This window comes from Poecile atricapillus, chromosome 23 (genome assembly GCF_030490865.1).
Source record: "Poecile atricapillus isolate bPoeAtr1 chromosome 23, bPoeAtr1.hap1, whole genome shotgun sequence".
Classification (NCBI taxonomy): domain Eukaryota; kingdom Metazoa; phylum Chordata; class Aves; order Passeriformes; family Paridae; genus Poecile; species Poecile atricapillus.
Genome location: NC_081271.1, coordinates 5,539,951 through 5,608,329, shown reverse-complemented (window position 1 = coordinate 5,608,329; position 68,379 = coordinate 5,539,951). Strand labels below are relative to the sequence as shown.

Here is a 68,379-nt window from a genome sequence, read left to right as displayed (position 1 = left end):
GGTGGGGGCATCACCCACCCCTAAGTATGAAAAAACTGCTCCCTGACTGTGGGGAAACTGAGGCACTGGATCTGGTTAGGAGGAGCTGGAAAATTGTCAGTACGTGAATGGGATGAGAATCCAGATTTGGGCTGCCTGTGCATCGCAGGGGATGGGGAGGGCAGATAAGTAGAAAAATTCCTGGAGTTTGTGGTGAGCACATCCTCAGAGCTGAGGGATCCCAGGCCCCTTCTCTGGGCTCTCACCTGTGCCCTGGGGTGAGGTATCTCAGCACGTCCCCTTTTGCAGGGAGGAAGGTGTTGGAGAAGAAGGAAGATGTCAGGAAGATTTGGTCTGTTCTCCTGCAGGGCTGTAGGCAAGGCCCTGAAGGGACAGGGCCAGGGGAGGACGTGCTGCTTGGCATGGAATGCTCCACTCCCCCCGCAGCTGGAGCCCGTCACAGGAAAGAGCTGCCAGACGTGACACGCGCCACCCTGAAGACCAAGGGAGGTGGGGATGATCATTAGAGGTGTGGAAGAGAGGTGTGAGGTGCCTGGAGCTGGCTGGCACGTGGAGCTGTCTCCTGGGGCCATCTCCTTCGTCTCTCTGTGTGAGTGGCGGGCACTTGGCAGGCTCCTGCCCAGCGCCTCCCTTCCCGGCTGCTTGTGCAAATGGTTGGAAAATGTCTTCTGCCGCAGGCTGTGTCCTTGTTCCTCCCCGCTGGGACACAGGGAAGGGCGCAGGTCTCGGTGCTGGTCTCTCTCACTGTCTGGCTCATCCTCAGAGCATCCTCAGCGCTGCCTCTCCCTCCCGGAGCAAGTGTGGCTGGTCCTGCAGATCTGTCACACGCAGCGGTGACGCTGGAGCTCAGAGCAGGGCTGGGGGGGTCTCCCCCACTTTCCCTCCCTCTCCCTATCCAAGGAGAATCCTTTGCCAAAGGCAGCCAAGAGCCCTGGCTGGGATGAAGTCTCGTGTTTGGGTCGTTTTTGGCACTCGTGGTTATGTGATGTCCCCCCCTCCAGAGCTGCCACCTGTTTGGTGTCTGCCCAGCAAGGCCCAGCTCGTCCGTCATTCCCGGCCGTGTCACCGTGTGCTGACATGGAAAGGCTCCAGCGATTAAAGGCGCCCTCCTGCCGGCATCGCTGCGGGAGCACAGATGGACCCGGTCCTCCTGGGCCCTGCTGCTCCTCCCGAGCCCGGCGAGGAGCTGGGGCACGGCGTGGCCATGGACCAGATCCCTGCGTCTCGGTGGAAGGCTCTGTGAGGGAGCAGGATGGAAATTTGGGCTCCTCTGAGCACAGGTAACGCTTGGAAGGCGAAGGCAGCAGCTTGCAGGGGGCAGATGGACCGGAGACAGAGCGGAGCCAAAGCACCTGAAGGCCGTGGATGTGAGCAGCTCCCCGGAGCTCCGCTTGGCTTCCTCGGGCTGCATCCCTGCAGGAGGAGCCGCAGGACCCGGCCACCCAAAATCAGGGGGCTCCATCCTGAACACACATCACCGTCCTGAGTGGGGCACTCTCAGCAAGTCCCTGGGAGGGAAATGGGACCAGGAGCACGGAGGGTTCCTGGGTGTCCAAAACTCTGGAATTCTGGGTTCATGTCCGTGCACCAGGTCTCCTCAGGAAACAGGGCTTGAGAGAAGGATGTGGCCCTGCAATGCAATCCCTGATCCTGCCTTAATTCTCCCTGTACTTTGGGGGTTTATTCTTCCCTCTCCAATAATTTCTGAATATTAGGTAGAAAGCGAACAATTACCGTGCTAATGGCTCCATAAATTCCTTCATTACTTATTAAACTCGAGCCGTCCTCACGCAGCGGAGGAAAAGAGACGAAATGGAGAAGGGAAGGGAGCGGAGGGAGGTGAGGAGCCAGGGCAGAGGGTCTCGGGCTGGGCTGCGGCGGCGGGCCCGGATCAGAGCCGGTAATTCACGGGCTGTCGTTGCCCTCTGCCGGCAGCGGGACGGGCAGGGGCTGCCTGGTCTGCCCTGCTCTGCTCTTCCCTGCCCTGCTCTGCCCTTCTCTGCCCTGCCCTGCCCTGCCCTGCTCTGCTCTTCCCTGCCCTGCTCTGCGCTGCCCTGCTCTCCCCTGCCCTGCTCTTCCCTGCTCTGCTCCTGCCTGCCCTGCCCTGCTCTGCCCTGCCTGCCCTGCTCTGCTCTGCCCTGCTCTGCCCTGCCTGCCCTGCCCTGCCCTGCTCTGCGCTGCCCTGCTCTGCCCTGCCCTGCTCTGCTCTGCCCTGCCTGCCCTGCCCTGCCCTGCCCTGCTCTGCCCTGCCCTGCCCTGCTCTGCCCTGCCTGCCCTGCTCTGCTCTGCCCTGCCTGCCCTGCTCTGCCCTGCCCTGCTCTGCCCTGCCCTGCCCTGCCCTGCTCTGCCCTGCTCTGCCCTGCCCTGCCCTGCCCTGCTCTTCCCTGCTCTGCCCTGCCCTGCCCTGCCCTGCTCTGCCCTGCTCTGCCCTGCTCTGCCCTGCCCTGCCCTGCCCTGCCCTGCCCTGCTCTGCCCTGCCCTGCCCTGCCCTGCTCTTCCCTGCCCTGCTCTTCCCTGCCCTGCTCTGCCCTGCCCTGCTCTGCCCTGCTCTGCCCTGCCCTGCCCTGCTCTGCCCTGCCCTGCTCTTCCCTGCCCTGCCCTGCCTGCCCTGCCCTGCCCTGCCTGCCCTGCTCTGCCCTGCCCTGCTCTGCCCTGCCCTGCCTGCCCTGCTCTGCGGCCTGAGCCCCGGCATCCCCGGGAGCACCAGCCTGGGCAGCCGCGGGGTGTCGGCGGCTGCTGGTGCTGAGGATGCTCCGCAGAAATCGCTGCCTGGGGACCCAAATCTGTCGCCAAAGCCCTCGGGGACGATGCTGAGCAGAGCTCATGGCAACACGAGCCTGGCTTTAGCAGCGGTTTAAGCCGGCAGCGGCACGGGCGAAGGTGAGGAATCCTGAAGCTGTCCCCACGCCACGCACCGAGCGCTCCCTCCCGTCCTTCCTCGAGGTGCCTGCTGCTCGCTGCCAAACCTCCCGGCAGCGTGGATGTTCTCCAGGCTCTTTTCTGCTGGCCGAGGAGAGGTCCGGGCCACCGCGGAGATCGCAGCCACCATTCCAGGGGAAGAGATCGTGGCAGCTCTGCTCCCGGGAGGGCTCTTGTGGCCTCGCCTAAGTGGAGCTAATGGATTTCCATGTCTCCAACAGCCAGCTGGGATACGAGCGCATCTCGGCAGCTCGTCTGAATGCAAAACTGCAAACACGCAAATGCCTCCCTAGCAGAGGTGCTCGCAATCCTGCCTGGACCAGTGGGGTTGGAGTGGGATCCATCCAAGGAGCCCACTGCATCTCCTCCTCCATCAGACCCACCTCTGCGATCTGCTCCAGCTGGATTTGGAGAGGAAAGCACACAGTGAAACCCCAGGATAATGTTTTGGGGTTTTTTTGCAGGAAACAGCCAATTTCTGTGGCTCTGCAGCACCCAAGTATCCTGCGGGATGAGCCCAGCTCTGCAGAGGGACCTGGATGCCCAAGTCCCAGGGACACCAGCTGTAATTAGATGTTTAGATCTAGGCCGGGGGCTCAAGGGCCATCTGGCACCTGAATTATTCATACACTTTTATCTAAGCACAGGCAGAGCAGAGCACAGCGCTCCTTCTCCAGCCTGGGCCCAGGGGAAGATTCCTGCTTGAGCCAGATCGTTTTTCATGGCCTGACAAACGTGATCCTCTCCAGACCTCCTCTCCCAGTGCTGCACTGCCTTTTCCCAGCGCCAAACCTGCTCCAAAACACACCAGCACTGCTGAACAGAGATCTACACAGATCCACAGAGATCCACATCACAGCAGCTGATGCAGAGGTGGAAAAATCCAAGAGAAGTCTCCCCTTGGAAGGAGCAGGTCAGGAGGAATGAAATCAGATTAAATGTCTATCAGGAGGGCCCATTCCTGTAGTGATGTGGCCCAGTGCTCCCCCCCAAGGTGTCTTTTACCTTGTGACTCATCTGCTGAGGAATTTTAATCCCCATCTTTCTCTCCCAACCCCAGGCACCATCGGGAAGAGGAGAGGACCTTGGAGACAGAAGTCTCTATCACTTGTTAAAGTGATGCATTTCTTCTCCAGCCATAGAGCTGTGCCAGGTTTTACCAGATATAACTAAAAAATTTCAGATGAAGCTGAAATATGGCACATTGTGGTTTTCTGTGCACTTTTCTCTCACCTCATTGAGTGATTCCTCATCTCCTCTGAGCAACCTGGGCTAGTGGAAGGTGTCCCTGCGCAGAGCAGGGGTGAAAGGAGATGAGCTTTAAGATTCCTCCAACCCAAACCAGTCTGGGGTTCCATTATCCTATAGTCACAATCGGAGATTTGCAGGAGAGGAGCTGGAGGGGAGGGATCTCTGCATGGGATGTGGGGGCATCTGATCCAGACTGCAGTGATGCTTTCTTATTGTACACTGGGATATTCTGCTCCCTAAAACATGCTGGGTCTCATTCCTCAGTCAACTCCAACCCAGCCTCCAAACCCTTTCTAGCAGCTCTGGAAGGGAGGTATTGCTGTAAAATGGTACCATCTTGACAGAGTAACAACTTTTCCAGAGGGAAATCACAATGCCTGAGCTTTATCCTTCAGCTGTGTCTCCGCAGGATGGAGCCGGATCCAACCGGGAGCAGCGGCTGGGACGAGCCTGTGTGACAGATCCACGGATCAGCCACAGCTCCTCCCGCTCACATCTCTGTGTCACTTCATCTGATCACACCCACCCAACTGGATCTGCCTTCCACAGCTTCCCCACGATGATCCACACACACTCCTGAGTCACCACAGGGCTGCCTCTGAAACACCTGCTGGGTTCAGGCTGTTCCACAGAAGAATCTCAGTTCCAAACACAATTCCTGTCACTCCAAGCTCTGTACTTAAATATTGTGGTGCATTCAGTTCTGCTGCCCCCAGCATTAGAAAGATGTGAAACTGTTGGAGTGAGTCCAGAGGAGGCCAGGAAGCTGTTGAGGGAACTGGAGCACCTCCACTACAGAGCCAGGCTGGGAGAGCTAGGAATGCTCAGCCTAGAGAAGGCTCTGGGGAGAACTTAGACCCCCTTCCAGGGCCTGAAGGGACTCCAGAAGAGCTGGAGAGGGACTTGGGACAAGGGCCCGGTCGGACATAAGAGGGAATGGCTTCCCACTGCCAGAGGGCAGGGTTAGGTGGGATATTGGGAAGAAATTCTTCTCTGTGAGGGTGGTGAGACCCTGGCACAGGGTGCCCAGAGCAGCTGTGACTGCTCCATTCTTGGAAGTGTCCAAGGCCAGGCTGGACAGGGCTTGGAGCAACCTGGGCAAGGGAAGTGTCCCTGCCCATGGCAGGGGGTGGCACTGGATGGGCTTGAAGGTCCTTTCCAAACCAATCTGAGATCCAACATCCACTTGCAGCAGTCACTAGTGGGGTTCACCAGGCCTCAGGAGTGGGGCTGGTCCTGTTTAGTCTCTTTACCCATGATCTGGATAAGGGAATCAAGGGCACCCCTTTCAGTTCCCAGACAACACCAAGTTGAGTGTGGATCTCCTGGAGGGCAGGAAGGTTCTGCAGAGGGATCTGGACAGGCTGGATCCATGGGCTGAGGCCAACAGTGTGAGGGTCAATAAGGCCAAGTGCTGGGTCCTGCCCTTGGGTCACAACATCCCCATGGAACACTCCAGGCCAGGGGCACAGTGGCTGGAAAGCTGCAAAAGGACCTGGGGGTGCAGCTGACAGCGGCTGGACACGAGCCCAGGTGTGCCCAGGTGGCCAAGGGACCAAAGGCACCTGGCTTGGATCAGGAACAGGCTCCAGCAGGCCCAGGACAGCGATTGTCCCTCTGTTCTTGGCGCTGCTGAGGCTGCGCCGCCAATCCTGGGGTCAGTTTTGGGTTCATCAAGACAAGAAGGACATGGAGGGGCTGGAGCGTGTCCAGGGAAGGGAACGGAGCTGGGGAAGGGTCTGGAGCCCCAGGAGCAGCTGAGGGAGCGGGAAAGGGGCTCAGCCTGGAGCAAAGGAGGCTCAGGGGGCCCTTGTGGCTCTGCACAAGTCCCTGGCAGGAGGGGACAGCCGGGGGGGTCGGGCTCTGCTGCCAGGGAACAGGGACAGGAGGAGAGGGAATGGCCTCAGGCTGGGCCAGGGGAGGCTCAGGGTGGACAGCAGCAGGAATTTCCCCATGGAAAGGTTGCTCAGGCCTTGGCTCCCTTGAAAAACCAGGGAGGTTTGGAGTGCCCATGCCTGGAGTGTTCAGTGAACTCCTGGAGGTGACACTCGGTGCCCTGGGCTGGGGACAAGGGCAGAGATCAGGCACAAGTTGGACTCGATGGTCTTGGAAGGCTTTTCCAACCTTGAGGGATTTCACAATCAGCCATTTACCCACCACTGAAACCCTCCCACGACTCCAGGAGTCTCTGTCCCTGTACCAGAAGACGACAGTCCTTCCAGGCAGAGGAGCTACACTCCAGTGTAGCTCAGGAACTTCCTCCTCAGGAACTGCTGGATTTTGATGTGTTTAGATGGCAGACAAGAAGAACGACTGGATAATTCTCCAGTTAGCCCTGGGGAGTGAAAACAGCAATTAGAAGAGCGAAACTGGGGATTGGGGAAATCAAACTGGGGTTTGGTGGGGTGAAATCTGGGTTCTGAAGGTGAAAATAAGAGTTTGGAGGGTGAAATTGGGGTTCTGGGGTGAAACTGAGGGTTCATGGAATGATATTAAAGTTTGGAGGGTGAAAATGGGGTTTAAGAGGATAAAGCAGGGGTTTCGTGGGGTGAAATTGGAATTTGGAAGTGAAATTGCAGTCGGTAGGCATGAAATTGGATTTTGGGGGGGGAAAGAGGTTTGAGGGGATCAAATTGGAGTTTGATGGTGTGAAATTAGGGTTTGTGGGTTGAAATTAGGTTTTGTTGGCACAAAATTAATGTTTAGTGGGATGAAAATAAGGGATTAGGATATAAATTCAGGATCTGGTGGAGTGAGATTCATGCTAGGAGGAAGAAATTGGGATTTGGGATGTCAGAATTAGGGTTTGGGTGAATGAAATGAGGGTTTGGTGAGTGAAATTAGGTTTTGGGGGGATGAAATCAGGATTTCAGGGGTGAAATGAGCAGTTGGAGTATGAAATTGGAGTTTGAAGGATGGAATAGGATGGGGTGATATGAGGGTTTGGAGATGAAATTGGAGATTAGGGAGGGAAAATAATATTTGGGGCATGAATTTCAGTCCTGGACTGAGAAATGAGAGTTTAGAGTGCAAAATTGGGGATTGGGGAAATCCAGCCGGGGTCTGGTTGCGAAATTAGAGGGTTGAGGGTGAAACTGGAGTTTGGGTGTTGAAATTACCGTTTTATTGGGGGAAATTAGGGTTTATGGGAATGATTTATGGGACTGTGGGAAGCAGGGGCAGCAGTTCCAGCAGGGCTGTGGGACCCAGCCCTGCCCCAGGTTTCTCCCCGTTTGAACCTTTCTTTTTCCCATCTCTACTTCCCACATGGAGAGCAGAGTAGGAGAAAGAGGGGGAAGCGCCCAGGGCCGCAGGTGGCAGCTGGATCGTCACAAAATGCAGGGATTAGAGAGAGATCCTCACAAAACACAGGGATTAGAGGCGTTCCTGCTCCACGGGGGCCGGGATTCCCTGACTGAGTACGTGAAGACTCCTTCACCTCAGACCGAACCCAAACCTTTTCCCCATCTCCGAGCTCCAACTCCCCAGGGGAACGTGGGACCGCTGCTGAAAGCAGGAATGTATCAGGATAAAGCACTGCGATGTGAAGCTTTAAATAGGAAATATTTAAGCGGTCTGGCGGTCCCGAGCAAGGAGTGACCGTGTCCCGAGACAGTCCCTGCACCTACGCAGGGCTCCAAACCCGGCAGAGGAGCGCGGGCCGGGCCCTGAGGAGCCCCAGAGAGCGGCGGGGGCTTCCCTGCATTCCCTGGACATGCACAAGGAAACGGAGAGGGTTAGACAGGCACCGAATACAGCCGAGCTCCCGCCTCTTCCCCCGCAGTGGCTTCAGCCCAGCCCGGTGGGTGCACTGGAGAGTCAAGGGGAGGCACACGGAGCTCCGCTCTGCACCACAGCCCGCCTCACTCTGAGCCCTCAGGTGCCGCCGCACCGCCAGCTCTGCCACGGGCCGCCCCCTCCCCGCGGAGACCAATCAGAGCCCGAATAAAGCTGATTGATTTTTGTCGTAGCCAATCAGCACTCTGCCTGCCTGCACCCAATCAAACGCCTGGGGACATTTTCTCGCCCAATGATAAACCAGGAGTGAAGTTTGGGGGGAGGGCGCGCTCCTTCGTGAGCGGCGTAGGGACTGACCAATCAGAGCAAAGCGATGGGTTACTAGTGACCAATGAGGGAAGGGGGCGGGGACTGAGCAACTCGCGAGATTTGGAGGGGTACGACGGGAAGTCACATCTAAGCGAGAGAGCCAATGGCAAAGGGCGGGGCGGGGCCGCAGGGCGATTATTGTAACTGGCAGGTAGGCGAGCCAATCAGAAGGGGAAAGTAAGTTAGGCCCAGTGTCCAATGGGTAGCGAAAATCCTCCCATGGTTGAACTGCCACGATTGACAGGCAGGGCCGTCCAATGAGATCACCGCGCCCTTTCTAACTGCCCAATGAGCGAGGGGGGCTGGGAGGCGCGCGACAGCGGCAATTCCCGCCCCCCCCGCGGGAGCACGGGGCTGGCAGGCAGACCGACAGCGCGGCGGACCAATGGGAACGCGCAGCGCCGGGCGGTGGGCGGAGCTCCCCGACGGCGGCAGCCAATGGGCGAGGGCGCCGCCCTGGGCAGCCAATGGGCGCGGGGGAGGCGGCGCGCGCTGCCGGCGCGGCTCCCAAGATGGCGGCGGGTGCGTGAGCGGGGCGGTCGGGGAGGCCCGGCGGGAGCGCGGCCGCCGCCGCCATGAAGGGCAAGGAGCGCTCGCCCGCCAAGGCCAAGCGCTCCCGGGGCGGCGAGGACTCGGCGTCCTCCTCCTCCTCCTCGCGAGGCAGCAAGAAGCCGAGCGGCTCGTCCGGCGGAGGCGGCGGCTCCAACGGCGGGAAAGCGGCGGCGGCGTCCGGCGAGAGCAACAGCGGGAGCGGCCGGCGCGGCGCCCACGCGGACAAGGGCGGCCGCGCCGGCAGCCGCGAGTACGAGGCCGGTTCGGCGGCGGCCGCGGGCGGCGGGAGCCGGCACGGCTACGGCGGTAAAACCGCGGAGGCGTCGCGGAGCAGCAGCAGCCGCGGCGGCGAATCGCGGGCGGCCGCCGCCTCCTCCTCCTCCTCCTCGTCGGAGCCGGGCGGTGGCGAGTACAAGACGCTGAAGATCAGCGAGCTGGGCTCGGCGCTGAGCGACGAGGCCGTGGAGGACGGGCTTTTCCACGAGTTCAAGCGCTTCGGGGACGTGAGCGTCAAGATCAGCCGGCTCCCGCCCGGCGCCGGCGCCGCCGACGAGCGCGTGGCCTTCGTCAACTTCCGGCGGCCCGAGGACGCGCGCGCCGCCAAGCACGCGCGCGGCCGCCTCGTGCTCTACGACCGCCCGCTCAAGATCGAGGCCGTCTATGTCGGCGGGGGCAGCGGCCGCCGGCGCAGCAGCCGCTCCCCGGCGCTGCTGGACAAGGAGTCTCCCTACGGCGCGGCGGCGGTCGGGGCGGTGGCGGCGGCCGTGCGGCACCCGCCGGCCGGGGCCGCGCAGCGGGCGCTGTCCCCCGCGGGCAGCGGCGGAGCTTTGGGATACCGGGACTACCGGCTGCAGCAGCTCGCCCTGGGCCGGCTCCCGCCGCCGCCGCCGCTGCCGAGGGAGCTGGAGAGGGAGCGGGACTACGGCGGCTTCTACGAGGCGCGGGTGCGGCCGGCCTACGGGCTGGAGCGCGTGGCCGGCGTGGCGGCGGCCGGGGGGTTCCGTGGAGGAGGAGGAGGAGGCGCCGGAGCGGCCGGAGAGGAGGAGATCAGCCCCGAGGATGACCAGAGAGCCAACCGCACGCTGTTCCTGGGCAACCTGGACATCACCGTGAGCGAGTCGGACTTGCGGCGAGCGTTCGACCGTTTTGGGGTCATCACCGAGGTGGACATCAAGAGGCCGGGGCGTGGGCAGACCAGCACCTATGGGTTTCTTAAGTTTGAGAATCTGGACATGGCGCACCGGGCCAAGTTGGCCATGTCGGGGAAGGTGCTGCTGCGCAACCCCATCAAGATCGGGTACGGGAAAGCCACCCCGACCACCCGGCTCTGGGTGGGTGGCCTGGGGCCCTGGGTGCCCCTGGCCGCCCTGGCCAGGGAGTTTGATCGGTTTGGCACCATCCGCACGATCGATTACCGCAAAGGGGATTCCTGGGCCTATATCCAGTACGAGAGCCTGGACGCGGCGCAGGCAGCCTGCACCCACATGCGGGGGTTCCCCCTGGGGGGGCCGGATCGCCGGCTCCGCGTAGACTTTGCCGACACGGAGCATCGGTACCAGCAGCCCTACCTGCAGCCCCTGCCCTTGCCGCCCCCGGCTCATTACGAGCTTGTGGCGGAGGCGGCTGCTTTTGGGGCTCACCGGGGAGCACCCCCTGACCCCCTCCGGGGGGCCCGGGACAGGACGCCACCGTTGCTCTATAGAGACCGTGACAGAGACCTTTATCCCGAGACAGAGTGGGTGCCCCCGCCGCCCCCTGTGCGGGACCGGAGTAATCGGGCAGCTGCCTATGACCCACTGGAGAGCCTGGAGCGCCGCCGGGACGGGTGGTCCTTGGAGCGGGACCGCGGGGAGAGGGAGCTGGGCAGTAGCAGTAGGGATCAGCCTAGGAAACGGAGACTGGCGGAGGATGGAGGCCGGCACTTGGACCGTTCCCCCGACAGCGAGCGCTCCTCTTCCTCCCGAAAGCGCCACTGCTTGGCCACAACCTCTCCCCCGGACCGCAGCCCCGAGCTCCTCGGAGGCCGGGAGCGTTACAGTAGTGACCCCGAGCGCTCATCCCGCTTGCTCCTCTTGGAGCGGCCTTCCCCCATCCGGGAGTCCCGCCGGGGCAGCCTGGAGCGGGGGCAGAACGAAAAGCGAGACCGCAAGAATTCCGCGGAGCGGGAGCGCAAGCATCGCGCCGCCGCCGCCGCCCAGGAGTGCAAAAGCCCGGCCAAAAAGGACGAGCGGGCGGCGGAGGGAGGTGGCGGAGGCTCCCGGCTCAAACCTCCTCCCCAGAAACAGCAGCAGGACGGAGCAGCGCAGGCCGGGGCAGCGCCCAAGCTGTGCCTGGCTTGGCAGGGCATGCTCCTGCTGAAGAACAGCAACTTCCCGTCCAACATGCACCTGCTCCAGGGGGACCTCGGAGTCGCCAGCAGCCTCCTCGTGGAGGGAGCGACTGGGGGGAAAGTGGCTCAGCTCAAGATCACCCAGCGTCTCCGTCTGGACCAGCCCAAGTTGGACGAGGTGAACCGGCGCATCAAGGTGGCGGGTCCCAACGGATACGCCATCCTTCTGGCCGTGCCCGGCGCCTCAGACAACCGCTCCGCAGCCGGAGCTGCCGAGGCCGCCACCACCTCCACGCAGAGGCCGCTCAGGAATCTGGTGTCCTACCTAAAGCAAAAGCAGGCTGCTGGGGTGATCAGCCTCCCTGTGGGGGGGAACAAAGACAAGGAGAACAGCGGGGTCCTGCACGCCTTTCCGCCCTGCGATTTCTCCCAGCAGTTCCTGGACTCCACGGCCAAGGCGTTGGCCAAATCAGAGGACGACTATCTGGTCATGATCATTGTCCGTGGGGCATCCTAAGGCCCTCCTGTTCTGTTCCCAACCCTACCTACTCCTCCATGCAGCCCCTCCAGCGTGTGCCAGGTGCTATGGGATACCGCCTTAGCCAGCCCTGTCGTTATTTTAAATAGATCTTTGTTTGTAGGTGACTTTCCCAGCCCGATTTTCTGTTACTACATTTTTCTATAAAGGTAGAAACCAGAGAGGTTGGTTAGGAGTAGTGTGAATAGAATATTTTGAGAATTCCCTATCAGCGGGGACGGCAGGGAGGCTCAGCCTGCTATGATTTACAGAAAATAGAAAAAATGAGAAAAACTAGGGTGGGGGGGAGGGGGGGAAGAAAAACTCCTGTCTTCTTCATTTAGATTCATGTCCTTTTTTCATTTCATGTATTTTAAAGCAAGTCCCAAGAGCTCGTTCTCGAGAGAGCTCCAAACAGAACAGACCAGATTTAAAGCACTCAGTGGAAATGGAAAACCACACTTTAATAACAGACTGGTGTCAGCCCCTCTTTTGAGTCCTTGAAATTCCGTGTTGGCCCCAGGCCAGCGGCCCTTTGGCCCGCGGGATCCCTTCCCTCGGGAGCCGCAGTGGTTTCCCCGTTGAGTCGCGTGGCTCAAGGTCGACGTTTTCCAGGTGAGCAGCAGCTGCTCTCGGGTACACAGCAGAACACTGAATTCCTTTTTGGAAAGGGGTTCCTTTTTCATCCAGCCCCCCAGGTGCATGCACTGAAACTGGGCTTTTTAACAGGTGTATTTCCCTGATTTCCCGCTGTATCCCATATGTGCACTTTGGGTTTGTAGCAGTGACGAGGTTTGGTGAAGAGCTGAGGACTTTGTTGCAAACCAGGAATGTCTTGTGCTCACTCTGGTGTGCAGGAAACAAGGAGGTGCTTTAAGGAGAACTTGAGTTATATTGTGGGGTTTTGGTTTTACTGCCTTTTTTGTTTTGTTTTGTTTTTTGGGTTTTTTTCCCAAGAGTTGCAGGTTCAGTGGGGTCTGGTTCCACAGTGCAAACTGAGCAAGGAAGTGCTTCTCTCCAGAGATGCTTTTCATTCTGTGATAATTTAATTACATAAAAGTTCTCATTAACATTTTACCTCTTTGTTAATAGCAAGGAGCTGCTGTCTGCTAGGGACTTTTCAGGTACAGTGTGCAGTGGGCATTACATGAGGTTTATCACGGGCACCTGGAGTAAAGTGGTTTTAGCATCTTGGAGAAATACTAAAAATCCTCCAAGACACCGAGGTTTGAGCTCTTGTTCTTGTGATTCAAAGATGAAACGGTTTTGCAGGTTGTTTGTTTTTTGGTTTGTTTTTTTTCAAAGAACATAGTTAATTTTTTCTTATTTTTCCCCAATTATTGGGCACTTTTCTCCAGCTGTCTTAGCCACCTTGGTAATCCAGGCATTTAGGAGGCAAGAAGGGATCTCAATCCCTGATGGGATCTAATTCCATGATACTCTGTTTACCAACAAAAAGGATGTTGCAGCAGCTTCTAAAACTGAAGTGTAAATCTCACTGTATCTCTTTACAGGCCCCAAAATTGTAATCTTGCACTTAAACCCAGAATGTAATCTTGCACTTAGCCACGTTTTCAGGGATTTGGGCAACGGAGAAGAGACGCTGCCTCACTAGGTCCATGCTCCAATAGATTCCGTGGATAATTGATACAGGCATGGGTTGATTTCTGTTACAACTTGCATGGCAAAAATCAAATTCAAGGTGTGAAATAGGATGCAAATAGGAGATGAAGGAGGAAATGTTTTGAATGTATTTCATGGGTGTAACTGAACTTGCTTGAGTTTCTGTCACAAAAATAGGAATTTTTATTACTGAACCACTTGTCAGAGAGGGCTGTGGTGTAAGAGGGCTTTGATTCCTTTATCTGCCCAGAATGAGTGGACCCAGAATCCCAAACATGGTGGTGAACTGAGAATTCCAGTGTGGCAGCATCTCTTAAACACAGTTTTTATAGTTACTTTTCTTTCTAAATGAAAAGGTGAAAGTCTCATTTAATGCTCTTAAATTTGAGAGTAAAACCCAGGATTTCTGGGTTGTCCTTCAATGTGAATGTAAGAAATGGCAGAATTCAGCTGTTCAGCTTACTATTAACAATGAGAATTTTTGGGAATGGCACCAGAAATGCACAAATCACTGTGTTTAAGAAGCTACAGTGTGTTTACCACTTACTGCAAAGAATGTTTTAATTGGAGCAGGTGCCTGTTGTGTGTCAGCAGGTGATCAATGCTTGCATTCAGAGGGAGTTTTCTCATTTCATCTGACAGAAATCACTTGCAAGAGTTTTCTAGGAAAGAGACTTGAATAGCTGGGAATTTAAATCTGCCCAAAACCGGGGGAAAAAAAAAAGCACTGAAGTGTTGGACACTTAAAGTCACTGAGAGCAGCGTTTGTTCCGCTGATCCACAGCAGGCACCTGCTTAAAAACCCATAAAACTTGGGGTCAACATAGCTTGTGAAAGCCAGCTTGGTTTGGGAAGCTTTTTGGGAAGAGCATGCTAGGTGCACTTCCACTTTTCCTTGGAAAATCACCGTGGTTCCACCTGCCACTGCCTGTTGTGCTGTGCTGGAGGGCGAGAAGGAACAGGCAAGGCTGTGTTTGACTCCAGGTTTTCTGGTTCCTTATTTAATGGAGCACCTGCTTCTTTGAATCTGGTTTATTTGTGGTTGCTGCTCTGTTTTGTAAGCAAGGATTTTAACACCCTTTGAGGGTTCTTGTGGCAAAACTTTGGCAGCTTTTTCTTTTTGCCGGCACTGAATTCCCGTGCTGCCATCCCGGGTGCAGCCGGGCGGGCTGGGCTTTCCTCCTTGGTCTGAGGTGTTCCCCATTGGAGTAACTGTCCACTGAAGCTGGCTTGGCCAGGGCTGAAGGTTTAGGAGCCTGTGGGTGATACCACTGTGTGTAGAGCAAACCAGATGTAGCAGTTGTTGGCTCTCTCCTTGTGTCTGGTGAGAGCTCAGTATTCCCTCCCGACCTCGTGTGCAGCTGATGTTCTTCTATTTCATGAGCGTGTTGAATTAGCCTGGAAAAAGGATGCCCTTTTCCTCAATCATTTCATCTTTATGCTTCGTGCTTTGGGGAAAGAACCTCAAATGACTCGTAGTTTTGTTTGAGATTTTAGTTTGTTGTTTTTATTTCTTTCAATTGGAAACTTTGTGCAACTCCCTTGGCCTCCGGCCAGTGGCTTTGTTTGTTCCCACAGGAACACCGAGGTTATCCTCAATCCAGAGGTTTTAGGGGCACAAATACCGGCACATCCTTGTCAGCCTCACAGAGAGAAAAGGGCATTATTGCCAGGCAGACAAACCTTGCCCTCTCTCTCTTTTGTTTCCTATAAAGATGGAATATTTTGGTGACAACTTTCTTGGCCTCTGTGGAGAGCCGAGTTTTACAAAGAACGAGTTTTAATTTCTCGTGTGGGTTTGGGAACCCTCTGGTTGGTGGTAACTGAGGTGAAAGGCCTGAGGTATTAATGGGGAGGAGGAGTGAATCAAAATTGTGAAGACAAGTTCAAAAGCTCTGAGGACTCAGGGAAAAATGGCTTGGAAAATGGTAGTTCCTGGCTCTAAGCAAAACAGTGTTGAGAGCAGCGCTCCTGGGGAGTGCTGTGTGCCCAGAGGGGAAGAAATGGTTGCCATGTGGCTCTAGAGCTTTTGAGGTTCTTTCCCTTTTGTCCCCTTGTTTATTTCTTTATAGCACCGAAGGACAGATAATCTAATGATCGATAGACTGAACGATGAGGTGATTTTTGTATCAGGCTTAAAGCAGACCGGGTGGTGCAGAGAATGGTTCATTGAATATTCATCTTCCTGCAGTTCTGATTGTGTGAAAACGATGGCTAGGAGATATGACTTGAATAGTAACAATTTTAAATTATATTGGGTGTGTCTTTGATTTGACCTTTTAATATTGGCACTGTCTGCTGTTAGAACTGCGCAGCAAAACGAGAGCAAAAGAGCTGTGTAACACTACATTTCATGGTTTTATTGATGAGTTTCCTTCAGGAAATACCCAGCGAGGAAAGTCAACCAAATTAGCAAGAATTAGGTTGGTTTTTCTCCTGGTTAATGATTTTGATGTGTTACTGCAAGTTGAGTAATCATCAGTCCTGTAAGCCTAGTTTAATCCTGGTCCAAAATAGCCCTGCACTACTTGTTTTGCATCTGTCCCTAGAAGGTGACTTCATTCCGAGGTTTCATGCCCATGGGTGGTTTTGGTGCTTTTTGAAGTCCAAATAGAATATTCAGAAAGGCCTCGTAGCTCTTTACGTTCATGTGTATAATGTAGGGAGGGGAGAAACCCAGATCTGGTGTACACATTTGTATTGAAATAACATTTTTTTTTCCTCCTGCAAGCAAATCTGGTGGACTGCAGAAGACAACCGCAATGGATACCAAGCTCTAATGGACCTTTGGGAAGAGAAGCTGTGGCTTATGTGGAATTTACATGGGCCTCCTGGTGGAAGAAAGCTTATCTGTTTAGTATTTGTGCATTTTACTAAAATGGCAGCTTTAAAAAAAAAAAAAAAAAAAAGTTGTGTATCTGCTATTGTGATGCCAATGCCCGTGTTTTAAGTGGAAAAAAAAAAATGACCTCTTTGCTTTGTGCTGTGTACACAAGATTGCTGGAAAAGTAAAGGAATACCCTTTTTATGGCTCACACAGCTTAAAAGTAGCTGTCACTCAAACATGCGCTCACAGTTGAGCTGATTTTGTTTCATTCTAAATAAATTGTTTCTTTTGAGGAAAATGGTTTTTCTGCCTGGAAGTGAATTGACGACAAACGTTTGGCCCCTGTGTTGGCAGCGGAGGGGTTCCTGCTGCTGCTGCCCAATTGAGCTGATAGTTGTGGGTCTTGAGCAAGAAGCAGGGAGAGCACCGACACTTTGGCGTTGATCGACCTGTGGTACCAGTCGGAAGAATTGTGCCTGCTGGCCCTGCTGTGGCCCCCGTGTTTGCAGTGAAAAAGGGGTCACTTGCTGCGTTTCTCCTCAGCGGGACGGGGCAGCCGTGCTGCTGCTGGCACACAAGAAGCAGGGGAGCACCGCCCTGCGCCTCGGAACGGTGGCCAAGTCTGGGGCTTCGCTGGTTGGAAGAGCTGGAGTTCCTGAATTTTAAGTTTCTGATTTATTTTGTTCACCCAACGTGTTTGCCTTTAGTTTTGATTCTTGGTTTTTTTTTTTAATTTTGAAGAAAAAAAGTTTTGAAATTGCTTTGAATCTTGCACGTAAAACCTTTGCACCAAAATTGCCAAAAGAAAAAGAGAAATGAGTCCTTAAAAGTGTTTAAATGCTGTTAATAAAGCCTTTCCTGCCGTACGCGAGGCGCTCCTCCATCTCCAGGGGCTTTTCAGCAGTTGTGGGTTTAGTGCTGAATGGATGAAGAGTTCCTGAGAGCTGGAGGCGGTAATTTAAACCTTTGCGTGGTGTCTCAGTGCCTTATTTTGACCGGTTTTGAAGCCAGTGGTTCCTCACGCCTCGGATGTGCATGTGCCCTGCTCGCGTCCCGGCCCCGCCGCGCGCTCCGTGCAGTCGCTCCCGGTGTAGTACAGACGGGGAGAGAAAGAGCCGGAGGCGGCCCGAGAACGTTGTGTGCTGTAGTTCTCCTGTCCCGGGGGCTCCTGAGCTTTGGAAGGCTGTTCCCGTGCAGGAGCACAACTCCGTGTTTGCTGCAGGAGACTTCCTGAGGACCGCGGCCGTCGAGAGGAAGCTGCCACTGCTGCATCGCCGGCTTCGGGAGCTCCCGCGTTTGTGCTCGTGGTAGAATTCTTGTGACGTGCCACCAAGACGCCTTGAACGGCAGCTTGCCCTGTTTGCCTTGACATTAACTCCATGGATAACCCCCTGCAGCCAGGCAGGATCTTTGCTAGGCTGCAGATGCCTCTCAGCCGACGGATGCTGTGGTTGCGCTCTGCAAGGTGTCTGTTCCCGGGGCAAAGCGCTGTGTAAATCCCTAAAACAGGTAAGGGGCTGGAAGAGGTTGGACTGAGTTGTAATGTAAAAGAAGATTGTTGTTCACCTTTTGTTGTGTTGATTCTCCAGTTTATTAATGCTTGCTAACTGTGTTTTCTTCAGTCACCGAGCCGCTCCGCCCGCTCGGGAATGGGAGCGAAGGAGCCGACTCTTGGATGTGCTTCCCTGGTTGTTGGGGGGCCCCGTTAAGAGACAGGGCTGTGCACATCAAGCTACATGTTCTCAGCTTGGCAAGCTGGAGCTGTTATTTTGACTTCATGAACTGCTTGAATTAACCCAGAGTAGTGTGTATAATTTGTATGTGTTGATAAGGAAAGCCAAGCCAATGATTTGGCAAATTGGCTGTGTTTGTGGGATGCTGGTGTAATAATTTAAATGAAGCTTTTTGTTGTAAATGGGAGCAATTGTAGGTATTGCTGGTTATGAGGGAAGGGAACTGGAGAGAGCAGACTCAGGAGATGCCTTTTCTTCTAGAAGTTGGTGTTTGTAGTTAAAATTCCTATTTTTTCCTATGCATTTCTTGTACTGTTGAGATACAACCTCTTAATCTCCTTTGAAGTGTTGTACAATAGGTCTGGGGTGGTAGCGATAATGGGAGATGTGTTTCAGCCCCTTTGCCTGGGTTGGAGGGTTGATGCTGACAGGAGATGGGTGATCTGTTAGTGTACCCCAAAACAGGGGATCTTTTTGGCAAGCTGGTCACCTGCTCAGGTGTTTGTGCCAGGGCTTGGGCACTGTCCCACTTTTTGGGTGTGCTTCCAAGTGTCCGTGGCTATTCCAGGAGAGTTCTGCCTCTCTGAGTCAGATTTCGCTGTCTGTTTCACTGGGAAATGGTTCCCTGTCTCCTTTACATCATCTTTTTATTCCAGAGACTCGGAGGTATCGTGGGATGGTTCTCCTACGGTCGCCGTGCACTAGCGAGTTGTTTTTCCAGTGCTGGGTCTGCCCCTCTGCCTTCTGAAGGGCTTAGAGGGGTGCTCCAGTGGCCAGGTAGAGCCAGGCTGTTGTTAAAACCAGTCTCTTGGAAGGGTTAAGTGCTCTATATGCATCATATTAATTTGGCTAATGAGACTTCTGGGGAAAGTGGATTTATAACGAGAACCATTTAATTAACTGCACTGCAGCAGAGAGCCGTGCGAGCGGATTAGATGGGAGCCCGTTATTTGAATTCACACATTTTTTTAGAACTGTGCTTTTACCAGCTGCAGCTGAATTAATAAGTTTAAAACATCAGATGGCCCAGATTCTGCTCATGGCCAATAACGAGCTTGTGTTGGCTTCACGCTGCTGGTTTACTATGAAATGGCAAATGCTCTTGGAGGATCCGCTCCCGTCTCGTGTCCCGAGGTCTGGGGCAAAGACCAAAAAGGGTTTGGTGAAACAGGCAGAGCACTGGAAAGGCTCTTGGGCTGATGGCTTAGTGATTCCCGTTGTGTCTGCTGCGGTTCTTGGCTCGGAGCCCTGTGCCTGAGTGTAATTAGAGCTGCCTTGAGAACTGGGTGAGGTGAACTCCTGCGGCACAGTGAGCTTTGAGGGACCGGCTCAGCTGCACGTGCTGTGATGGCTTTGACAGGAGCCTCCTGCTGTTCATCCTGTTTGTCCACAGGCTGCAGGTGCCTGTAGTAGGAGCAGAGAACGTGGACAACAAAGGTTGCCTTTTTTCCCCCCCTTTGTATCCCGCTGCAGGGATGTATTAATGAAACGCTGGAGCCCGGGGGTGTGGATGCTGTCAAACACGCTGCTGCTGCTGTGCATTAATGAGCTGCCACCTCCCAGCCCAGCTCCTGTGCCCGGGCTCTGGGGTTTGAGCTCGTGTGTGATGTCCCAGGATGGGGATGGGATGTGCTTGGCTCCACAGACGAGCGGATGAGCTGTAGATTAATTGTGGGTTGCAGCTATTTCATCTCCTTATCTGCCTGCCTTGACCTTCATACCTCATTCTGCAATTGCATCTGAAGATCGGGCTGGAGATTTTTAGCTCTCTTGAGTATTTCCTGTCCCCAGATCCAGTGACAGGTCAGGCCAAGGTTTAGCAATGCACACAGCTTGCCCCAGCCCCGAGCTGGCAGCTTTCCCTGGCGTTTCTGCCCTTTGTGCAGGCGAGCACTTGGATCCTGCAGCCGGTCTCTCCTCTCAGATATCTGCTGCATTTCCAGGCTGTACAATTGCACACTTCAGATTTGGCTGAGGACACAAATGTGTGTGAGGACACAAACGTGTGTGTGAGGACACAAACGTGTGTGTGAGGACACATGAGGGCTGCAGAAGGGTTTGAGGGAAGGGAAGCCAGCGAGGTCCCCCCGGGTGCTTGTTGAGCTGTTTGCCCATGGAGAGGAGATGTCCTTTGGGCCATGGAGGTGTTTGCAGCCCCCTTGGCCGAGGGATTGCTTTGGTCATAGCCAGCTCTGACCTGGGCAGAGGTTCAGGGCAGGATGAGGTCCTGAAGCACCCAAGCTGCTGTTGCTGAGGCTCGTGGGGAGCCCACGGTGAGAAAAGGGGATGTTGGTGTTTCTCGTGCTGCTCCTCTCGGGTGGGTGAAAACAAGAATCTGCACAAGAATCCAGGAGGGAGCCTTCACCAGGAACTGGAGTGACAAAGGGAGTGGATTCAACTGAAACAGGCGAAATTGGGTTTGATATTGGAAGAAATCCTTCCCTGTGAGGGTGGGGAGACCCTGGCACAGGGTGCCCAGAGCAGCTGTGGTTGCCCCATCCCTGGCAGTGCCCAAGGCCAGGTTGGATGGGGCTTGGAGCTGCCTGGGCAAGGGGAAGGTGTCCTGCCCATGGCAGGGAGAGGAACAAGATGAGCTTTGAGGTTCCATCCAAGCCAAAGCATTCCAGGGCTCTGTGCTTCTGAGACCTTGTGTTGCAGCTCTGGCAGCCCAGCTTTCCCCTCTGGCACTAAGGCACAGCATGTTCGGAGCTCTCAGCTCTCTGAAAATGCCTTTGCTGTTCCTCGTGGCACTCAGAGCTGCATCCCAACAGCAGCTTGAGGCTGGGGGAGCCCAGCCCCACATTCCCCATCCCTGTGACCACCCTTGTGTCAGCCAGGGTGGCTGTGACTCCTTTCCAGCTTGTCCAAGGGCTGGAGGGGCTGGAGCTCAGTTTATTGGTGTTCTCTCTGTCCCTGGGCAGTTGTAAAGACACCCTTTGCCTCTTTCTTCCAGAGTACAATCCTGGCTCTATCTTGCCCACGTCAGTGATATCTGTAGGGGAAAGTTTTGCAAAGCTTGGTGGTGGTTTCAGAGGCAAAGTCTGCTTTGGAAAAGAGACTTTGACCCATTAATTACTTCTGGAATTGTCTGTGGCCATGAGCTCCCATCCCCTTTGTGGTTTCTGCAGGCTGGAAAGTTTTCCCATGAGGATCTCAGCTAAAGCTGAAACTTCTGGGTTTCCAACATCTGCTTTAATTTTTGTTCATTAGAGTCGCTGATAAATTCCCATGGACTTCAGTGAAAACCATTATGATATCTTTAAAGATTTTTATTATTATTTTCCAAACAACTCCCACCTTCTATGAAGGTTTTCAGCTCCTCAGAAGTGAAACTTTTTACTTCAGGCTCTGGTGAATTGTAGCCTAATAACGCTCTGCATGCTAAACACAGCTGCAGGACGTGTTCCAGGCCAGGGAGGGGAAAACCAGCACCAAAAAAAGAGTGTTCCTGTTATCAGTGTGTGTGAGGGCGAGTAAACAGCCCAGAGCACACAGTATCTGCCAAACAGGGCGAGGGAAGAACAGCCACGTTTCCTGTTGCTGGAAGGCCCTGTTGTCATATCCTTACCCAGCTATTTTTAATTAATTTTGGCTTTCTTCATGTGGCTAAAGGTAAACACAGTGTTGGTAGCTGAAGCACCTTGTCAGGGTGTATTTTGTGCTGCCACAGCTGTGAAAAAGCCTCTTGTTCGCCTTTAAAATGGGAATTATGGAGATTTTCCCCCCTGTGGTTAGTGAGTGTGCTGGGAGCAGCTTTGCAGTGGGTTTGGGTTCAAACAGCCGTGGGAAGGGTCGAAGGGAGATCCCAGGGATTGGGATAAACCCAGAGTTCTTGCCCCTCACCCTGGTCTCAGCCCTCTCAGGGGGTGTGGAATTCCCAGACAGCTCTGCAAGCAAACCCAGAGCTCAGGCACATTGGGGAAACAACCGAAATAATCCCAGCCCAGCCCCTGGAGGGGATTTCATTGCGAGATAAAGATTGTTCCTTATTACACGATAAACGTCAGGATCAACTTCCTCTGTGTCCAGTGCCTGGGTTTATCTGCTGTTGGCATCTGAGGAGAGCTGGGAATTCACAGCCTTGCTTTTTAGTAGATTATGTTTTTTATCAAGGGCAGTGCCTGACGAGGGAGGGGTTTATATTGTGTACTTTGAAATGCCTAAATCCATGTCCTAGGAGCTCTGTCCTGCCTTTCAGTGCCCCAGAATACAGAAGAAGGAAGCAGCTGGTAGCCAGGACACTCAGGGGTGTACAATGACTGTATAAATTAATAATATAAAATAATTCCAGTGGGAACAGGGTTGCAGTGAGTTTCCTGATGCGATCTCCAAGTGCACCGATTTCCATAGCTTTGATAGACACCAGCTGAGTCTTAGCAGCTTTTTATCCTGGCATGTGGAACATCACTTGAAGCTGCTTTAAGACGCAGCAGGTGCTCACCCCATAAATCAATCCTGCCCTGGCGCCTGGCAAGCGTTGGGAGCAGGTCCTGGAGGCTGCCCAGGCTCCTCCTTCAGGATTACACCTGGGAGTAAATCACTGGCTAACAATGGAAAAGCGTTTCCTTCCCAGGAAGGATGACACAAACCCAGGAGTGAGCCTTACCTGCCACGTCTTGTTCATGTTTTCCTCTTGCTTTCTTAATCCTCTGGTGCTAAAATTAATCAGGGCTCAGGGTATCAGCCCTCTGTCTGTCAGTGCTCAGAAAAATAATTATCTAAATGAAGTTGTGAAGTTTTTTTTTCCCAAAGGGACTCAGGTGTTGTAGCAGGTTTTTGTTGGGGTACAGTGAAAATTGGAGGCTGTGTTCTTGGTTTCCTTCAGGCATTTAGATTCCTTCCAGCCAGCTCTGGTTCCCTGCAGGTCTCTTTGGAGAATTCTTTAGTGTTTGGTTTCTCTGCACCATGAATTTTAGAAGGTTTTTAAACCAAAGAATCCTGGTTAAAGTGCTTCCAAATGCAGTTTCCCATCCAGATCCAGCTGTCCATGACATCCCACATGCAGGGGATGAGCTTGGGCAGGAAAATGTTCCCTCATGTGACTGAGGGCACAGTGCTGAGATTGGCATTGGTTCTCCAAGGGGTTTGATTTATTGTGGGTGAAGTTCTCTTCTTGGGAAGATCCAGGAGGTTGTTGGTGATTTCTTTGCCGTGCAAAGTGTGGAGATGCTGCCTGTGAGGTACACGAGGGTTGGAAGGCAGGAGGGATCCTGTTCTCCACTGCCTTCCCAGGAGCAGCAGGGATGGCTGGGAGGGCACCACCTTTCAACAAAGCATTTTTCATGCTGAGGGTCAATTTTAGCCATTGCTGCTGATTTTCTCTACCACAATTGAGTAAGGGAAGAATCTCCTTTGAGTAAGGGAAAAATTTTCAGGAATAATTTCTGCTTGGAAAGGGTGCTCAGGCCTTGGCAGGGGCTGCCCAGGGAAGTTTGGAATCCCCATCCCTGGGGAGGTGCCCAGGGACTGCCTGGAGTGGCACTCAGTGCTCTGGGCTGGTGACAAGGTGGGGATCAGGCACAGGTTGAACTCGATGGTCCAGGAAGGCTTTTCCAACCTTCTAGATTCCAGAATTCTGTGAAGGGAGCAGGGACAAAAGGGATTTTCTAGTCCACCTCAGATTGCAGCTTTTAACCTCATTTGTGTCCCAGCAACTCCTGCTCTCACATTTCTGCCCACACCCTGTCGTGTTCTGCACTACAAAACCAGCTTTAGGAAATGATTTGCAGGGTGACTTCAGCAGGGTGGGAAAACCTTCCTGGGGGCAGATGTTCCCATCCTGCTCACTGCTGGTTCCTCTCATGGATGTCCTGTATCCTGCAGTAAATAAATGCCTTTGGTTTTTTGGGGGAACTGAAGCCTCTGTTGTGTGCTTGCCTTCCCAGCACGAGCTGTGAGCAGAGAAGTGACCACCAGCCCTTACCCTGGGCCTGCTCCGTGGAAGGACAAAGCTTTGAAGAGTCTTCACCCCGCTCCCATCACTGGCAGGATGGTGCAGGGCTCCTGGGAGCAGTTTCTCATTGTGGGCATTGGTTTCCTCAACAATTCTGGCTAGACAAGAGGTAATTGTGGCTGGAGTACAGTGCTTTGCCTGTGCAGGGTTCTTCTGGGGGCAAATAAAGGCTGGTGGTGCCCATCCATGGGCTGGGATGTGGGAAATGGGAGCTCCTGAGCTGTTTGCTCCTCTGCAGAAGGAAAGAAAGGGGGGACAAGCACTCCCATTTTGCTAAATAAGGGTAAGGAATTGGTGGCATAGACAGGGCAGGACTCTCCTTGGGATCCTGCAGGTCTGGAGAAGAGCTTTGTTCCAGCAGGTGGGATGGGAAGTGTGAGCACCACATGCTGCCAGGTTGTTTCTTGGTGGCAGAAGAGGTGAAAATACCATTGGGCTTGTGTTGGAAGGAGGAAGGTGTTGAGCAGAGGCTTAATTTGCAGGGAAAGGTGTTGGAATTGTGTAGAGTGGGAGCAGCAGGGTGAGGAGCTGGTGGAGTGGCTCTTTCCAACCCCACATTGCTTTGGTGCCACTCTGTTAAAAGCCAAAAGCACAGCAGCTCTTAGGGGGATGCAGAATAAGTGGGGATTTAAAGCTTTAGGGTTGGAAAATGTGAAGCCAGGGCTCCCACATGGTTCCTGTAACAGCAGCAAAGCAAAGCTGTGGTAATGTTTGATTTGGTGAGAGTGAGGAACTTCATTTCAAGAAGTGAAAACTCAATTTTTTTAAATGAAAGCTTCATCCCTGCTGCAGAAGGGCTTGGCTGAGGCCTCAGTGCAGGATTGGCTGAGTGCAGCACCACTTCATCCCCTTCAGCTCCCAGTGCCTGAAACACTTCAGGAATAATAATCTTATCCAGGAATCCTGGTGGCTTGGGAACCCTGGGGATCCTGTCCTGGGTGCAGATGTGAGCTGGTCCATCCGAGTGGTGCCTGCTGGGGTTTAGGGGGTAAAGGGATGATGGTTCCAGTGTGGAAGGAACATTCCCAAGGCACTTGCTGCCTCCAGATTCCTGGGGGAAGCTGTGGAGCAGAGTATGAAGAATGAGCTGCTCTGTATTCCCCATTCCCTGTAATTTTTCCCTCATTTAAGGACAGTTTCTTTGGCACTGGGTAATTGTGTAACTGCTGGATTTGGCCCTTCATCTGTGGAGGAACTTTATTACCTGTGACACTGTTGGAGCTCCTTGAAACTGTTATAATATCCTGTAGCTTTTTATTAAATACAAACCACCTAATTTTGGGCTTAAAATAACCTGTTTCACAGTTTAAAGGAGTGTTTCTAAAGGGGAAACAACTCTCTTGCCACCTTAATTTTAAAAAAGAGGATGAGGAGTAAAAGGGGTGAGGAAAAAAAATAGGATAATTAAATCTCCTTAATAATTTTAAAATATTTATAATTTAAAATAATAAATTAATAAAATTAATAAAAGGGGTGAGAAAAATAGGATAATTAAATCTCTTTCATAATTTAAAAATTTTAATAATCTAAATAATAAAATGATAGCTTAATAAAATTAATAATAATTTTTAAGAATGAAAATAAATAATTATTTTATAATTATAATTTAATAATTTATATAAAAGTAAAGATTGGGAAACATTTATAATAAAAATTAATTAATAATTTTAAAAAGGGAAAGCTAAAAAGGATAATGCCATTGGCTGGAATGGATATTCCAGGTCGACCTAATAATTTCAAATACCTGGTGATAATGCAAAAATTTGCACCTTCACTACTGGAAAGAAAGTCAGGGCTGCTGTGTTGTGCCTTACCCATCCAAATGAAATCTGTGGGATGCTGGTTGAATGCAGGCTGCCTTTGTGTGTGCCTGGAATCCCTGAGAGTCTCTGGATGGGGAGAAGGGCAGGGGAGGCCAAGGGGGGACTTTGGTCTCTGGCTTTGCTGTGTCGTGGTTCTGGCTTTAATTCAAACTGGTTTTGCCTCCAGGTCCTCTGCACCTGTGCCTGGGAGGTGGAATGGCCCCAGTGCAGCATCCTTCCCTCAGAGAGGGGACCAGGAGCAGCTGATCCTCATGGAAGCATCACCCTGATCTCCCTTCCTGGAGCAGCTGATCCTCATGGAAACATCACCCTGATCTCCCTTCCTCCAGCAGCTGATCCTCATGGAAACATCACCCTGATCTCCCTTCCTGCAGCAGCTGATCCTCATGGGAGCATCACCCTGATCTCCCTTCCTGGAGCAGCTGATCCTCCTGGAAGCATCACCCTGATCTCCCTTCCTGGAGCAGATGATCCTCATGGAAGCATCACCCTGATCTCCCTGCAGCAGCTGATCCTCATGGAAGCATCACCCTGATCTCCCTTCCTGCAGCAGCTGATCCTCATGGAAACATCACCCTGATCTCCCTGCAGCAGCTGATCCTCATGGAAGCATCACCCTGATCTCCCTTCCTGGAGCAGCTGATCCTCATGGAAACATCACCCTGATCTCCCTGCAGCAGCTGATCCTCATGGAAACATCACCCTGATCTCCCTTCCTGCAGCAGCTGATCCTCATGGAAGCATCACCCTGATCTCCCTGCAGCAGCTGATCCTCATGGAAACATCACCCTGATCTCCCTTCCTGGAGCAGCTGATCCTCATGGGAGCATCACCCTGATCTCCCTTCCTGGAGCAGCTGATCCTCATGGAAACATCACCCTGATCTCCCTTCCTGCAGCAGCTGATCCTCATGGAAACATCACCCTGATCTCCCTTCCTGCAGCAGCTGATCCTCATGGAAACATCACCCTGATCTCCCTTCCTGGAGCAGCTGATCCTCATGGGAGCATCACCCTGACCCCTGTCCCTGCCCTTGCACCCCTCCCCGGGGCAGCTGTTTGTGTGTGAGTAGAATGAGCTGAAATCACTTGCAGCTCCCTGGCTGCTCATCCCACGAGGTGAGTGAGTCAGCTCTGTGCTGGGAGGGACAGAGCTGCCGGGCTGGGGATGAAATCCGAGAGGCAGAAAATCCTCGGGAGCAAAGGCACAGTGGCATTTCACATTGCTTTCACAGCATTTCACAGATGGCTTTAATCAGGAGAAATATTCAGGTATACAAACTGATTCTGGCATCCAAACATTCCAATTTTCAATGTTGCTGCTGTTGATACATTCCCAGTACAGGCAATGGCTTTCCCAGCATTGATGCCATCAAAGCCCAGCCTTTAAAACTTCAGCCAGGCCTGGGGCTCTTGCTCAAATTGGCTTTTTTTAGCTTCCACTTTTGGGCTGCAGGCTCAAAGAAGAAGGAAATAGGTGAGATGAGAGCGCAGGCTCCAGCAAGGAGGAAGGAGCAGACGTAGGTCTGGGTGTAATCATAGAGCCACCCTGCAGGAGAGAAGGTTGTTATTAAAGCTGTGCAGTTTTTCTTAGTGAAAATTCATTTGGGGAGGTGGGTGGGAGGCAAAGGATGTGTGTTCTCATCTAAGAATTCCTCAGATATTTTCCTTAAATTATTTTAATTCTTCCTGGGCAGCGTTTCCTGTCAGGAAATTACATTTAGGTCGTTTTTCCCAGAGCCAACTTTGATCCTTGTAGTGACCATGGTGTTTAATTTGATTGAATTTAATCCCTGATTTTTTTTTTATTTTTTTTTTTCCCTGTTTAAGTAAGTGGGCCAAAAGTAGCTGATGGAAGATCCTGTTGGATCCATGGGATGACTTGTGTGTGTGCTGGTATTTACAACATCTGGGCTGCAAACCCCCCCTGTTCTCCAGCCTTGTCTTCCAGGAGAGACCCCAGGCCAGAAGCTGGAAGTAAACTTGATAAAAGTAGCTCTGGGAGGACTTAAAAGGAAAAGCTGAATTCCATCGAGCCTCAGGGATCTCTGGAGGATGCAGGTCACCTTTTAAAGTGACCTCTAAGTGTTGGGTTTGGTCCTGGTGAATCATCTCGGGTCTGGGCAGTGCTTTGAAAGGTGGAGAATTCCTCTCTTGGAATCTAAAATCTGCAAAGTGCTGGGAGATGCTGCTGCACATAAAAACCCTGATCCCCAATGTGGTGTGGTGTGGGTGTGGGGCAGATCTGCTGCTGCTGTGAAATGCAGTTCCTCTGGAGACATCCATGATTTACACAAACAGCAAATCTGACCCAAATCTGGGATTCTTCAAGCCAGGAAGGGACAGGATGCAGTCCCTGAGATCCTGGGCTGGGACACACGGAGGGAAAGGGCGCTGGTAAAACTCTGGGGTCTGTGCTGGAGGGAGGCACTGACATTTCCCCAGCTGCAGGAAGGTTTTATAAAGCAGAGGAGAAGCTGCTTGTGCCCAGTTTTGGTTTCTGTTGTCTCCTGCTGGCCCAGGGACCGTCCCTGTGCTGGGGGAGCTCAGCTGCACAGGAGCCACCCCTCGGTGCTGCTCTGGGGACTCTCCCATGACCCTGGGGCTCTTATGGAGTGCTTCATTCCCAGGGCTGAGATCTCTCTGCTGCCTGGAAGTCTCAGGGATTTGGAGAGGAGAAGGGATGCTGACGTAGTTATTTGTGAGAGGAACAGGACAGAGTGCTCCAGCTGAACTCTGATTTATTGCAGTTCTTCTTAAAATATCCTTCAGGATATTTGTTAATTTATTTATTTATTTCAGTTTTCCTGGGTTTGTTTTTTTTTTTTTTTTTGGTGCTGAGTGGGATTTAGGTGCAGTGGGATTTACCAGCATTGCCTCACTGGCAGCACAGCCATCAACTTCCATCACATCCCAAACTTTCAATGCAAATCCAGTCTCTGTGCCCCCAGGACAATAAATCACTCCTGCTGCAGAAAGCTGAACTGGGAGCTTGTGGTGTTCAAAGCCCAGCAAAGCAGCAGTTTTGTAAGGAATGCTGGTAAATCCCAGGCACCAATGTAATCCAGACTAAACATTCCCAGGGCTGCTGGCTGGGTCAGGCTCTTTAAATGGTGCTGCTGATCTTGAATCAGAAGTTTTATTTATCCCTGATGCCCTGAGGAGCAAAATTCAATGGGAAGGTGGAGATAAAATGTAGAAAATGTCTGAATACATGTGCCAGCAGAGCTTTTGGGTGACTCCATTCTCTCCCCTTTCACCACCCAAATTTCTTGGGACTGAAATTTGTGCTCTGGGGGCTGGAATCTCTTCTAGAATTTGTGTTACAAGCTTTGGTTCAGCTCTTTTGCATTTTTGAGTCAGTGATTTGTACTGCTTGTGGAAATAAACCATGCCCTTCTCTCCTCAGCTTGCTCTTGGCTGCCAAAATAATGTTTATTCTGGTTTGGGTTGGGTTTTTACAGCGTGGCAGCATCCAGAGGTGCCAGTGGATGGGGAGCTCTGAAGGAAACTCCAAACTTCTCCTTTGGGTCCTGCCAAGCTGCCCCTGGATTTCAGGGCTTTCAGCTGAACAGATTTGCAGGTAAGTCACCTTTTCCTTGCTTTGGAAAGCAAATTAGGCAATTTTAACCTTTGCAGTTCTCATTATCCATCATCGTTATTTCCACTGTGTAAAAGCAGAATTCAGGATTTAAATGGTTCATGAGACCCTGGGATTTGGTGCTCTCACCTCCCAAAAGCCTTGAGTTTAGAATTACAGTTTTATCAAACTCAAGGTTTTTGGGAGGTGAGAGCACCAAATCCCAGGGTCTCACAGACCATTTAAATCCTGGGTTCTGCAAGGAGCAAATGGTTTTGGACACTTCATCAGGAGCTTCTGGTCTCACTCAGTTTTCACACTTAAAAGTGCATTGGAAGAGAAAATTGCAGAATTTATCTTGGACCCAAACCTGGATCCTGAGCTCTGGATTGTTTCCATCTTGCTCTGCCTGTAAGGAGATGGATCAGGAAGTGTTTTGCTTCTTGGCTTTATTTGGCCTTTATTTATCCCACCTGCATTAAGCCTGATTTCTATGGAAGGCTTTTTCTGCTTGCTCTACAAACCCACTGCAGAGAGAAAAAGGCTTCCCATTACTGAAAATACAATGCAAGAGGATGGGAATTTAACTGCAGTGTGAGCATGGATGAGACAGCCAAGGTGTTCAGCTCCTGCTGTGTTTTCTGTCGGGGGATCCAGTGGGATTGAGGGATGGCTTTGTGCTGAATGCACACCTTGTACCAGCAGCAGAGATCTGCAATCCAGGCTGGGCATCACCCTGACAGGGGAAAGCTCATTGTCAATGAAATGTTTTTTGCTCTTTGGAAATTGCATCCACAGACAGAGCAGCACAACCAGCCCAGGGGTATTGATTAGGAGTATAAATTTTCTCCTGTGCTGGTGGAACAGCAGCGTTGCTGAAACTTTGAATGGAGCTGGAATTTACAGAATCCTTGGCAGCTTCCAGCCAGGTGCCTCTGCAGGCTGAGGGCAGGGAACAAAAAATGATGGTTTGGATTGGGAAGGACCCAAAAGCTCCTCCCATTCCACCCCCTGCCAGGGGCAGGGACACCTTCCATCATCCAAGTCTTCTCCAAGCCCTGTCCAACCTGGCCTTGGACACTCCCAGGGATCCAGGGGCAGCCACAGCTGCTCTGGGCACCTGTGCCAGGGCATCACCATCCTCACAGGGAACAATTCCTTCCCAATATCCCATCCAGCCCAGCCCTCTGGCACTGGGAGCCATTCCCTGTGTCCTGTCCCTCCATCCCTTGTCCCCAGTCCCTCTCCAGCTCTCCTGGATCCCCTTTAGGCCCTGGCAGGGGCTCTGAGCTCTCCCTGGATCCTTCCCTTCTCCAGGTGAGCCCCCCCAGCTCTCTGAGCCTGGCTCCAGAGCAGAGGGGCTCCAGCCCTGGAGCAGCTCCATGGCTCCTCTGGGCTGGCTCCAGCAGCTCCAGGTGCTGATGTTGGTTGTTCCCCAGGGCAGCTCTGCAGGGGGGTCTCACCTGAGCAGGGCTGAGAGCAGAATCCCCCCCTGCCCTGCTGCCCACGCTGGGGCTCAGCCTGGGGACACTTGGGCTGCAGGGAGGAAAAGCTTTGTCCTGGCCAAGCTGCTTGGAGGAGAACGAGTCCCCTGCTCCTGAGCAGAGGCTGGACACTCATTTCTAAGCACTTGAAATCTCCCAAATCCTCACAGCTGCCTTGGTTTCCTGGCAGAGGGAGAAGAGCAAAGGCTTTTCACACTCCTTATCTCTGGGCCCAGAGCTCTGGTGGCTGAGCTGTGTAATCTCTGTCAAAACAAGAGATTACTGAGCCTTGTCCTGATGTTTCAGTGCCTCTGCCTGGTGGGAATGTTGCTGAGCCTGTCCTTGCTTTCCCTTCCTCTCCTTGCTTCCCCTGCAGTTCAAGTTCAGTGTTAAACACCGTTGGGAGTAAAATCCATGGTAATGTGCTCGTTCTCCTGCTGTGGCCAGGGCTAAACTCTGCACCTGGGCCTTCCCTGCATTTCCAGATATTCCAGGCAGCATTTTCTAAATATTCCAGGCAGCATTTTCCAAGCTGACTGTTGGATTTTGCAAATTCCCAAACAAAACGTTGCCTGTCTATAAAAGTACATTTCTGAAATAGGATATTTTTTTTAATTTCTTTTTAATCTGTTTGAACAGAAAACCCATCCTGGGATGGATCCCTTTAGGAGAGTGAACCAGCAGTGTGTTTTATCCCTGGATTTCTGGGGTGGGGGTGTGTTTTACATAGCATCACTCACCTGCTAAAGGGGGTCCTCCCATGGCTGCTATCCCTGCGAAGAAGGCAGCAAAGCCCAGGTAGCTGTGCAGCTTTTCCACACCCACCAGATCCACCTGGTTGGAAACCAAAAAGGGTAATTAGTGATTGGGTTCATAGGAATGCATAGGAACAAGAGATTGATTGATTTTTTTTTTTTTTAATTATATATTTTTTTAAGCACAAGAGATGATTGGATTCTTTTTCTGGGGAATTTCCTCTGCAGCTGCAGCTTTGGAAGGACTTTGCCCCTGTAGGTCTGATCCAGCCTGGAATCCGTTCGCCTCCTTAAGGCAGGCATGGAAATTACTGGGATGGGAGATGCTTCTCCTGCCTTCCAGCTGCCCACACTTTGGGGAAGGAGTTTTAAACTCTGAATGCCTTCCAGAAACAAGTGCCAAATTATAATGGTGCTTCCCTACCTGGATCAGAGAATCCTGGAGTGGTTTGGATTGGAAGGGACCTCAAAGCACATCTCTTCCACCCCACCTTCCATCAATCCAGCCTGCTCCAAGCCCCATCCAGCCTGGCCTTGGGCACTCCCAGGGATCCAGGGGCAGCCTCAGCTGCTCTGGGCACCTGTGCCAGGGCATCACCACCCTCCCAGGGAAAATTCCTGCCCAGTATCCCATCCATCCCTGCCCTCTGGCAGAGGGAGCCATTCCCTGTGTCCCATCCCTCCTTCAGCTTCAGCTCTCCTGGATCCCCTTTAGGCCCTGGCAGGGGCTCTGAGCTCTCCCTGGATCCTTCCCCTCTCCAGGTGAGCATTCCCAGCTCTCCCAGGCTCCAGCCCTGGCAGCAGCTCCGAGCTCTCCAGCAGGACCCTGCTGAGCTCTCAGTGTGATCCAGGTGATGGTGGGCTGGGAGCAGGACCCTGCTGAGCTCTCAGTGTGATTGATCCAGGTGATGGTGGGCTGGGAGCAGGACCCTGCTGAGCTCTGTGTGTGATCCAGGTGATGGTGGGCTGGGAGCAGGACCCTGCTGAGCTCTCAGTGTGATCCAGGTGATGGTGGGCTGGGAGCAGGACCCTGCTGAGCTCTGTGTGTGTGATCCAGGTGATGGTGGGCTGGGAGCAGGAGCCTGCTGAGCTGTGTGTGTGTGATCCAGGTGATGGTGGGCTGGGAGCAGGACCCTGCTGAGCTCTCAGTGTGATCCAGGTGATGGTGGGCTGGGAGCAGGACCCTGCTGAGCTCTGTGTGTGTGATCCAGGTGATGGTGGGCTGGGAGCAGGACCCTGCTGAGCTGTGTGTGTGATCCAGGTGATGGTGGGCTGGGAGCAGGACCCTGCTGAGCTGTGTGTGTGTGATCCAGGTGATGGTGGGCTGGGAGCAGGACCCTGCTGAGCTCTGTGTGTGTGATCCAGGTGATGGTGGGCTGGGAGCAGGACCCTGCTGAGCTGTGTGTGTGTGATCCAGGGGATGGTGGGCTGGGAGCAGGACCCTGCTGAGCTCTGTGTGTGTGATCCAGGTGATGGTGGGCTGGGAGCAGGACCCTGCTGAGCTGTGTGTGTGTGATCCAGGTGATGGTGGGCTGGGAGCAGGACCCTGCTGAGCTCTCAGTGTGATCCAGGTGATGGTGGGCTGGGAGCAGGACCCTGCTGAGCTCTGTGTGTGTGATCCAGGTGATGGTGGGCTGGGAGCAGGACCCTTCTGAGCTCTCAGTGTGATCCAGGTGATGGTGGGCTGGGAGCAGGACCCTGCTGAGCTCTCAGTGTGATCCAGGTGATGGTGGGCTGGGAGCAGGAGCCTCACCCCCAGCTCAGGCGTGGCTGAGCACACTGGACTCACCAGCACAGGCAGCACCAGAGCCATGAAGCCTCCAGAGAAGATGGCAAAGGCCACGGTGTAGGCGAGCAGCAGAGGGAAGGTGGTGGCCAGCGGCCCCAGCAGGTTGGTGACCCCGCTGAGGAGCAGGTAGGTGACATGGAAATGGTACTTCTTGGTCCAGTCGTGGTCGGCCACCCAGCCCGAGAGCAGCTGGCTCAGCATCTCCGTGATGCCTGAGGAAACAGGAGCCTCAGGGGAGACTTGTCTTTGTGTAAGATTTAAATTCTGTTATTCCTAGAGGTTTTTTTATATTATTACTTCGTGTAAATAGATGGGATATTATAAATCTAACTGTATTTTATAATATTTTATATTATTATATTATGTGTAGCATATGCATTCTATTGATACTTATAGTATTTTATATTTATATATTTCTATATTTATATATTTTATATATTTATATATTTTATATATTTACATATATTTTATATATTTACATATATGTTATATATTTACATATATAACATATATTTACATATGTTATATACATATATTTTATGTTTATATATTTTATATTTTATATGTATTTATATATTTATATATAAATTTTATATTTTTATATATTTTAATATATTTATATGCATTTATATATAAATATATTTTATTTTTATATATTTATATGCATTTATATATATTTATGTATTTATATTTATATATATTTATATATTATATATTATAGAAATAATATAAAACAATACAAAAAATATAAAATAATTTAATAATATATCATAATCATATACTGTATCATGTTTCTCTCATTCTTTAGTCTCTTTACTTCTTTGAACGGTTATTATAGTGTAGTATGTTATAATATATTACATCATAGGATATTTTCATATTATCTGTATTATTTTATATAATTAACTTTATTTCATTTAGTTAAATTATTCTTATCTCCAGATTACTATATTTATTATTTAGTATTTGCATATTTTAATATTTTTATATTTTTACTATATATTAATATATTTACATATATTCAATATATTACATATTATACATTCTAATATTGTTATATTATTTATATTATTATACATGATGCCTATTACACTTCATTATTTAAATTAACCCTAATATAATTTATTTTTATATTTATTTTATATTTATATATTTAAATATTTATAAAATATATTTGTTTTGTTTTATAGTTATTTGTATTATTTTTTATTATCATATACATTATTTTATATATGTTTATTTATATAGTTTTGAATTATTATATTTCTTATTTATTACTGATTTTTATAACATTAATTATTTCCATTATTCCATATTATTTCTATTATTTGCCTGTGTCACACCCCAATTTCCCTGTTCATTGTGATGACATCACCACAAAGGCCTAAAATGCCAAAAAGTTCCAGGTGTTTTTAGGCTGTTGCAAAATCCATGGATTGGGGTTTTTTTTTTCTCCTTTTCCCTTGTGCTGCTCTTCCCAAGGGCACCAAAGTGCTCTGGAAAAATTCCCTTCAGGGCTCTGCAGCCCAGACACCTCTGAAATGCCCTAAATCAGGACAGAGGAACTTGCTAAGGAGAAAAAAGCTGAATATTAGGAAGAAAAATGCACCTGAGATCTTAATTTCTCTACAAAACCTAAGAGCACAGAAACGCAGGCGTTTTAGAGGCTCAGCAGCCTTTCAGTTATTGGGGTTTTGAGAGTTGGGGTTTTGAGAGTTGGGGTTTTGAGAGCTGTTTTTTACATTTCTTGGTGCATTTTTATGAAGCAAAGATCCAGAAGCTCTCGTGCCCCACTGACCCCTGTGTCCCTCCCACTCCTAATTCCAAATGTCCCGTTAATTTCTGGGCTCTCCTCACACCTTGACACCCCCTCCCTGCTGAATATTCCCCAGCACTGCAGAAATAAAATGTATTTTTGTACAATAAAATATTTCCTGCTGACTGAGGCTGGAGCCACTTTCTTATCCCAGCGTGGTTTTAGAGTTAATCCTGGCTTATCACCGGGCATGGGTTTGGTTTTTGGGGAGTGGGCCTTGTTTTTTTTCCCCACTTGGAGGTGGAAATCCAAATCCAAATGCCTGGATCCACATTAATGTGGGGGGGGTTCCTCCAATATTGAATTTTCCCCTCCTGGGTCAAACCCTGGAGGGTTTTGGATTCCCCTCTGGATTCTGGTGGCTTTGAGCACAGCTGGGATGGTGCTGGGAAGGTTCCAGAAGGACAGAGAGCACCTTGTAACTGGAAATTTGGGGTTGGTGGGATCACCCAGCACCCAGGGGCGTGCAGGAGGCGACTGTGTGTGCACAGAGGGCTCAGGGTGAAACCTGTGCCACGAGGAGCCATCCCAGGATGGCTGGGAGCGTTTCTGGGCCCCATCAGCTGTGTTTTGGTGTGTGTTTGCTGTGTGTGTTTGCTGTGTGTGTTTGCTGTGTGTTTTGCTGTGTGTTTTGCTGTGTTTTGCTGGGTGTGTTTTGCTGTGTTTTGCTGTGTGTTTTGCTGTGTGTTTGGTGTGTGTTTGCTGTGTGTTTTGCTGTGTGTTTGGTGTGTGTTTTGCTGTGTGTTTTGCTGTGTGTTTGGTGTGTGTTTGCTGTGTGTGTTTGCTGTGTGTTTTGCTGTGTGTTTTGCTGTGTTTTGCTGGGTGTGTGTTTGCTGTGTGTGTTTGCTGTGTGTTTTGCTGTGTTTTGCTGGGTGTGTTTTGCTGTGTTTTGCTGTGTGTTTTGCTGTGTGTTTGGTGTGTGTTTTGGTGTGTGTTTTGGTGTGTGTTTGGTGTGTGTTTGCTGTGTGTGTTTGCTGTGTGTTTGGTGTGTGTTTGCTGTGTGTTTTGCTGTGTGTTTGGTGTGTGTTTTGCTGTGTGTGTTTTGCTGTGTGTGTTTGCTGTGTGTGTTTGCTGTGTGTGTTTGGTGTGTGTTTGGTGTGTGTTTGGTGTGTGTTTGCTGTGTGTTTGCTGTGTGTTTGCTGTGTTTTGCTGTGTGTTTTGCTGTGTGTTTTGCTGTGTTTTGCTGTGTGTTTGCTGTGTGTTTGCTGTGTGTTTGGTGTCTTTTGCTGTGTGTGTTTTGGTGTGTTTGCTGTGTTTTGGTGTGTGTTTTGGTGTGTGTTTTGGTGTGTGTTTTGGTGTGTGTTTGCTGTGTTTTGCTGTGTTTTGCTGTGTGTTTTGCTGTGTGTGTTTGGTGTGTGTTTTGGTGTGTGTTTTGGTGTGTGTTTTGGTGTGTGTTTTGGTGTGTGTTTGGTGTGTTTTGCTGTGTGTTTTGCTGTGTTTTGCTGTGTGTTTTGCTGTGTGTTTTGCTGTGTGTTTTGCTGTGTGTTTTGCTGTGTGTTTTGCTGTGTGTTTTGCTGTGTGTTTTGCTGTGTGTTTTGCTGTGTGTTTTGCTGTGTTTTGCTCTGTGTTTTGGTGTGTTTTGGTGTGTTTTGGTGTGCTGTTTCTTTGCCTACCAGCCACGGCGATGAGGAAGGAGCCGTCCCTGCCGCTCATGCCCAGCGTCCTGGCCCTCGCCACCAGGTGGAACAGGGGCACGAAGTAGGCCAGGTGGCTGAACAGGAAAGACCACGTGAAAATGAAGAAAACGGGATCCTTCAGCGGGGAGAAGTCCAGGAGAGGCTGAGAAGGTTCCTTTGTGGTGGCTGCAGGGGGTTTGTGGCTTCTGCTGGCCTCGGTGGCTGTTTCTGAGGAGGAGCTCTCCGGGCTGGGTTTCTGGAGCATTTCCAAGGCTGGGTCAGAGCCAGCTCTGCCATGGGGCATCAGGAGTCTCCCTGTGCTGGAAGCCTGCTGTAATTCCCTGTCAGTGCCTCCACCCAAACATCCACCCGGAGTTTCTGGATCCTTCTTTGCCACCTCTGACCCCTGGTGCTGATTTTTGGCAGATTTCTGAGGCGGTTGGGTGCTGACGGGCCACAGCAGCATGCTGGAAGGCACCAGGTTCAACATGATGCCTCCAGAAATCAGGAGAGTACCTGAGGGAAGGCAAAAGGTGTTTTCTTCTTGGATTGGAAAGGGGGGAGCAGCGGGAAATGGCCTTTGTAGAGCAGGGTGTGGTTTTCACTGACCATGGAGAAAGCTCTGCTGTGAGAAGGGAGTTTGCCTTCTCCTTATGGAGCAGTTAACAAAGCAGGGATTTTTATTCCTGTTTTTCGAGCTGGAAGTTCATTTTGCTGTGATGCACAGAACAAATGCCCAGCTTCCTCTGGGATCTGGAGCTTGTTTTGCTTTTCCTCATTTAAAGTCATGATGGACCTTCAAGATGGTCCTGAAACACTACAGTTAAAGTAGGGATTTCTGGATTTGATTTCCAAACTCTGTGCTTTGACTCTGATTTTAATGAGTGATTAAGTGTTTAATTATTAACAAGATATCCCCAAACTATCCTAAAAGAGGCAGAGCTGTTCCTCAGGGTGTTGAATTTTTAAAAAGATCCTCTTACCCTGCCCAGATCTCCCCAAATGCCCTTTCAGAGCTGAGTTTGGAGGAGCAGGAGGTGCCTCACCTTGCCAGCCGTAGATCTCGATGAGGAGCTGAGTGCAGGGAGCCATGAGGAACGTCAGCCCCATCCCGGAGCGGGCCAGGGCGTTGGAGAGGGCCAGGCGTGCCCGGCAGCGCTTGGCCGTCATCACCGCGGCCGCCTGGTACAGACAGGCAAACCCCATCCCTGTGGGGAGGCTGAAGATAAGAATTCCGTGCCCAATTCCACGTCCTGCTATCCCAAGCTCGCAGTCCCTGGCTCTGCAGCGTGCCCAGGCTGAAAGGAGGGGATTTCTGCTGTCCCAGTGGGTGGGGGTTGGAGGCTCTGCCCTTTTATAAGGGATTTTTAAAGGCCGGGAATCTGTGTAGGTCCAGGGAAAAAATCAATCCTAGTTGGGACTGGAGTGTTGAAAGTGGTGTTTTATTCTGAGCACAAAGCTTTGGGAGTTCAGTGTTGCACAGAAAGGAGCTGGGGATGCTTTGGCACTGAAGGTTCACAGAATATCCTGAGGTGGAAGGGACCCACCAGGATCATCCAGTCCAGCTCCTGCCCTGCACAGACACCCCAACAGCCCCACCCTGTCCCTGGAGCGGTGTCCAAACACTCCTGGAGCTCTGTGCCCATTCCCTGGGGAGTCTGGGCAGTGCCAGCACCCTCTGGGGAAAGAAACTTCCCTGAGATCCAACCTAAACCTCCCCTGGCACAGCTCCAGCCCTTCCCTTTGGTTCTGTCCCTGATCACCTCAGGCTCCTCTTCTCCAGCTGAACAAACCCTTGGTTGCTCCCTCTCCAGACCCTTCCCAGGCTTAAGGCTGAAGGAGCTGATGGTCTCACCCAGCAGGAATCCCATGGAGAAGCAGAGGAAGGGGACACTGGTGGCCTGAGTGCTGAGCAGGCAGCCCCCAGCCACCAGCCCGGCCCCCAGGATGGAGGTGGGTCTCTCTCCCAGCCACCGGCACACCACGGCCACCAGCGGGGCTGCAAGGGAAACACACACAGCTCAGGCTGAGGGGGATAAAAACTGCTCTGGCAGGGCTGGGGGGCTGGCTGGGAGCACTGGGAAGTGGTCCTTGGGAGGCAGGGGGTGACAGCGGGGCTGGGATGGGCTCATGGCCTTTGGGAGAGGGGCTTTGCTGTACCCTGGGAGCTCGGGAAAGGGGCAGGGAAGGAGGCAAAGCCCAAACATTCAGCTCTCCTGAGCCTCCTCCCTCAGTCACAGCATGCCCAGCAGCTCCAAATTATTCCACAGCTGGGACAAGAGCATTGTTTGCTCTGGATCTGTACAAGAAACCTACAGTCAAGCTCAGGGGATCCCAGAATGGTCTGGGTTGGAAGAGACCTCAAAGCTCATCCAGTTCCAACCCCCTGCCATGGCAGGGACACCTTCCACTATCCCAGGCTGCTGCAAGCCCTGTCCAGCCTGGCCTTGGACATTTCCAGGGGCAGCCACAGCTGCTCTGGGCACCTGTGCCAGGGCCTCCCACCCTCACAGGGAAGGATTTCTTCCCAATTTCCAATTTCTTGCCACCATCCCATCTGAAGGGCCCTGTGTTTAGAGCCCATTCCTGCTCAGACACCTGTGGGTGCCAGCCATGTCCAGTGTGGGATGAGAATTGGGTCCACAGAGCATCCTCAGTGCCCCCAGGACAGAGAGAGGCTGCAGCAGTGCTCCCAGCCTCGGGAACTCCAGCTCACCTCCCAGGAAGCGCAGGGAGGACATGATGGAGCCGATCCAGCTGACCTGCTCAGATGATCCCCCCATCTCCTCTCGGAAAGCCACGAAAAAAATCCCGAAGGTCTTGAGCATCCCCATCACGAGCACATTGACCTGAATTGAGAGGGGTGAAGGTCAGGTGCCACAGGGGATTGGGAAGGAGGAAAAGCTTTTCCTTCTGCTTTTTTTTTTTTTTTTGTGGTGGTGTGGGAGAAACAAACTGGGACACTTGAACCAGTGTTGGGGAACCCCAGAAGGGTGGGCTGGTCCTGGCCATGCTGCAGTTTGATCTCAGAAACCCTCTCCAAACTGCCTTTCCAAAGGAAAGGAACAAAGTAACCCTGGAGCTCAACTCTGGGGGGATACTTTTCATCTTTTAAGTTCCTTTTTAGTACTGCAGTGGAAATGGATCCTTTGCAGGTGGCTGGGAGGTGATGAGGAGATGAGGGCAGCAGGGGTGGACATCATCTGGGCAGTTTCCCAGGATTTGTCTGCCACAGGGGCAAAGGACAGACAGTTTGTGACCTTAATTTTAACTCCTGTTGTCTCCCTGGTGTTTAATGATTGGCAGGGAGTTACTCGGGGTGGATTTGAAGTGAGGAAAGCTTTCCCAGCTCTCGGGGGATGGTGCTTTCTTTACGGTTGGATTCAGTAACGTTAAAGGTCATTTCCAAGCTTCACAATTCCTTGATTGATCACTGGTGGGAAGATAAAGCCTGGGGCACAGAGAATTGGTGCCTTTAACTGGTGCTGAGGTTCCCAGAGAGTACCTGAGCGTTTGTGCTGCTCCCAGTCAGTCCCTGGCTCCCAGCTCCCTGCCCAGGGTGGGATCACACCCTGGCTGAAGGGACAGGACAGCCCGACAGCCCTTTGGGGTTTGACACCCCCGTGGTGAAGTGTTTGAGTAGGGAAAAGTCATTTATCCTGGCAAGGGCACCCTCCTCATCCCCGAGCCCGAGGCATTCCACAGGGAATGGCGTGGCTGGGCTGTGCTCAGCCTTGGGTGGGATCAGCCTGTCCTGTCCTGTCCGGAGTGGGGCTGGAGCTTTCCCCCCGTCCCAGCTCCGGGAAGGTTCGGTTCATCCCCTGCTCACCAGGAAGAAGTGGAACACCACTCCCCACGCCCACCCTCCGGCTGCTGCTGCGGTGCCTCGGCTCTTCCCAGCTGATGGAGCCTCCGGAGCCTCCTCATCCTCCTTCTTGTGCCCTGCTGGTGACAATGTCAGGACACATGAGCACCTTCCTGTGCCCTGCTGGTGACAATGTCAGGACACACGAGCACCTTCCACTGCTCCTTTTCCACCCCCGAGCCATTCCCTGCGGGCAGTGCTGCCGTGGGGCGGGCACCTCACTCTGCACTCACCTGGGGGATGCTTTCACCAACCTTTCTGACAATTCCACCTTCTCCCTGTCTGCAAACACGTTAATATTCTTTCTCATTCCCACCAAATGACTGTGCCCACTTCAGCTTTCCGGGTGCCTTAGTGCTGCTGTAGCGCTTTGGTTTGTGCCGGGAGCCCGGGGGTCGGTGTCAGTCTGGATCCACCTCGGAGCTCTCCGGAAAGCTCTTCCCACCCCATCTTTCTGTTCCTGTCCCCCTCCCATCCTCTCACCCACCCCGAGCCTGTGGCAGAGGCAGGATCCTGCCCGAGGGGGCAGCTGGACCCTACAGCACCTGGGGATGACGATCCTGGAACTTTTCCTTACCGCCTTGCTGCTGCATGCTGCAAAATCCTCCCCGGAGCGTTCGACAGCGAAGAGAAATCCCTTCAGAGTCTCTTCATTTGCTCCAGAGATGAAATCCCCCCTTCCTGACTTGGCAGGCCAGAGTCTGCTCCTCATTCCCATCCGCTGAGGGTGATGGTGTCTGTCCTGAGCAGGACATGGAGCCTGGCAAGCGCTGGGGGGACAGAGCCCATCCTCCTCCTCCTCCTCCTCCTCTCTGGAGGCAGAGCTTGACTTGAGGCCCCAAGGCCGGCAGTCCCTCCCCTTCCCCCGCTGGGAACAGGAAACCCGGGGCGTTTGGAGCAGCAATCCTGTGGGGAGGGAAAGGGAGGGGGAGCCTGCAAAGTTCTGACTCTGGGAAAGCTCCGGCAGAGCAGAGCTGGGGCAGCAATGATGGACTGGAACCAGGCCTGGCCCTGCCCATCCTGCACGGCCCTCGGCCCGGGGAACGGCACCACTGAGGAGGGCACAGGCTGGAAAACTCGGTGATTTCAGCTGGACACAGCCCCGGGGCGGCGCTGGCTCCTGTAAATGTGCCCAGACTCCCGGGGAAACACAGCCCTGCTGCTCCCTCCCTTCCCCGGCTGACCTGGCACCCCAATCATCACAGAAAACCGGCAGCACTGGGGGACAGCGACGCTCTCTGCTCTCCCTTGGCAAAGAACGCAAGAGCTGTGTCGCTCTGGTGGAGCCCAGGATCTGTGGGAGCCCCTGGAGCTTTCCCTACAGGAGGAATTTCCATCTGTACACTGAGCTTTATGAGATTTGTAGTGAGTGTGGTCTGAGGGGCTGCAGGAGGGGGCACAGGGACAGCAGCACCAGCGCTCAGAGCTGTTGGATGCCCGGGGGAAACTCCAGCTCCAGCTGCTCCTGCAGGGATGGAGGGGGAGGGACAAGGACTCCCCAGGGCCAGCACAGAGCACTGCCACGATCAGGGCTTTACTCCAGATGAACACTGAGCTGGAGGGGAGCCTGGCCAGCCAGGGGCTACTCCTGTGTGAGCCTGTGACTGTCACTGCCCAGCGCAGCTGCTCCGAGGAGTAAAGGCTGAGCAGTGGCAATGTCATTTCACTCTGACTCAGCCCAGCTTTTACCTCATGCTCTGCTCTGAAACTGCCCCTTCCTGCAGTGCAGCCCAGCTCCTTTTCCCTCCCCAGCACACAGGAACCATTGGGGTGTAGCAATTCCCACCTTTCTGCAGGATTGTTTCCCTGCAGCGTTTCCAACCCGCAGGAGGCAGAGGGGGCCTGGGTTTTTGAGGATGTTGCCAAGATCCCTCTGCAGCTCCCAGGGCCCTGGCAGGGCCAGCATGTACAGGTCTGAACTTCAACCCAAGGCACAGCGAGCGTGTAACTCCCACAGAATGTTTAACTCGAGGAGGTGAAATGTTTCCTAGGAGAAATTCCTCCGAAAGCATTTGTACCTTTTCTCTTGGAGGAGCCTCCACGAATTCCAGTCTTTCTGCAGAGGAATGCTAATGAAGGGAGTGGGAGAAGTTACCTTGCCTGGCTTTGGAAACAAGCACCAGGCCCAGCTCTCCCAGAGCAAAGAGAAGGAAGGAAGGTTTTTTACAGGTCATTTATTGATTTCTCTGACAAACGAGGCCCCCCACATACAGCAGGGAGGATCTGCTCATTACAGGGCCTGGGGCCATGCCCACGGATCATCCTCAGCAGCACAAGGGCTGAAATGTGAGCTGGAGACCCGGGAGCTGCCAGGAGCTGGTGAGAGGGGAGGGAGAGCCTTCATCCTGGGTGTGGAGCTCCAAAGGGAGCGTGGCAGTGCAGGGAGGAGGAGCTGGGAGTGGAGCTGCTTCCCAGGGCTCAGGACAGCAGCTTGTGCACTGCCACGGTGATGCTGTCGTGCTTCTGGATCATGATGTTCCTGCAGCAGGGAGAAAGTGCTGAGGGAGGGCAGCTGGGACAGGAGCAGCTGCTGGGGGTGGGAAATGGGCAGGGGAATCACTGAGCAGCCACAAACCCCATCCCCACCCCAGACCTCGGCTGCTCCTTCTCCACACTCCATGAGCAGCGATGGAGACATCCCTGTGCCCCATTGACTCTGAGAGCCCTGGATAAACACAGGGATCCACCCTGGATAAACACAGGGATCCACCCTGGATAAACACAGGGATCCACCCTGGATAAACACAGGGATCCACCCTGGATAAACACGGGGATCCACCCTGGATAAACACGGGGATCCAGCCTGGATAAACACAGGGATCCACCCTGGATAAACACAGGGATCCACCCTGGATAAACACGGGGATCCAGCCTGGATAAACACAGGGATCCAGCCTGGATAAACACGGGGATCCACCCTGGATAAACACAGGGATCCACCCTGGATAAACACAGTGATCCCACCCCTGGATAAACACAGGGATCCAGCCTGGATAAACACAGGGATCCACCCTGGATAAACACAGGGATCCAGCCTGGATAAACACAGGGATCCACCCTGGATAAACACAGGGATCCACCCTGGATATCCACAGGGATCCAGCCCTGAATATCCACAGGGATCCAGCCTGGATAAACACAGGGATCCACCCTGGATAAACACAGGGATCCAGCCTGGATAAACACAGGGATCCACCCTGGATAAACACAGGGATCCAGCCTGGATAAACACAGGGATCCAGCCTGGATAAACACAGGGATCCAGCCCTGGATAAACACAGGGATCCAGCCTGGATAAACACAGGGATCCAGCCCTGGATATCCACAGGGATCCATCCCTGGATATCCACAGGGATCCACCCTGGATAAACACAGGGATCCATCCTGGATAAACACAGGGATCCACCCTGGATAAACACAGGGATCCCACCCCTGGATAAACACAGGGATCCACCCTGGATATCCACAGGGATCCATCCCTGGATAAACACAGGGATCCACCCTGGATAAACACAGGGATCCAGCCCTGAATATCCACAGGGATCCAGCCTGGATAAACACAGGGATCCACCCTGGATAAACACAGGGATCCAGCCTGGATAAACACAGGGATCCAGCCTGGATAAACACAGGGATCCAGCCTGGATAAACACAGGGATCCAGCCTGGATAAACACAGGGATCCAGCCTGGATAAACACGGGGATCCCACCCCTGGATAAACACAGGGATCCACCCTGGATATCCACAGGGATCCATCCCTGGATAAACACAGGGATCCATCCTGGATAAACACAGGGATCCACCCTGGATAAACACAGGGATCCCACCCCTGGATAAACACAGGGATCCACCCTGGATAAACACAGGGATCCACCCTGGATATCCACAGGGATCCATCCCTGGATAAACACAGGGATCCACCCTGGATAAACACAGGGATCCAGTCCTGGATATCCACAGGGATCCCAGGGGGGAGGAGTTACCGAGCTCCACCATCCCCCAAAAGGTTTCCGACTGCTTTTACACCTCCTGCCTCTTCAAATCCCCTTAATCCGATGCCTCTGGCAGTGCCCGCCTCCCGCTCTCCTGCAGACGAGGAGCTGCTCCAGGGATGACTCCAGAGGGCTCCCAGGGCTGTGGGAAGGGCCAGCGGCAGCTCGGGGCTGGGAACTCACCCGTTATCCGACTCCAGGCACACCACGGGAGTGTCGGTGGGGTCGGAGGTGAGCTTGGCCGCCTGCTGGGCCAGCACGGAGATGATTCCGGCGTGCTCGTCCGACAGGGTCCCTCTGCCTGCGGAGGCGGGAGGGGAAGGTGGAGCCCCGTGTGCCTCCCCCAGGCCACGGGGGCTGCTCCTGCCCCGGCCCATTTCCCTCCCTCCACCAGCAATCCTGAACGTGTCAGGAACAGCTGGCTGCGCTTTCCCCCGAGGCACAGGCAGCTGGTGGCCCTTGGGGACAGCCCGAGGTGGGGGCAGGACAGCAGGACAAGGCCGGGTGTCCCCAGCCGGGGAGGGCTCGGGTGGGGCCGGGCCTGGAGCCCCCAGCCCGGGGAGCCCTGAAGGGACCGGGCAGGGCTGGGTGTCCCCAATGCGGCGCCCCCCAGCCCGGGGAGCCCCAACCGGAGCCGGGCGGTGCCCCCAGCCCCAGGGGCCCGGCAGGGAGCGGGCAGCGCCAGGAGCCCCCGGCCCGGTGCCCCCAGCCCCGGGAGCCCCTGGAGGGACACCAGGACGCGGTGTTCCCACCCCGGGAGCCCCTGGAGGAGCATCAGGACGCGGTGTTCCCACCCCGGGAGCCCGCAGAGCCCGGCCCGGCCCCGCTCGCTCACTCACAGCCCAGGTTCAGCCCCTGCGAGTCGGTGCACAGCACTCCCACCACGGCCGGGCTCTTCATGCTGCGGGAGACAGCGCCGGTCACAGCCGGGACCCCGGCCCGGCCCCGTCCCCCTGTGTCCCGGTGTCCACCCCGTGTCCCCTCGTGTCCCGCTGTCCCCCGCTGTCCCCCCATGTCCCGGTGTCCCCCCGTGTCCCCCGTGTCCCCCCGGTGTCCCCCCGTGTCCCCCCAGTGTCCCCCCGTGTCCCCGGTGTCCCCCCGGTGTCCCCCGTGTCCCGGTGTCCCCCCGTGTCCCCCCCGTGTCCCCCCGCTGTCCCCCCGTGTCCCGGTGTCCCCCCGTGTCCCCCCGCTGTCCCCCGTGTCCCGGTGTCCCCCCGTGTCCCCCCGGTGTCCCTCACGTCTCCTCCAGGTGCTGCTCCAGGGTCCCCTCCATCGCCCCGCGCCGCCACTTCCGGGTAGCTCCGCCAACCACGTGACCCCCGCGACGGCGGCTCCGCAGGGCCAAAAGCGCTCGGGGCGCGTTCGGCTCGGTGGGGGTGCCCCGGGGTCACCCCAAAATCCGCCGGGACCCTCCCGGACCCCCCGTGGCGCTGCCACCTCACTTTGTATTCAAATTTAAACCCTCCCTCGCTATTAAAACATTCATTTTCCTCTCCCTGCCTCCTTTCATGCTCCCAAATAAACTCAGCCAAGCCTCTCTGTCTGTGGGTTTCCATCATCTTCACACGCTGGGCTCGGGGGTAACAACTGAACCTCACTCCTCGCTTTTCTTTCAGATAAATAACCACAAACTCTCCATGGAATTCTCCACTGCACCAATCAGGAGTAAATCTGGATATCGAGGATTTTCCAAAAAATCCAGATGTGGTGAAAAATCCCACTGGGATTTTTGGCTTGTTGGGTTTTGGTTTTTTTAGGGTTGAGGGGTTTTTTTTTTATTTTTCTTTTTTTTTTTTATGGGAGTTTTGTTGGTTTTGGTTTTGTGTTAGGAAGAATACTTTAAAGGTTTGTTAGGTTTTTGGTTTTTTGTGTTTATTAATGTATTATTAAAATTATTAAAATATTAAAATATTTTATTAAAATTATTAATATATTATTAAAATATATTATATTAATAAATTATGAATATATTATTTAAATTATTAAACTATAATATATTATATTATTAAAATTACGAATATATTATTAATTTATTATTAAAGAATAACATATTATATTATTCTTTAGATTTTTTGCTTAAGTTTAATTTAATATCATTTGGTTTAAATTGGTTTGAATGGCACAAAATGGCTTTGAAATTCGGAGCTTTTTTATTTTTATACTCATTTATACTTAATTAACAATAGACAGCTAAATTATTTTTTAATTTTTTTTTTTTAGTGATTTAATGATTTAACACTTGTGTGCTGAGCTGCAGCATTCTCTAATTATTTATTAAAAATTAAAAATTATTAAATTATTATTTAAATTACTAATTATTTATTTTAAATTACTAGTTTATTAAATAATAAACTTCTTAAAGCACCCTTCTTGGTGCTTTATTTATTAAAAATATAATAGAATAGAATAGAATAGAATAGAATAGAATAGAATAGAATATATTTAATGGGAAAATATTTCATATTTAATAATATATTATATCTATTTTATATATTTAATATAATGGAATTATATTTAATATTCAATACATTTTTAATGGCATAATATTTAATAATTAATTATATATTTTATATATTTACATATATAATATAATGGGATAATATTACATATTTAATGTATATTTAATAGGATCATCTTTAATATTTAATTATATGTTATTTATATTAAGGTTTATATATATTATAAATTTACATATATTTAATGTAATGGAATGGTATTTAATATTTAATACGTCTTTAATATTATAATATTTCATATTTAATTATATATTATATGATATATATAACATATATTAGATATATTAGATATTTTAAGATATTTAATACAATGGAATAATATTTAATAGTTAATATATATAATGGAATTATATTTAATATTCATATATATTTTCCGATATACTATATATTATATAATATATATATGTAATATATTTATATATTTATATATTACATATATACGGGAATAATATTTAATATTTAATATATCTTTAATGGAATGTATAAACATTTTTGTTTATGGTTACTGTGCTGAGAAAGTGTTTAGCAACTATCAAAACAATGTCAGAAAACTTGATTTTCAGGGTGACATCTCACCCTTTTTGTCTTTAAATAAAGGAAAAGGAAAAGGAAAACAACAGAGAAAACAAACAACATTCCAAACAATCCTGGCTTTTATTTCCAGGGTGACAATTGGGAAGGGGGAAAGTTAAGAACTGAACAAAAGAACATGTAAAACTTAAGAAGAATTTCTGAATTATGCATGAGAATTTCTGGATATGCAATAAGGTTCTGTTTTTAAGGGACAATCCTTAGTGAGATGAGTGCAGACACACCCACCTGTATCTGTATATTTTACTTTATTTTTATCTCCTAATTGTCTTTCTATTAAACTTTTTAATTCTATATAGAAACACAAGAACCTTTTTTCACCTCCTCACTTCCGCGGGGGTCGCTGCCTTGTGCTCTTTGCTTCGTGGTTTTCTCTCTTTGATTTTTTCCCCTATTTTTTCCCCAGTTTATTGCTCATTTTTCCGACTGTCCTAGCCCGGAGGGTGAAGCCACACCTGGAGCTGCTCGTTCTGCTTCTCCCCTTTGGGAAATGTGGGATTCCAGGAAGATTTCCAGCAGGGGAAAATTATAAAAAAATAAAAATGAATAAATCTTTATTGGCAGCTCCTCGAGCGTGTTCCCAACTGTGCCAAGGGCTCCAAGACCCCACATTTCCTTCCTCCCTCCCAAATTAAATCATTCAGAGAGGTGGGAGCTGCTGGAATACCAAGGGGAGGTGGCTGCTGCCCCTGTCCATGGATTTGGTGTTCCCAGGTGAGCATTGCATCCAGGTGATGCTAAAAGTGAATTTTGGGAGCAGAATCCAGGTTTTTGTGGTACTTCAGGAGCCACAAAAGGGTCTCAGCAGGCCTGAACCCCCCTTTTTCCTCTGAAAAATCTGTTTAAAACCGAGGCAGGGCTTTTCCATCCTGCTGCCTCCCAGCTTTTCCCAGCCAGTGGGAATTTTGTTGTTGACTTCAGCTGGCTCTTAGCTCCTCTTTTCCCTGAGAGCCAGAGCTGCCTCCTTCCAGCCTGGGCTGTTTCTGGCTGGATCCCTCTGGGATGTGGGATCCACCTCCATCCAGGGCCAAACAGATCCAGCAACTGGATTATTTTTATTTTTATTTTTATTTTTATTTTTATTTTTATTTTTATTTTTATTTTTATTTTTATTTTTATTTTTATTTTTATTTTTATTTTTATTTTTATTTTTATTTTTATTTTTATTTTTATTTTTATTATTTTATTTTTACCCAGGCTGAAATGGCTCCTTCTGAATAACCAGGGGGAAGAGGTTGGATGTGCAGTTTCCAGTGAGGGTCCATCATTCCTGGGATCTGTTTTTTTAACAGAATTTGGGGGTTTCAAGGAGATTTGGATGCTCAAGGAGAATCCAGGAAAGGGAAAACTCTGTAAAATCCCATTTTTGCCACCCTGTTAGAGCTGCACCCCAAAACCTTTGCTTTCTGCTGGGTTTTGGTGCTTTTTTCGAGCTGTAATTCCCAGAGCTCCTCATCCCTGCTGGGTTTGTGCTGGAGCTCCTGGGACAGAGGTGCCGTGAGCAGGGGGAGCTCGGGAGAATCCCAAAGCTTTGGGATCCCTTGTGTCGCCATCCCAGCACCAGGCAGACGGGTCAGAGAGGGGTTTGGGGGTGCCAGGAGCCCCTCTGGTCATCCTGGGGGGAGGAACAAGTGCTCAGAGTGCCCCCACCCACCTCTTCCAGCATCTCCATTTTCCAGGTGAGGTTTTGAGCTGGGGCAGCGTTTGCATCTGTGCCTCAGTTTCCCCATTCCCGCTCCCCACAGTTCTCCATCTGCCTGGGCTGGGAGAGGCCAGGCTGTTGGAATTCCTCTGCCCGCATTAAGGATGAAGTAAAAGCGCTGGGAATGTGGGATATTGAGCAGGTTTCACCGCTCAGCTGGTGATATCCCTGCAGGGAGCACGGACACTGCGTTCCCCCCGCGCTCTTTCTGCTCTCCCTCGGCACCAGCACGGCTTGAAGCTGGGCAGCTGCAAACTTTCCCTGTGTCCCTCCCATCCCTGTGTCCACGAGGGATTTCCCTTCATCCCACAAACCCCAGCACCCCTGATACGTGGAAATAAAAGGAACCCTGTAACTCGCAGAGTAGTTATAAGAGCAGGTATGAATTTATTCAGCGCTGAGGTGCATGGGGATATCTCCTCCAAAAGCATGCACCCTTTTTTGATTTGGTTTTCCCTTTTTATCTTTTACAGACCAGGTTTACACGATACGCCTAATACATATTCATTTCCTAACCCCACCTGTCCTCACTTCATATTACAATTAGCTCCATGCCCCTTTCAGTCTTTTGGCCACCTTTTGGGACTTTAAATCCGTTCTTTCCGGCTTAGGGTCCGAGGAATCTCCTTTATCCTGTGGTGCCTTTGTCTTTGCATCTTGTTTGTGTATTCCAGCTCTTTATCTTATCTTGCAGTCTGACCCTTTTCCTGATTTTGTCAGGGTATGGCTTTTGTCAAACACTTCTTTTAGTTAAGCATCTCTTTCTAATTCTTAATTTCTCTGTTTCACCCCAACCCAGCCCCTGCCGTGCCCCCCTTAACCCAAAGCGGGAACGCTGGGACGGGAGCCCCTTTCTGCTCCATCCCCAGGAGGGGCTGGGTGCCCCCAGCAGCTCGGGGCTGGTTCCTCCATTAACCCCCCAAAAAGAGGGATAACGATGCCTTTCTCTAATGCTCCTGCCCAGGGGGACAGCGAGAGGGACCCTCGGTGACGCTTGAGCGCGTCCAGAGGAGGCAGCGAGGATGGTGAGGGGCTGGGAACACAAACCCTGTGAGGAACGGCTGAGGGAGCTGGGGTTGTTCAGCCTGGAGAAAAGGACACTCAGAGGTGACCTCATGGCTCTCTCCAAGCTCCTGAAGGTGCCTGTGGGCAGCTGGGGTCGGTCTCTGCTCCCAGGCAGCGCTGGCACAACCAGAGGACACAGCCTCAAGCTGTGCCAAGGGAAATTTGGGCTGGACATCAGGAAAAAGTTCTTCATGGGAAGAGTGGTAAAATAAAATGGTCTGCCTGGGGAGGTGGTGCAGTCACCATCCCTGGGGGTGTTTAGAAAAGGACTGGATGTTGTTGCTGTTGGACACAAAATAAGGAGTCCAATGCAGCAGCCAGAGGAAGATCAGAAGGGTTTGATTTAGAACTTTTTGGCCCCTTTTATAAGGTGTTCCCATACAGGTTTAACATGTTTGGTAAAGGGAACAACACCTCTCGAGTCCCATTGGTGGAATAAGAGAAAACACTCAACACAGCTGTACGGTGTTGTTTTGAGAACCATAAACTCTTTACAAAAACTGTCCTTAAGAGAGTGTTGAGGGTTAGGTGGGAATTTTTACCCATTATGTGCTGGGACAACCTAACTACCGGTACTTAGGGGTGCTCACAAAGGACAAAGAACGGCCGGGCCCAGGGTGGGGGGGGAAAGGGGGCAGAAAAAGGAGGGTGGGGACAGTTTTTAGCGGGCTTTTTCTTCGGCTTCGGGGAAGAAGGACGTTCGTGCGCTGGGTCGCGGAGCTGTTTCTTCTCCTTCTCCCCTCTTAGTTGGTGGCCTCGCACCCCCTGTCCTGCCAGGCATCGCCGTGGAGCTGCTGATACACCTCATCCACCAGCCCAGGATCTCAGCTCATCCCTGCTGATCCACCTCATCCACCAGCCCAGGATCGCAGCTCGTCCCTGCTGTTCCAGCCGACTGTTTTCCTCGGAGCCCTGCAGGAGCACCGGGACTGACTGCCCGAGGGGTTTGTGAAAACAAAGCCTCTCCTCCATCCCGTCTCAGCCGAGAGAAAGCTGTCCCGGGGTCCCTGGTTCTGTGTTCTTGTTATTGCTGTAGTTATTGTTTGTTTGTTTACCTGGTTATACTAGTAAAGAACTGTTATTCCTATCCCCAGATCTCTGCCTGAAAGCCCCCTTGATTTCAAAATTATAATAATTCGGAGGGAGGGGGTCTACATTCTTTCATCGCAAGGGAGGCTCCTGCTCTCCCTAGCAGACACCTGTCTTCTAGAACCAAGACAGATTTTGGCCGCCCATCGTGGGGCACTGAGAGAAAAAGGGCAAAAAAGGAATAACAGTTCTTAAATAACCTAACTTTTGTGTGCTGGATTTAGAAACCTTGTTAGGTAGAACCATGTTGTTGAGCTTACCCAGATTCGTGGGCCATGTGGTCACAGCTATATTTCTCCCATTTGCTGCACCTTACCTAAATATGGGTCCTATAACTAAGGCTACTGTGGCTATTATCCAGCTTGTTTTGTGGGTTGATAAGGTGAGGAATTCATGGATGTTTAACGTCCTCTGGACGGCGGGCTCATGGATTCAGAGCTGTCACACACTAACTGGATGGTTTTCAGGTTACTTTAATAATGGTACCTACTGGGAGAAAAAGACAGCTGGGGAAATTTTCTCCCAACCTTTCACCCAGTTCCTTGGGCCTACCCCACCAGTTTTCAAAGGGTTAAAATCTTCTCTGGATGCTAATGACATCATACAGTGGCTGGTGTTGCTGATAGGCCTGTTCTACTTAGCCTTCAGAGACAAAGGGAAAGAGACCGGAGGTGCTGCTCCAGAGCTTGGCACAGCCCCAGAGACAGGGAGTGCTGCTCCAGAGCCTGGCACAACCCCAGAGACAGGGAGTGCTGCTCCAGAGCCTGCCCCTGCCCCAGAGACAGGGGGTGCTGCTCCAGAGCCTGCCCCTGCCCCACAGCCCACCTCAGAAATGAACCACCCAGGGTGGGTGGGGGTGCTGGTGAAGGAGATGCATGAGATGGGCCAGATGCTAAAGGAGTGCATTTCCTCAGCTGCTGGGAAACCCTCCCCCTGCCCCAAAGAGGGAGAGTCTGATGGTGCAGCAGTGGAACCCACAGATGTTACAACCGTCCAGGTTCCAGCTGAACCACAAGGACAGTCACAGCCAGCAGCTGTTGCCCCTGTGGAAATGAGGAAGTCTAAGATGAAATCACAGCACCCTGTTGATAAGGATAAGAAAGGAGGGTCCTCACAACCCACAGGGGAGCCAGAAGTTGAAATCATTACTGAGTCTCTGACATATGACAGTCTCCGTAAGTTACAAAAAGACATTGTGAGGCGGGGGCGTGAGCCTTATACCACCTGGTTACTTCGGGTCTGGGACCTTATGGGTACAGGCGTGCAGCTGGATGGTGGTGAGGCAAGGAATGTGGGACCCTTGACGCAGGACTCAGGTGTGAATCAGATATTTGTCAGGGAGCAAGGGCCCCTTTCCCTCTGGGAGCGGCTTTTGATGAGTGTAAGAGAAAGGTTTGTCCATAGAGAGAGAATGGAGGAGCACTATCATAGAAGGGAATGGAAAACCATTGAGGAAGGGATCCAACAGCTGAGAGAAGTGGCGATATTAGAGGTCCTTTTTGGAAGGGGTGGACAGCATGATAATGACCCCGACAAAGTCAGGTGCACTGGGCAGATGTTGTGGAGTCTGGCAAATCTTGGGCCACGTGACTACACCACCTATATTGCAACGATTAATGCCGATAACAGCCGAGAGACGGTGGGTTCTGTTGCCACCAGGCTTAGAAATTACGACAGTATGGTCCATGGCCCACATCAGGCTAAGATTTCTGCTGTGATTAAGGAACTCAAAGAGGAGATGAGGGAAATGAGGGAAGAGATGAGGAAGAGCAGTTCCCATATGGCACCAGTGCGGGTCACAAGCCCAAAACTCCAAGCCCCACGTCCCCCAGCCAGAGAGAGAGGGTACACCTCACGAACTGAGCTGTGGTTCTTTCTACGTGACCATGGGGAAGACATGGGAAAGTGGGATGGGAAACCCACTTCTGCCCTGGCAACACGAGTGCATCAACTCAGGCAGGGAACCAGTAACCAGAAAGGTTCCACTAAAGTGAAGGTAGCCTCAGCCTCCCGTGACGAAACTGCCAGATATTACAGAAAAGAGGATGATCCCCTTGAAGGAACCTCTAGCATGTATGCCCAGGGAGGAGAGGATGGCCAGTGCTAGAGGGGCCCGGCCTCTAGCCAGGAAGAGGCACGGGAAAACCGGGTCTTTTGGACGGTGTGGATCCGATGGCCTGGCACATCAGAGCCACAAAAATACGAAGCTTTAGTTGATACTGGTGCACAGTGTACCCTAATGCCATCAGGACATGTGGGGGCAGAACCTGTTTCCATTGCTGGGGTGACGGGGGGATCGCAGCAATTGACTCTGTTGGAAGCTGAGGTGAGCCTGACTGGGAAGGAGTGGCAGAAACATCCCATTGTGACTGGCCCAGAGGCCCCGTGTATTCTGGGCATGGACTTCCTTCGAAATGGCTATTACAAAGACCCAAAGGGACTCAGGTGGGCTTTTGGAATAGCTGCTGTGGAAGCAGAGGACATTAAGCAATTGAACACCTTGCCTGGACTATCAGAGAACCCATCTGCAGTAGGACTCCTGAAGGTGGAAGAACAGCGAGTGCCAATTGCCACCTCGACGGTGCACCGCCAACAGTATAGGACAAATCGAGATGCTGTGATCCCCATCCACAAGATGATCCGAGAGCTGGAGAGCCAAGGGGTGGTCAGCAAAACCCACTCACCCTTCAACAGCCCCATCTGGCCTGTGCGTAAATCTGACAGAGAATGTAGATTGACTGTGGACTATCGTGCATTGAATGAAGTGACTCCACCGCTGAGCGCTGCCGTGCCGGACATGCTGGAGCTCCAGTACGAGCTGGAGTCCAAGGCAGTGAAGTGGTACGCCACTATCGACATTGCCAATGCATTTTTCTCCATTCCCTTGGCAGCAGAATGCAGGCCTCAGTTTGCCTTCACGTGGAGGGGAGTGCAGTACACCTGGAACCGACTGCCCCAGGGGTGGAAGCACAGCCCCACCATCTGCCATGGACTGATCCAGGCTGCACTGGAAAAGGGTGAGGCTCCAGAACATCTGCAGTACATTGATGACATCATTGTGTGGGGGAACACAGCAGTGGAAGTATTTGAGAAAGGAGAAAAGATCATCCAGATTCTGCTAGAAGCCGGCTTTGCCATCAAGAAGAACAAAGTCAAAGGACCTGCTCGAGAGATCCAGTTCCTGGGAGTAAAGTGGCAAGATGGACGGTGTCAGATTCCCACTGAGGTTGTCAATAAGATCACTGCAATGTCTCCACCAGCCAACAAGAAGGAAACACAAGCTTTCCTAGGTGCCATAGGTTTTTGGAGGATGCACATTCCTGAGTACAGCCAGATCGTGAGCCCTCTTTACCTGGTTACCCGAAAAAAGAATGATTTCCACTGGGGCCCTGAACAGCAGCAAGCCTTTGCTCAGATCAAACAGGAGATTGCTCATGCAGTAGCCCTTGGCCCAGTCAGAACAGGACCAGACGTGAAGAACATGCTCTACTCTGCAGCTGGGAACAATGGTTTGTCCTGGAGCCTTTGGCAGGAAGTGCCTGGGGAGACTCGAGGCCGACCACTGGGATTCTGGAGCCGAAGCTACAGAGGGTTCGAAGCCAACTACACTCCCACAGAGAAGGAAATCTTAGCTGCCTATGAAGGAGTCCAAGCCGCCTCAGAAGTGATTGGCACAGAAGCACAACTCCTCCTGGCACCCCGGACTGCCAGTGCTGGGGTGGATGTTTAAAGGAAAGGTTCCCTCTACCCACCACGCCACCGACGCTACATGGAGCAAGTGGATCGCCCTCATCACGCAGCACGCCCATATTGGAAACCCAAATCGCCCTGGGATTTTGGAGATAATTACAAACTGGCCTGAAGGTGAAAACTTTGGTCTCACTGATGAAGAGGAGCAGGAACAAGTGACACGGGCTGAAGAAGCTCCACCGTATAACCAGCTGCCAGCAGAAGAAACACGCTACGCTCTGTTCACTGATGGTTCCTGTCACATCGTAGGAATGAACCGGAAGTGGAAAGCAGCCGTATGGAGCCCCACACGACAGGTCGCAGAGGCCACTGAAGGAGAAGGTGGATCAAGCCAACTTGCTGAACTCAAAGCTGTTCAACTGGCCCTGGACATTGCTGAAAGAGAGAGGTGGCCAAAGCTCTACCTCTACACTGATTCATGGATAGTGGCCAATGCTCTGTGGGGATGGCTGGAAAGGTGGAAAAAGGCCAACTGGCAACGCAGAGGAAAGCCAATCTGGGCTGCCGATGAGTGGAAAGACATCGCCACCAGGGTAGAGAAACTGTCTGTGAGGGTCCGTCATGTAGATGCCCATGTCCCCAAGAGTAGGACTAATGAAGAGCACCGAAACAATGAGCAGGTGGATCAGGCTGCAAAGATAGAGGTGTCAAAGATAGTCTTAGATTGGCAACACAAGGGAGAGTTGTTCCTAGCTCGATGGGCCCATGATGCCTCAGGTCATCAGGGTAGAGATGCCACCTATAAGTGGGCACGAGACCGAGGGGTGGATCTAACCATGGACAGCATTTCTCAGGTTATCCATGACTGTGAGACGTGTGCCACGATCAAGCAGGCCAAGCGGTTGAAGCCCCTCTGGTACAGTGGGCGGTGGTCCAGATACAAGTATGGGGAGGCCTGGCAGATTGACTACATCACACTGCCCCAAACCCGCCAAGGCAAGCGCTACGTGCTCACCATGGTAGAAGCCACCACTGGATGGTTGGAAACCTACCCTGTGCCTCATGCCACTGCCCGGAGCACCATCCTGGGACTCGAAAAGCAGGTCCTTTGGAGGCATGGCACCCCTGAGAGGATTGAGTCAGACAATGGGACTCATTTCAAGAACAGCCTTATAAACACCTGGGCTAGGGAACATGGCATCGAGTGGGCGTATCATATCCCCTACCATGCACCCGCTGCTGGAAAAGTTGAACGGTGCAATGTCCTGCTTAAAACCAGCTTGAAACCACTGGGTGGGGGAACTTTCAAGAACTGGGAGATTAATTTAGCAAAAGCCACATGGTTAGTGAACACCCGAGGTTCCACTAACCGAGCAGGCCCTGCCCAATCTGAGCCCTTTAGAACGACAGATGGAGATAAGGTTCCAGTGGTACATATGAGAGGTATGCTGGGAAAAACTGTTTGGGTTAATTCTGCCTCCAGCAAAGACAATCCAATCCGTGGGGTTGTCTTTGCTCAAGGACCGGGTTGCACTTGGTGGGTGATGCAAAAAGATGGAGAGACCTGGTGCATACCCCAAGGGGACCTGGTTTTAGGGTGAACTACCCATAACACTGTGCTTGTGTCTGTATCTGCATGTACATATGTATATAGTTAAAGTAGTATGTGTTAGTGTATAATTTAAATGTTTAATATTTGATGTAACATTTTGGTATGGGAAAAAATTCGGGGTGGATAGTGTTGAGGGTTAGGTGGGAATTTTTACCCATTATGTGCTGGGACAACCTAACTACCGGTACTTAGGGGTGCTCACAAAGGACAAAGAGTGGCCGGGCCCAGGGTGGCGGGGGCAGAAAAAGGAGGGTGGGGACAGTTTTTAGCTGGCTTTTTCCTCGGCTTCGGGGAAGAAGGACGTTCGTGCGCTGGGTCGCGGAGCTGTTTCTTCTCCTTCTCCCCTCTTGGTTGGTGGCCTCGCACCCCCTGTCCTGCCAGGCATCGCCGTGGAGCTGCTGATCCACCTCATCCACCAGCCCAGGATCTCAGCTCATCCCTGCTGTTCCAGCTGACTGTTTCCTTGGAGCCCTGCAGGAGCACCGGGACTGACTGCCCGAGGGGTTTGTGAAAACAAAGCCTCTCCTCCATCCCGTCTCAGCTAAGAAAGCTGTCCCGGGGTCCCTGGTTCTGTTTTCTTGTTAGTGCTGTAGTTATTGTTTGTTTGTTTACCTGGTTATACTAGTAAAGAACTGTTATTCCTATCCCCAGATCTCTGCCTGAAAGCCCCCTTGATTTCAAAATTATAATAATTCGGAGGGAGGAGGTCTACATTCTTTCATCCCAAGGGAGGCTCCTGCTCTCCCTAGCAGACACCTGTCTTCTAGAACCAAGACAGAGAGAAACTTTCTCAAGAAATCTTCCCTTGGGAAGAGGAATTTTCACTGCCAGGCTGAAAACTTCTCAGACTCAGAAAATCAGGCCCACAGATGTGGCACTCAGTTTAGCTGAGGTGTTACAAGGGCTGGGTTGGACTCGATGGTCTTGAAGGTCTCTTCCAACCTGGTGATTCTGTGGGTCTGTGGATCTGTGATTCTATGGATCTGTGGATCCGTGGACCCATGGTTCCGTGGTTCCATGGATCTGAGGCTCTGTGGTTCTGTGGTTGTGTTATTCTGTGGATCTGTGGATCCATGGATCCAAGGCTCTGTGGTTCCGTGGTTCTGTTATCCTGTGGATCCGTGGTTCCATGGATCCGAGGCTCTGTGGTTCCATGGTTCTGTGGATCTGAGGCTCTGTGGATCTGTGGTTCCGTGGTTCTGTTATTCTGTGGATCAGTAGATCCATGGTTCCATGATTCTGAGGCTCTGTGGATCAATGGATCTGGTTCCATGGATCCGAGGCTCTGTGGATCCATGGTTCTGTGAATCTGTTATTCTGTGGATCCGAGGCTCTGTGGATCCATGGTTCTGTGAATCTGTTATTCTGTGGATCCGAGGCTCTGTGGTTCCATGTTTCCATGGATCCGAGGCTCTGTGGATCAATGGATCCATGGTTCAGTGGATCCGAGGCTCTGTGGATCTGTGGTTCCGTGGATCTGTTATTCTGTGGATCTGTGGCTCTGTAGATCTGTGGCTGTGTGGATCCATGGTTCCGTGGTTCTGAGGCTCTGTGGATCCGTGGTTCCATGGATCTGTTATTCCATGGATCCTAGGCTCTGTGGATCAGAGGATCCGTGGCTCTATGGATCCGTGGTTCAGTGGATCCGAGGCTCTGTGGATCTGTGGTTCAGTGGATCCGAGGCTCTGTGGATCAATGGATCTGTGGTTCCGTGGCTCTGTGGATCCATGGTTCTGTGGATCGGTTATTCTGTGGATCTGAGGCTCTGTGGATCCATGGTTCTGTGGATCTGTTGTTCTGTGGATCAGTAGATTCGTGGTTCCATGGTTCTGAGGCTCTGTGGATCAATGGATCCATGGTTCCGTGGATCCAAGGCTCTGTGGATCCGAGGCTCTGTGGATCCGTGGTTCCGTGGATCCAAGGCTCTGTGGATCAATGGATCTGTGGTTCCATGGCTCTGTGGATCCATGGTTCTGTGGATCCATGGTTCCGTGTATCCGAGGCTCTGTGGATCAATGGATCCGTAGTTCAGTGGATCCAAGGCTCTGTGGATCTGTGTTTCCGTGGATCCGAGGCTCTGTGGATCCGAGGCCCTGTGGATCTGAGGCTCTGTGGATCCATGGATCCGTGGATCCAAGGCTCTGCGGATCCGTGTTTCCGGGGATCTGAGGCTCTGTGGATCCGTGTTTCCGGGGATCTGAGGCTCTGTGGATCCATGGTTCCGTGGATCCAAGGCTCTGTGGATCAATGGTTCAGTGTTTCCGTGGATCCGAGGCTCTGTGGATCCGTGTTTCCATGGATCCGAGGCTCTGTGGATCAGTGGATCCGTGTTTCCGTGGATCCGAGGCTCTGTGAGCAGCACAGGAGCTGCTGGGAGCCTGTGGCTGCTCCTCTGCACCCCTGGGGTGGGAGGGGGACAAGTGCCCCCCTCCAGCCTCAAGGCACCGCTCTGGGGAGGGGGCTCAGAGCCCCTCACTGGGGGAAAGCTCCTCCAAACCCTGCGTGAGGAGGGCTCGGGGGCTAGGAGTGCAGCTGATCCCGGGACACCAGCGCTGCTGAGAGCTCCTGGAGCGGGAATTCCAAGGAAAAAGTGCTGAGGGAGGTGAGGAGGCAGCTGGGACAGGGAATGGGTCTGTTCCTGGCTGGGAACTGCTCAGGGGTCCAGCCCCAGACCTGTCGGTCTCTGCATCTCTTCATCCCTGGTGTGGAGGGGGAGGTCGGTGCTGGGGGCTCATGTGGATCTGGGGTGAGGATCCTGGTGGTCCCCAAGTTGGACTAGATGGTTTCATCCTCTAAATTATTTTGGCAATGCTCTCCTCGCCATCCTAAATCATGGAATTCCGGATTGTTTGGGTCAGAAGGGACCTGAAAGCTCACCCAGGTCCGTCCCTGTCATGGACAGGACACCTTCCACCAGCCCAGGTTGCTCTGAGCTCCATCCAGCCCGGCCTTGGACACTCGGGATGCCCTGGGGACGCTGTGGGTGGTGGCTGGGAGCTGGGTGGAGCCCCCTGCCCACCCTTTGGAAGCCAAGGACGCCCCACAGTGCCACAAAGTGAGCCAGAAAGGCTCTGCCGAGCCAGGAGGAGCTGAGTGGATCCCCCAGAGCTGCCCCAGAGCTGAGATTTCTGCTGGGTGAGAACCCCCAGCTCAGCGGGATTAGCACAGTGAGCTGCTGCCATCCTGCTCCAGGAGAGTCCAGCAGCAGCATCCTGACCTTGGAGCGAGCATCCCTGTGCCTGCATCCATTTCATGCTCCAGGAAGAAGATTTAATGATGCTGCACCTTCTGCTGCACAAGGAAGGGCTTCAGAGGGATCAAAAATTAATTTCAGACATATCCCTCCGAAACCTCGGAGGAGAGCCAGAGATTTTCTCAGGGCTTTCATCCCATGGATCCTATGGGAATAGAGAGAGGGGAAAATTCAGGAAAACCCCCACAATAATTCATAAAACTGTCCAAAAATGTATAATTTTATGGTTTGGGTTCTTTTATTAAGCTGCCTTATTTTATTAGCTGCCTCTGGCCTTCCACAAGCTTGGAAATGGGCAGAAAGTGCTACAAATTTGGGGGTTTTGTTTAATTTTTGGCCCTCTCCCAGTGGGAAACATTGCAAATTATTTTCTCCCAGCAGACCCCACCACAACAAAAAGAAACAAAACGTTTTAGCAACTTCTTACCATGCTCAGTTCCCGTTCTGGAGGGACTCCCCAGGCCCCAGGAGTGGGAATTACCAATCTCCCAGTGGCTTTCAGCCACAGGAGGAGACAATTCAATGGGATTGAATGAAGGGACACCCCCTGCCAAGGCTGTGCTTGATTTCAGGTTGTGAATTGGAGCTGCCCACGACAAAGGGGATGGATTCACTCCCCTTTCCTTCATCCCTGCAGGGTTTTCCCTGCAATTTAGCAAAAACCCCACTTCTGAGCTGCTTTCAAAGCACATTTATGGGAATGAAACCGGGAAAATATCCTTTTAACTTCTCCCTGGAGGAGAAAAGCTCCCGCGGGGGGGAAGCCCAGGCGGCAAAGCAGGGACAGGGAAAGTCAACACGGATTGTGCCCGGGAGCCCCGGGGCTGTTTGATCCTGGAGCCGCCCGGAACGGAGCCAGGAGCCCCTCGGGGCCCCGCACGTGCGAGTCCCCGGCTCTGTTTGATGTTCTGCTCCAAGGTGAACCGGCTGAAGCAGCCAGAGAGGGATGGGAGCGGCCGGGACACCGCTGGGATGGGAGCGGGACTGGGATGGGAGCGGGACTGGGATGGGAGCGGGACACGGCTGGGATGGGATGGGATGGGATCCATGGGATGGGATGGGATGGGATCCATGGGATGGGATCCATGGGATGGGATGGGATGGGATAGGATGGGATGGGATGGGATGGGATGGGATGGGATGGGATGGGATGGGATCCATGGGATGGGATCCATGGGATGGGATGGGATGGGATGGGATGGGATGGGATGGGATGGGATGGGATGGGATGGGATGGGATGGGATGGGATGGGATGGGATGGGATGGGATGGGATGGGAGCAGGGCACGGCTGGGCTCTGACCAGGACATGCTCTTTTCCTGTAGCATGCATCATTCCTTCTCTCATCTCAGATCCTGGCAGTCCCCAGCCATGGAGATCTGTGGATGCTGAATGTGAGAGATCAGGCAGGGAGAGCAGTGTCTGTGTGAAACCAGGTCACAGAACCTTCTCACACTGACCTGAGGAATTGTGAGGAGGAACTCAAACAGCCCTCAGAGAGGGAAAACAACCTCTGCAGGTGTTGTGTGTCCCCTTGTTGTTTTCCTGCAGGAAACGCTCGAGGGGTGTTGTTCCCAGCTGTCCAGTGATGGTGATGCGTTGGTTTGATGGCCAATGAAAGTTTTACCTTTTTGGACCTTCTCAGAACTGTCTATAAAAGAGGATCTGGAAGAATAAAAAGAGCTCTCTGCAGCTGAGAGTGTGCATCATCACTGTCACTGTTCCTGACACAGTGAGGCAGAGAACAACTTCTGTAGTTGTCTGATTTTTCATAAGGTTCATTAAACACAGGACAAACACATCATCTCTCTAAATAACACAACTTACCCCAAAGAGTTCATAATTTGTTACAGCAAACCCCAAATGCGTTAAATTTGGATGATACAAAACCAACTGCTGTTCTATCCTGTCACATGGAAATCCTTGTTTTTCTCAACTGAGTAACAAAATACACACGAAGGGTGTGTGTCCAAACGAGCTTGGAGGAGAAAAATTGATCCTCAGCCCTGTAAAATACAGCTTGGCCTTGTGAGAAAGCCGTGGCTGGGACGGGACCAGGACAAACCTGCACACGCCACATCCTGGTGATGCACCAAGGGCTGAATTTCCACACCTAAAATAATGACATGGATGGTTCCTGACACAGCAGAGGAATATCCCATCATCCCATCCCATCATCCATCCCATCAATCCATCCCATCAATCCATCCCATCATCCCATCCCATCATCCATCCCATCACCCCATCCCATCAATCCATCCCATCAATCCATCCCATCATCCATCTCATCATCCCATCCCATCAATCCATCCCATCAATCCATCCCATCAATCCACCCCATCAATCCATCCCATCATCCCATCCCATCATCCCATCAATCCATCCCATCAATCCATCCCATCATCCCATCCCATCATCCCATCAATCCATCCCATCATCCCATCAATCCATCCCATCAATCCATCTCATCAATCCATCCATCCATCCATCCATCATCCATCCATCCATCCATCCATCCATCCATCCATCCATCCATCCATCCATCCATCCATCCATCATCCATCCCATCATTCCATCCCATCATTCCATCCCATCCCATCCCATCCCATCCCATCCCATCCCATCCCATCCCATCCCATCCCATCCCATCCCATCCCATCCCATCCCATCCCATCCCATCCCATCCCATCCCATCCCATCCCATCCCATCCCATCCCTTTCCCCTTTCTAAGTGTTTTATTCCAGTCTGCAATTCTCTTATCATTCTATTATTCTATTCCAATTATCTTATATTGTAATTCTATTCTAATTGAATTACCTTCTATTTAATTTTCTATTCTGTTCTACTCTAGTCTTTCCTTCACTGGACTTCAGGAGCTTTATGCATTTATATCATATTAAAATGAATAATATGTAATTACATTTTTAGTTTTTATAAATCATAGTATCCCTTATACCTTATATATTAATAAATTACTTTAATATATTTATTGTTTCAATAATTTATATTTATTTTTATATTACTTTTTGGTTTGAAGCAGATTTTTGTTGCACAGGTGGTTCCTACAATTCATCCTGACAGCTTCCCACATTTTAAACCCCTCTTGAGCTCATTCCTGACACCAAACTGGGATGAACCTCACGGCCTTTTTGGCTGCCATGGCCCAGCCACTTTCCACTCCTCTACAAACCACCCAGACAATTCCAGCAGTAAAAACATTATCAATTATTATAAAACATTATGCACATTATGTATAATAACTTTATGTATAATATACATATATGCATATGTTATAACATTCTACATTAATTATATCTATTATATATTGTATATTTTTATATATTATATATTTTATATATTTATAACAATATTAAAATATATAATGTATATTAATATATTAAAATATATTTTATATATTTATTTTTATATGTTTAAAATATATTTTATATATTATATAATGTTATATATTACATATTATATATATTGATTCTATATATTATATATAATATATAGAGATAGATATTGCACATATAGATATTACATTATATCTATTGCATTATATATTTATATATATTACATAGCTATATTTATATATATATATTATGTATAATATATATTTATATAAATATATTTTTAATATATTTTATATTTATATATTTATAAATAATTATAAATTCCTGCTTTGCTGCAGGAGCCACTGCCATTGTAGAAGCCCCTGCAGTGGAGGGGACATCCCAGCCCCTAAATTTGGAATGGCTTTGCCCACCACATCCTCACATTAAATTAAATTAAATTAAAATAAATTAAATTAAATTAAATTAAAGTAAACTAAATTAAATTAAATTAAATTTCTTCACAGGAAATGAAAAAATAAATTAAAAAAAATTTATAAAATAAAATATAAAATAAAAATGGGTAATATTTTTCCTTCCATTCCCGAGGAAAGCGATGTCCCTCAGATCTGGGCTCGGGGGGTGCCGTGGCTCTGTGCCCCCTGCCCGGCCGCGCTCTCGGTGCCCGGCACACCGAGCGATGCTCCCGGCACAGCCCGGGGTCACCTTGCCGTGTTTGCTGCGGCACCAGCGGGGCTGAGATAACGGGGGGAGCCCCCCCGGAGGGGTCACAGCCACAGCAACCAGGGGCCCCTCCCGTGCCAGCCGGGGCCAGCTCCCAAACCCAGAACTCCCAAACCCAGAGCTCCCTTAACCAGAGCTCCCAAACCCAGAGCTCCCAAACCCAGAGCTCCCTTGACCAGAGCTCCCAAACCCAGAGCTCCCAAACCCAGAGCTCCCAAACCCAGAGCTCCCAAACCCAGAGCTCCCTTAACCAGGGTTCCCAAACCCAGAGCTCCCAAACCCAGAGCTCCCTTGACCAGAGCTCCCAAACCCAGAGCTCCCAAACCCAGAGCTCCCTTAACCAGGGTTCCCAAACCCAGAGCTCCCTTAACCAGGGTTCCCAAACCCAGAGCTCCCAAACCCAGAGCTCCCTAAACCAGAGCTCCCAAACCCAGAGCTCCCAAACCCAGAGCTCCCTAAACCAGAGCTCTCAAACCCAGAGCTCCCAAAACCAGAACTCCCTTAACCAGGGCTCCCAAACCCAGAGCTCCCTTAACCAGAGCTTCCAAACCCAGAGCTCTCAAACCCAGAGCTCTCAAACCCAGAGTTCCCAAACCCAGAGCTTCCTAAACCAGGGCTCCCAAACCCAGAGCTCCCAAACCCAGAGCTCCCTAACCCAGAGCTCCCAAACCCAGGGCTCCCAAACCCAGAGCTCCCAAACCCAGAGCTCCCAAACCCAGAGCTCCCAAACCCAGAGCTCCCTAAACCAGGGCTCCCAAAACCCAGAGCTCCCTTAACCAGGGCTCCCAAACCCAGAGCTCCCAAACCCAGAGCTCCCAAACCCAGGGCTCCCATTGCTTGGCGGCACTGGGTGCCAAACTGAGAAGCCAAAATGATGCCTCCAGCTCTGGGCTCTGCAACATCAGGAGGATGTGGAGCTGCTGGAGCAATTCCAGAGGAGTTCCCCGGGCTGGAGCTGCTCTGGGACAGGCTGGGAGAGCTGGGAATGCTCACCTGGAGAGGAGAAGTCTCCAAGAAGACTTTGGAGCTCCTTGCAGGGCCTAAAGGAGCTCCAGGAGAGCTGGAGAGGGACTGGGGACAAGGGATGGAGGGACAGGACACAGGGAATGTCTCCCACTGCCACAGGGATAGGTGGGATATTGGAATTCTGTCCTGTGAGGGTGGGCAGGCCCTGGCACAGGTGCCCAAAGAAGCTGTGGCTGCCCCGGGACCCCTGGGAGTGTCCAAGGTCAGGCTGGATGGGGCTTGGAGCCACCTGGAATGGTAGAAGTTGTCCCTACCCATGTCGGGGGTGGGACTGGATGAGCTTTAAACTCCCTTCCAACACAAATTATCCTGGAATTCTGTGATTCCATGCCCACAGCCAGGCAGTGCCTGGTCAGGATGAAGGATTTGGCGCCTGAAGGACGCAGAGTTTGGATTTAGGATCTAGTGGGGAAGTGTGGGGTCCCCAGGAGAGGATCGGGGTGGCACAAGGGGACAGTTCCCCCCTCCAGGTGACGTGTGGCTCGTGTTTGCTGTGTCCTTCAGTCCCTGGGTGTCACCTGCCTTGGCCGGGTGCCCAAAGGAGGGGAGGGGGCAGCTCCCGTTGGTCCCGGCTGCTCTTGGCACGGCAGGTGGGGTGAGCAGAGCCTTTATAAAGCAGCGGGAATTTGCCCCGGCTATCCCGGCAGGATGTGGCTCCTCGTGCTCCTCTGTGCTGCCCCTGCCCTCTGCCAGGGTGTCACCAGGTAAGTGACAGCAGCATCACCGCCACGGCCACCGGGGAAAGCGAAGGGGGAAATGAGCATCTGGAGGCTTTCAATGGCTCTGGGGAGCAGAGGTGAGGTCTGAGGCTGCAGAAAGCTGCTCCAGGGGTGCAGAGAATGAGGGATTGCCTGGGGAGGGGCTGGTCTCTAGGGTTGTTTTGGGATTTTTGAGGAAATCCGAGTTTTGGTGGAGTTTCCTTGCTCCTGCTGTCGGGTCAGAACATTGGAGGTGGCAAACACTGCTCGCCAGAGCTGCAGGCAGCAAAATCCCACCTCACCCTTCTTTTGCCCTTGTTGCTTGTGCCAGGCTGCCCTTGGAAAGGGGGAAGAAGCTGAGGGATGTCCTCAGGGAGAAGGATTTGCTGCACCAATTCTTCCAGCACCACCGCTACGACATCGGCACCAAATTCCCACACGCTTTTCCCAACGGAAGCGGGGTGGTCACTGAGCCCCTGGTGAACACCCTGGATGTGAGTATGGGCTCTAATCCCCAGGGACACAGCCCTGGGAAGGTTTGTGGGATGTCCATCCCTCTGTCCTGGTCACGGATCAAAGCCAAATCCTTTATCCCAAAGCCATTGGCTCACATCCTTCACCCCTCCCTGCCCTCGCCGGTGGCCCTGAACAGAGAAATGTCCCCCACAAGCTCTGCTAGAAGCAGGGGGTCTCCATGAAGAAGGGGATCAAGCCTGGGGAAGCCCCAGGTTTGGTTTCATGCCCCAAAATCCATCCCTGGCTGGCCCACAGGTGGAATACTACGGGACCATCTCCATCGGCACCCCCCCCCAGGAGTTCACCGTGGTCTTTGACACCGGCTCCTCCGACCTCTGGGTTCCCTCCGTGTCCTGCACCAGCCTGGCTTGCCGTGAGTAGGAGCCAGGCCCAGCTGCACCTGCTGGGCTTGGCACGGCTCCACCAGGCCCAGAAACTGGGGTGACACGGCCAGGGGAGAGCTGAGCCCATGGCACCTGGGCAATGAGCTGGAGTGACGGATATTTGGGGTGTGGGGCTGCTCAGAGCTACATTCCTCAGGTGATGGGATTGCTGCCTGGTGCCTCGCTTTCCCCATCTGTCCAGGGGGGTGGGAATGCCTGTGGATCCCTGGAGGAGGGGAGGGAGGAACAGCAAACGCTCACAGCTGGATTATTCCTGAAGGCAGGATAATAAACAGCAATTCAGCAGGGCTCCTCTTCCCACACCTCCCTTAGGCTTGGCCTTGCCCAAAGGTTTCATTCCACGTTTTTCCACTAATCCAGAAACCCACCAGGTCTTCGACCCCTCTCAGTCCTCCAGCTACAGGAGCACGGGGCTGAGTCTGTCCATCCACTACGGCACCGGCGAGATGGAGGGGATCGTGGGCTCCGACACCGTCACCGTGAGTGTCCCCAGGGGCTGTGGGGAACATCCTGGCCCCTAAAGCTGAGCAAGCAGGACGAGCTGTGCTGCTGTGAGTTATTCTGGAGCCAGGGCATCAACATCGCCCAGCTGCCAATGAGCACCTCTGTAAAAGTGAGATCTGGCAAGAGAAGCTGGATTTATCACTGGCAGACACTTTAAAAGTCACAACAAACTTCCACAAAGCAGAAATCTTCTGTACATTTTCCTGGAAATGTGTGGAGTTTCTCCTGTGAGTGGGAGAAATTCAATTTCTCAATTTCAGGGTTCTCCTCAGGGGTTAAGTGAAGGAATCTGTGCACATTATCATTGTTTTGGTGGCAAATCAATCCTATTCCTATTGCCAGCTTTAATACAGGTGCCTTGCTACAGTGCACTGTTTGCTGTGCTGTAACCTGTTTGTAGCTCTTCAGTTTTATCCTGTGCAGTAATTCCTATTGAGATCTTTCATCTGTTACCTTTTATCTGTTTATTTTCTTACTAAATAGCTCATCTTTCATTAAATGCATATGATTTGCCATCATTAAAAGTTGTGGGACAAGGTTGCAGAATTCAGCCCTTCATAGTCTGAGGTGGATTGGCTCCAGCAGCCTCCAGCCTCCTCTCTCTGAGGAGCAGCTCAGCCCTCCAGGGGCTCTCTCAGCCCCTCGTGCCTCGGTTTTTGGGCTTTTTTAATAACATTTATCTGAAGCTCCTGCTCCACCTGCAGCAGGGGATCCCCTGCTCCTTCCCCAGCAGATTAACACCAGAATCCCAGTGCCTGCTCCAGCCTCAGGGCCCCTCCCTGTCCCCAGGTGGCATCTCTGGTGGACACCAACCAGCTCTTCGGCTTGAGCACCGCCGAGCCCGGCCAGTTCTTCGTCGACGTCAGATTCGATGGGATCCTGGGCTTGGGATACCCAAACCTGGCTGCTGATGGGATCACGCCGGTCTTTGATAACCTGGTGAACCAGAGCTTGCTGCAGGAGAACCTCTTCTCTGTCTACCTGTCCCGGTGAGCCGTGGGGGCCTGGGGCTGGGGAAGGGGGGACGTGCCTCGTGCACGTCTCCGCTGGTGGCTCTGGCTCCTCCCTTGTCACTGCTGCCACTGGATCTTGTGTCTGTGTCATG

At 51.7% G+C, this 68,379-nt stretch overlaps 4 protein-coding genes across 8 annotated transcripts in view; 2 read left to right on the top strand and 2 right to left on the bottom strand.

Annotated features, from left to right (window-relative positions):
- Positions 1-8,759: 8,759 nt before the first annotated feature.
- On the top strand, positions 8,760-26,680 carry RBM15 (RNA binding motif protein 15). Of its 3 annotated transcripts, XM_058855516.1 has the most exons (5): positions 8,760-11,738; positions 12,055-12,290; positions 16,030-17,634; positions 23,744-23,920; positions 25,801-26,680. In XM_058855516.1, the coding sequence occupies exon 1, from the start codon at positions 8,853-8,855 to the stop codon at positions 11,673-11,675; it is 2,823 nt and encodes a 940-aa protein (XP_058711499.1). In that variant the 5' UTR covers positions 8,760-8,852; the 3' UTR covers positions 11,676-11,738; positions 12,055-12,290; positions 16,030-17,634; positions 23,744-23,920; positions 25,801-26,680. The 3 variants fall into 3 exon arrangements, with proteins under 3 accessions (XP_058711499.1, XP_058711500.1, XP_058711498.1); XM_058855517.1 differs by lacking the exon at positions 12,055-12,290; XM_058855515.1 differs by having other exon boundaries at positions 12,055-17,634.
- Positions 26,681-26,867: 187 nt separating this feature from the next.
- On the bottom strand, positions 26,868-41,410 carry SLC16A4 (solute carrier family 16 member 4). 3 transcript variants are annotated; one of them, XM_058855518.1, is made up of 9 exons: positions 40,691-40,737; positions 40,503-40,647; positions 39,390-39,522; positions 38,529-38,672; positions 37,720-37,881; positions 36,671-37,189; positions 33,242-33,453; positions 31,438-31,531; positions 26,868-27,182 (listed from the first exon to the last, which is right to left on the bottom strand). In XM_058855518.1, exons 1-9 carry the CDS (start codon positions 40,720-40,722, stop codon positions 27,028-27,030), a joined length of 1,596 nt encoding a protein of 531 aa, XP_058711501.1. In that variant the 5' UTR covers positions 40,723-40,737; the 3' UTR covers positions 26,868-27,027. The 3 variants fall into 3 exon arrangements, with proteins under 3 accessions (XP_058711501.1, XP_058711502.1, XP_058711503.1); XM_058855519.1 differs by lacking the exon at positions 40,691-40,737 and adding an exon at positions 41,116-41,410 and having other exon boundaries at positions 26,869-27,182; positions 40,503-40,618; XM_058855520.1 differs by lacking the exon at positions 40,691-40,737 and adding an exon at positions 41,116-41,410 and having other exon boundaries at positions 26,870-27,182; positions 40,503-40,615.
- Positions 41,411-42,692: 1,282 nt separating this feature from the next.
- On the bottom strand, positions 42,693-45,882 carry LAMTOR5 (late endosomal/lysosomal adaptor, MAPK and MTOR activator 5). The gene is made up of 4 exons (XM_058855521.1): positions 45,770-45,882; positions 45,371-45,432; positions 44,715-44,832; positions 42,693-43,017 (listed from the first exon to the last, which is right to left on the bottom strand). The coding sequence occupies exons 1-4, from the start codon at positions 45,802-45,804 to the stop codon at positions 42,957-42,959; spliced, it is 276 nt and encodes a 91-aa protein (XP_058711504.1). The 5' UTR covers positions 45,805-45,882; the 3' UTR covers positions 42,693-42,956.
- A 19,918-nt stretch (positions 45,883-65,800) lies between these two features.
- The window catches only part of LOC131587779 (embryonic pepsinogen-like), a 4,399-nt gene continuing 1,820 nt past the window's right edge, over positions 65,801-68,379 (top strand). Inside the window, exons 1-5 of the mRNA XM_058856008.1 lie at positions 65,801-65,856; positions 66,182-66,344; positions 66,622-66,739; positions 67,131-67,249; positions 68,064-68,263. Coding sequence (XP_058711991.1) covers positions 65,801-65,856; positions 66,182-66,344; positions 66,622-66,739; positions 67,131-67,249; positions 68,064-68,263 — 656 coding nt within the window. The remainder of the gene's footprint in view (positions 65,857-66,181; positions 66,345-66,621; positions 66,740-67,130; positions 67,250-68,063; positions 68,264-68,379) is intronic.

What these genes read in the sequence shown, in the direction of transcription:
- LAMTOR5 (XM_058855521.1), bottom strand. Translation starts at nt 45,804, where the DNA reads ATGGAGGGGACCCTGGAGCAGCACCTGGAGGAGAC. An exon ending in GAGCAGCACCTGGAGGAGAC is followed by an intron (nt 45,433 to 45,769) that starts GTGAGGGACACC and finishes TGTCTCCCGCAG; the next exon opens with CATGAAGAGCCCGGCCGTGG. An exon ending in TGCCTGGAGTCGGATAACGG is followed by an intron (nt 43,018 to 44,714) that starts GTGAGTTCCCAG and finishes TCCCTGCTGCAG; the next exon opens with GAACATCATGATCCAGAAGC.
- SLC16A4 (XM_058855518.1), bottom strand. Translation starts at nt 40,722, where the DNA reads ATGGCTCGGGGGTGGAAAAGGAGCAGTGGAAG. An exon ending in CGAGATCTACGGCTGGCAAG is followed by an intron (nt 37,190 to 37,719) that starts GTGAGGCACCTC and finishes GCCTTCCCTCAG; the next exon opens with GTACTCTCCTGATTTCTGGA. An exon ending in CTCTGGTGCTGCCTGTGCTG is followed by an intron (nt 31,532 to 33,241) that starts GTGAGTCCAGTG and finishes GTTTCCAACCAG; the next exon opens with GTGGATCTGGTGGGTGTGGA.
- RBM15 (XM_058855517.1), top strand. Translation starts at nt 8,853, where the DNA reads ATGAAGGGCAAGGAGCGCTCGCCCGCCAAGGCCAAGCGCTCCCGGGGC.